Raw genomic sequence first — 70,653 nt, 5'->3', positions numbered from 1 at the left:
TAGAGGAAGGCCTTGTAACACCTTAGAAGATAGCACTGCTAACTTACTTAGGACCTGATTAATGTCTCTAGCTGTATTACTTGTGTTCTGACTACTTTAAAGATTTATGTCTTGTTTCTTGTGGTAACAGATCTGTGATTAAGTCTGTGAAGAAAAATCATGGTGACTAGTGATGGGCTCGATAAAGGACAGAAATCGTATGGACCTAAGAGAGGCAGAAGATATTAAGAAGAGGTGGCAAAAATACACAGAAGAACTGTACAAAAAAGATCTTCACGACCCAGATAATCACGATGGTGTGATCACTGACCTAGAGCCAGACATCCTGGAATGTGAAGTCAAGTGGGCCTTAGAGAGCGTCACTATGAACAAAGCTAGTGGAGGTGATGGAATTCCAGTTGAGCTGTTTCAAATCCTGAAAGATGATGCTGTGAAAGTGCTGCACTCAATATGCCAGCAAATTTGGAAAACTCAGCAGTGGCCACAGGACTGGAAAAGGTCAGTTTTCATTCCAATCCCAAAGAAAGGCAATGCCAAAGAATGCTCAAACTACCGCACAATTGCACTCATCTCACATGCTAGTAAAGTAATGCTCAAAATCCTCCAAGCCAGGCTTCAGCAATACATGAACCGTGAACTTCCTGATGTTCAAGCTGGCTTTTGAAAAGGCAGAGGAACCAGAGATCAAATCACCAACATCCACTGGATCATTGAAAAAGCAAGAGAGTTCCAGAAAAACATCTATTTCTGCTTTATTGACTATGCCAAAGCCTTTGACTGTGTGGATCACAGTAAACTGGAAAATTCTGAAAGAGAGGGGAATCCCAGACCACCTGATCTGCCTCTTGAGAAATCTGTATGCAGGTCAGGAAGCAACAGTTAGAACTGGACATGGAACAACAGACTGGTTCCAAATAGGAAAAGGAGTATGTCAAGGCTGTATATTGTCACCCTGTTTATTTAACTTATATGCAGAGTACATCATGAGAAACGCTGGACTGGAAGAAACACAAGCTGGAATCAAGATTTCCAGGAGAAATATCAATAACCTCAGATATGCAGATGACACCACCCTTATGGCAGAAAGTGAAGAGGAACTCAAAAGCCTCTTGATGAAAGTGAAAGTGGAGAGAGAAAAAGCTGGCTTAAAGCTCAACATTCAGAAAACGAAGGTCATGGCATCCAGTCCCATCACTTCGTGGGAAATAGATGGGGAAACAGTGTCAGACTTTATTTTTCTGGGCTCCAAACTCACTGCAGATGGTGACTGCAGCCATGAAATTAAAAGACGCTTACTCCTTGGAAGGAAAGTTATGACCAACCCAGATAGCATATTCAAAAGCAGAGACATTACTTTGCTAACACAGGTCCAGCTAGTCAAGGCTATGCTTTTTCCTGTGATCATGTATGGATGTGAGAGTTGGACTGTGAAGAAGGCTGAGCACCGAAGATTTGATGCTTTTGAACTGTGGTGTTGGAGAAGACTCTTGAGAGTCCCTTGGACTGCAAGGAGATCCAACCAGTCCATTCTGAAGGAGATCAGCCCTGGGATTTCTTTGGAAGGAATGATGCTAAAGCTGAAACTCCAGTACTTTGGCCACCTCACGCGAAGAGTTGACTCATTGGAAAAGACTCTGACGCTGGGAGGGATTTGGGGCAGGAGGAGAAGGGGATGAGATTGCTGGATGGCATCACTGACTCGATCGACGTGAATCTGAGTGCACTCCAGGAGTTGGTAATGGACAGGGAAGCCTGGTGTGCTGCGATTCATGGGGTCACAAAGAGTCGGACACATGAGTGTCTGACTGAACTGAACTGAGGCCTCTTGAAATGATTCATATAATATATATAGTTTATAAGGTCCTTGATTGTAATACAGTGACTGTTCCCATACAGCTCAGTGGTAGAGAACCCGCCTGCCAATGTAGGAGGCTCAGGTTTGATCCCTGGGTCTAGAAGATGCCCTGGAGGAGAAAATGGCAACCCACTTCAGTATTCTTGCCTGGGAAAGCCCATGGACAGAGGAGGCTTGAGGGCTACAATCCATTGGGTTGCAAAGAGTCCGAGATGACTTATCAACTAAACAGCAACAACTACAGATGTGGGAAGAAGCAACAGGAAGGAACCATTTCCTCAGGGCTTGGGCCCAGACCACCTTTTCCTCCTCATCAAACCCAGCAACTTTAAGATTCCACTCATCAGTAAGTATTCTTTTTCACCAAGTGTGTGTGTGCCAGGCCCTTTTCTAGACACTGGACAGAGAGCAGAGAACAGAACCAAGAGTTCTGCCCTCATGGAGCTTACACTCTAGTACAGGAGACATGCACATCAATACATAACATCAAGTCAGTGGGTTATTAATGCCACAATAAAGGGAACACAGGTAAGAACAGGTACTGGAATGTGTATGGTGGGGGAAGGGGCAAGGCTGCTATTTTAGGTGGGTGGAGGTCAGGCTGCTCCATGGATACGACATTTAAGACGATGCTGAAGGAAGTGAATAGGCCCTGTGCTGACAACTCCCCAGTTCCTGTCTCTGGAGTTGATCTCTCTTGGGACCCAGAGTCACACCTCACTGCCCCTAATCTCTCCCTCTGGATGTCTCAGGACACGTCACACTCAACATGTCCAATCCCACCTCTCAAACCCCTCAGCCCTCAACACACGCTAATCCTTCCTCATCTTTCCCATCTCAGTCAATGGCACCACCTTCCCAGATGCTCTTCACAAACTGCTTGTGAATCCGTCTACCCTTCTTCATCTCTAGACTATGTGGTCCAGATCCATCCACCCCCTCACCTGCTCTCCTGCCATAAGCTTCTAGATGCTTTCTGTAGTTCCATCAGTTCAGTTCAGTGGCTCAGTTGTGTGTGACTCTTTGTGACCCCATGGACTGCAGCATGCCAGGCTTCCTTGTCCATCACCAACTCCTGGAGCTTGCTCAAACTCATGTCTGTCATGTCGATGATGCCATCCAACCACCTTATCCTCTGTCGTCCCCTTCTCCTCCTGCCTTCGATCTTTCCCAGCATCAGGGTCTTTTCCAATGAGTCAGTTCTTCGCATCAGGTGGCCAAAGTATTAGAGCTTCAGCATCAGTCTTTCCAATGAATACTCAGGACTGATTTCCTTTAGAATTGACTGGTTTGATCTTGCAGTCCAAGGGACTCTCAAGAGTCTTCTCCAACACCATGGTTCAAAAGCATCAATGCTTCAGTGCCCAGCTTTCTTTATAGTCCAACTCTCACATCCATACATGACTCCTGGAAAAACCACAGCTTTGACTAGACTGACCTTTGTCAGCAAAGTAATGTCTCTGCTTTTTAATATGTGTCTAGGTTGGTCATTTCCATCTTTTCCCTCAAAGACTGGTTTAGAATAAAGTCAAAGTAAGATACTTTGAAGGTTTCTGTTTGCTCCCTTAGGATGGAACATAGATTCCAGAACATTACCTCCAAAGCCCTGCAAGTTCAGACCCCTTTCTACCTCTCCAGCCTCCTCACTTCCCTCCCTCCAGCCAGTGAAAACTGCTTCCAATTCCTCTTGGTCCTCTCAGAGCCTTTCATCTTATCTGTCTACACACCACCCCCCAACCCTGAACATGGTAGTCCTGTGTCAGTCAGTGCCACTCTAAGCCTCAGTTTGCTCATCCAGAAAATGGAGATTTAAGCTCCTGCTTTTAGTTATAAAAGCTGTTAACTGCACCCTGAAGGGAACATCTCAGCCACGTAAGCAGGGAACAACTGTACTAGAAGGATGCAGGATAGCTTGGAGAATCATTAGGGAGGCACCAGCCTGACTCCAGGCTGAGACCAGGAGGAGGGGTGCTGGGCAGCCAGGTCACAGCCAAGGGCAGCGGGTCCAGGCCCCGTGGCCATTGGAAGCACACACTGGACGCTGCTGCAGGCCCCGCAGAAGGAGTTCTGGTCTTTCTTTGTCTCTGTGTATCACCTGTTCTTGTGTGTCCAGGCCCCACTTATGGGGCAGGTCCAATATTTGTCTGGCCTTTTCTTTCTTAGTGAGGATCAGGCCCAGTCTCTCTCCAGGTCGCACACATGATGGGATTGTCCTCAAATATGGCGATGAGTTCACGGCCTCAGTGGTTTCCCTCCATGGAGATGTCCATCACACAAGACCAAGGATTGTTAGGATTAAATGGGAGAAAACATGACTCAGTGATTGTCAAAAATTTACCCAAAAGGCTAAAGGGATGGAATGTATCCCAGTCGGTAGTTCCAGGCTATAGTCTGAGCTGTAAGCACTTGTTATATTCATTTAAGAAACACTTGCCATGGGCCAACAGGGTAGTTACAGACATAAAAGTTTTGAGAGGTGTCACATACAGCGCTCACTACAGATCAAGCCCTGCTCTGGATTCATTTGTTCCTCCCAGCAACCCATGAACTATGCACAAAGTGTCCCCATTTTTACAAGCACACAAAGGGTAATGAGCCCAAGATCACACAAGTAGGAACTGGCAGAGCTGGGATTTGAACCCAGTCATGTGGGTGCAGGACCTTAAACTCTGATTGGCATTGATTTGTACCTTATATTCCAGAAAGATAAAGTAGCCAATATTTTTTGAACACCAACAGTCTAACAAGGTTGTCTTATTACCTCTATTTCATTTCATCTTCAGGGATATTATTACTGTGTCATCCCCATTTAACAGATGATGAAACTGAAGCACAGAGGGTACATTATGTTTTTAGCTCAGAGCCACACAGTTACTCCCTGACAGAGTCTGGACTTGAACACAGATCTGTCTCCCCCAAATCTCGGCAGGTAAAAGAACCTCAGGAGATGCTGAGCCCCTTCCCTCTTCTCTCAGATCCAGGAGCCAACCACACAGACAAGGGTCACATGGATCGGCCATCTGCGCTGGCACCCAAGGGAGATAACCAGGTGCCTGAGACACAGGAGGGAACGGCCCCAACTCTCCCCACTCAGAGGAGGACTGAGGAAAGGCAATCCCTGATTTTTCCAAGAAGCTGGTCTAGGAACACAGAATGGAAACATCTGTGCCCCAGGCTCTGTTCTGGATGCGGCTCAGGCCACAGTCTGGAGGGCATCAGCTGGAGTCATCGTGTGCAGAGGAGGCTCTGGCCGGCTGAGGAAGGAGCCTCTGGCCACTGCCCCAGGAGACAGAAAGCCCAGGCTAGGCAGGGAGCAAGGGAAGGGCCTGAGGCTTCGGCACTGCAGGGGGCAGGTTGTCTATCAACTGTGTGTGCTAAAGGGCTAGGGGAGGCCCTGGACACTAAGTAGGTTGGTTTGGGAGCCACAGCTCCCCCTCCCCATCCAAGTTGATTAGATAGCATCACTGACGCAATGGACATGAACTTGAGCAAGCTCCGGGAGTTGGTGATGGACAGGAAAGCCTGGCGTACTGCAGTCCATGGGGTCGGAAAGAGTCAGACCCCGAACCCAAGGTGCCTCCCTTCTCTCTGCCTTTGGAGACAGGCCTGTGTGGGCATCTCTCAGCTCCTCCCCCAGCCTGTCTGCTTTGGAGTCAGAGCAGATGTGACTGTGAATCCATTCGCGGACCCCAGATCTGCCTCCCTTCACTCTGGGCTTCTGTTTCATCTTCCCCTGCTTATGGTCAGCCCTCTATATGCCCAGCAGGAAGGAATTTGCTTTTCCTAAAGGGAACACAAGCTCCCTAAATAAGGCAAGAGCATTCTGGCTGCTGAGCTGGACTCTGAAGAAGTGGAAAGTCAAGAACGTGCAGAAATAAGGGAGTCTGGGAGACCTCAGATGTGGGGGCACCTGGAAGCAGTTTGTGTTTTTGACAAGAATCACTGGAGAGTCGGACCCCTGGAAAGTGACTGAGGAAACTCATGTTATGAAAGAGAAACATATTCACCACCAAGCAGAGCTTGTGGGGAAGGAGGGTCTGTGTAATGAGGAAGGATGTGACCAATAAATAGGACCTGGCAGCCAAGAGGAAACAAGCAGAGAGGGTGGACAGAGGGGAAGGAGCTGGCTGCCATCTCCACGTCTGAGTCTCCAAGACTGGCAAGTCCAGGGGCTCCAGAAGAGGAGGGCTGGGAGGGACCAGGGGTCTCTGGCACCCCTCCCCCATCTAGCAGATGAGGAAACTGACTCAGCAGCAGTGAGTGCCCTCCTCCCAGGGATGGGGCAGGTTTGTGCAGAACGAGGGTGGATGGGGCAGAATCCCAGCCTGGAGGATGCTGCTGCCACATTTGTCACAAGCAGCGTGGGGCCGTGGACAGACAGCTGGCCTGGGGACAGGGCACCTGGTCCTGACTCTGACTCTGCCACACGCAGGGTGACTCTGGACAAGTGCTGCCATCCCTGGGGCCCAGCTGCTCCTCCTCTATGACGAGAAGACTAAGTGTATCTCATTCAGTCATGTCTGATTTTTTGCGACCCCATGGACGGCAGCCCACCAGGCTCCTCTGTCCGTGGGATTTCCCAGGTAAGAATACTGGAGTGGGTTGACATTCTCTTCTCCAGGGAATCTTTCCAACCCAGGTCTCCTACATTGCAGGAGGATTCTTAACCTTCTGAGACACCAGGAAAGCCCCTATGACGAGAAGTTTGAACTAAATATAGGATCATTACACTTTCTTTTGAGTGCCACAGTGAGGGGACTGGAGCAGCCTTGGAATTGTGACAAATGGCCCTTAACCTCTCAACAGGAGGGATGAAGCAGCCGCCCCCATGAACCAGGAGGTTCACTGTGGCACTCAAAAGAAAGTGTAATGATCCTATATTTAGTTCAACCTTCTCGTCATAGGGGCTTCCCTGGTGTCTCAGAAGGTTAAGAATCCTCCTGCAATGTAGGAGACCTGGATTGGAAAGATTCCCTGGAGAAGAGAATGTCACAAGTTCGCCAGTTTTCTCAGAGTACAAAGTACAATCCTGACCTTTTCCCATGACTTCCTTTCAGAGTGGATTGCAGGTCAGTGAATTGCAGCAGCTAGTGACTTGATTCTTGTAGCACTGGGTGGTGGGCAACATTCTTTATCACACAATCTATTTGTTTCCATCTTAATTCCAGTCAAGGTTTGGAGGACTTTCCACGTCAGGTGAGAATTTCACTGATAAGCCACTCAATGTGCAATTATTCATCTAGTCCTGGTAACAGTAGCCAAAATCCTCTGGAATAATTGTCTTACTTGTCTGTCAGGCTCTTGGAAATGGTCCCCACTGTTGCTTCTTCCCATATCTCAAGTCACCTTATTATACTCATGGATCTTATAAAACTGTATATTAGGTCACCTGGTCATTATTGTTTTTATCAGAGGCTCAATGACACATTTGTTAGTGCAAGAGACAATATTCTTGTAAAACGGCAGACTACAAGTAATACAGCCAGTGACATTAATAAGGTCATAGGGAGCAGTGTCATATAAAGTTACAAGGCTGGGGTTAGAAGAACAAAAATGGATCTTTATATTGGGTCAGGTATTTCTGCCCTTAGGAAGGTCTGGTTAACATATACTGAAGACGCACACTGCACACAACAGGGGAGGGAGGAGGTCAAAACAGGCAGAGAGAAACTTGGTTTAAAGTTTTCTTGTCTTGCCTTAAAATATGAATTTTATTTCATTGCTTCTTAAGATTTGCCCGTCATGGGAACCACCTCCTGGAGCCCTCCCCATCCACCCCCCCCCCCCCCGGGTGAAGAACTCATGCTTCATCCCAGTACAGGAGCGAGGGGCAGCAGTGGGGGGTCCTTGCCCTCTCCTCCCCAACAGCTCTGCTTGCCTGGGGACCCTCTGGTCCTGCTGACACCAGGATGCTGGGCTCTGAGGCTTTGCAGCTGAGAACAGGAGACTAAGAACTATATTGGTGGCTTCCTGGCCACCAGTTATTATAAAGGCTGCTGGTCCAAATGTGAGCACAGACATACAGGCACATACACAGGCAAACACGCGCTGGGCATGCACGCAGGGACACACCTTTAAATACAGTCATCCGGGGTCTGGTCCTTTAAGAGCTAAGGGGACAGAAAGTCTAGTGTTGGGGACACAACTGCTAGTTGTCTTGGGCTGGGCCATGCCCCCAGGGCCCGGGGAAGGTGCGTGTGGGGAGACATTGGGAAGGGCTCCCGGAGATGGGGGCTTTCGTGAGAATAAAAATCTGCTCCATCCTTCCCAGCTCTGAGAAAATTTGAAGCACTTAGCGTATGTCAGGTTTGTGGGTTTTTTCTTTTATCTTTGTACTGAGGTTAAAAAAGAGCATTACAGTTGTAGGAGAAAGGCCAAGGCTTCATCTGTGATTGATAGCAGGGGTGATGGTATCCAGAAATTCCAAAGAATTAAAAAATCCATGTATATTTACATTTATTTAGATCATATTATGTGTTTGTCCTGGAAAAAGCAGGAAGCGGCATCAGAAAACAGCTGACACATAGAAACACATGTCTGTGCAGCACAAACTCAAGCAACACAGTTTCCTCGACTGTGGCATCAGCAATACCCACCCATCCAACACCACCCATCAACGAAGTTTTGAAAAGAAACTTTCCACGTAAAAATATAGTTGCCCAGTAATTTTTACCCTTGAGACAATAAAATTTAAAGAAAAATAAAACACCCAGACTAACATCACCTTTAATGCTGGCAGTGGCGATGCCCTTCTCCCTGCAGAGGCAGGACCTGCTGTTTTGATCATTGAGGCAGGAGGGCCACATCACTGCCCCTCACCAACACTCCAGACAGGTGTCTTCAAGACTCTTAGTCCCTACAATAGCCTACAATAGCCTCACAGGCCAGGCACTCAGTGTCAGCCACATCAAGCAGCAGCTGGATAGGATGGCCACAGGCAGCTGCTGGTCCCAGGCGCAAACCGAGCAGGTGCGTCTGCTGCTCCAGCTCACATCACTGGACCGCTGGGGCTGCCCATCCAGCTTCTTGTTGAACTGGGAGAGCTGGCAGAGGAGCACAAAGAGCACCATCTGCTCAGACAGGATACCGGTAGGGAACAGAGCTTTTTGTCTTTGATTCGATCAAACCCCTTCACTATGAAGTTCACAGCTCCTTCCAGGAGGAAGCATATGAAGTACACAACCACGAACGTAGGGCTGGCTGACGCTGATACTGGTGGGGGATGCTGAGGAAGGCGATGATGATCCAGTCAGCATAGTTCTCTGGCCTCCTGAGCAGGCCTGGGAAGGCTGGCTTGAACCAGACCATGCCTCCAGGCTGGATATGATGCAGAACGCTTCAGTGGCATAGAGTACAGCAGCCATGAAGGCGAATGCAGTGGCAGTGATGACCCTGTTTTGGGCGGAGCCTGGAGGCAAGAACTTGATGTAGGTGGTGCCGAGGATGATGGACGTTGAGAGGCAGGAGATGGAGAAGTAAAAGGCATGGGCGCAGAGAAAGCCATCCCAAGAGAAAGGGAGGCGGGACTGGAGCCCACAAAACTCCCCTATGAAGATGATGAGGGTCACGGTGAAGCAGATGCACCAGATGAACATGAACCAGTTAATTACATTCCCCTTCATAAAAGTGTCCTCACTGGCCCCCAGCGAGAAGGGCACACAGGTGGAGACCAGCTGCCCCAAGTGGAGGAAGAAGCCCACGATGGGCTTGGTGCCCAGGCCTGAGGATGGGCACATGGTGATCATGGTGGTCAGGCAGGTCACCGGCACCCGTTTGTAACCTTGCTTGTTTCTCAACCAAAGGCTTATGAATAGTTAAACAGAGTTTGATGTTCTGGTTTCAGTTTTGTTTTGCCAGTTAAGCGCTGTTTCTGTCTCAGTTCTTTTTCTCTAGAAAATATATAACCACTGAGTCCCTCGAACTGATGTGCTGATCTGAACAAATTAAGGACCACACTCACCTTCTCAATCCAGCAAGGGGGCCCAGGGGTTACTGTAAAGTCCCCCAAAAGCACAGCTCATCCCCGGCATGCAGCCTGCAGCCGTTTCCTGCTTCCCTCCTCATATAAATCCCGGCTGAGCCTTGCCGTGCTGGGAGTTGATTCTTCTGGGCAGTAAAACACCTTCTTGCCGGCTTCCTTAAGATAAAGCTACTTTGCTTAAACCCAAGACTTAGCTCTCTGTATTGGCTTCTTCAGCGACAAGCAGCTGGGCCTGACTTGGGGGACAGTGTTGAGCGTCCAGGCAGGAGTCAGGTCCAAGTCTCCAGCCCTTCTTTCTTCCTAGAGCAAGGTGCAGAGTGCCACTGGGAAGATAGGGTGAAGTGCCAGCTACTCCTAGCGAAGATCTATAGGTCTTTTCCAGCAGCTGCCGAACTTGCTAGTTTCAGGAACTTGCCCTGTCCCTCCCCACGCCTTGCTCACAGGGTGCTTTCTCTCTCTGTTAAGAGAAGGAAACTGGCCTCTGAAGGCTCACGGAGCTCTTGACTGAGTGAGTAGAGGGGTGTGGGTCCCAGGAGCCCCCCTTCCCACCTGTTTGTGTGTATTCTTTGCTCTTTGGAACTCTGGGGCCATTTGGACACTGCAGAAGTGGGAAATGGCTTGTTTGTGACTCTGTACCACTCTCTTCCCAAGGAAGAATTGCTTGTTTGTTTTAAATCTGTTCTGGGGGAGCCAGTGAAGTGGGGGGAGGGGACCTACATCCATCCCTTCTACAAGTCCACAGGCACCCATCTTGGCAGATGAGCAAAACTGGAGGTATGACCCTGTAATCAAGAAAAAAATGATTTTCTACTTTCAATAAATACAACTTGGCCCATGTATATTTTCAGTTGTGAAGAACATTGGTTCCTGCATGAATCTCTAAATTATTCCAGTATTTTGCACTTAGAGCTCTTTTTTCAAGATCCGGAAGTGGGAGGGAACTCCATGCGCAGGTCTTCCTATTACTCCCTAATTAGGATTCTTCCAACAAGGGCACCAAATTAAAGGCAAAAAGGAAAGTAAACTGTGAAAAGCCTGCCATGTTCACAGAGGAGTCTGCAGGCAAGGGAGGGAGAAGAGGGGTCAGCTTCTTAGGGAACTGAATCCACCCCGACCTCTGTGGTTCCTATGATGCCCCAGGCAGGGGCTGCCCTGGTCTGCGCCAACCCCCTCCCCCTCCCCCCAACTCCTGTCTCCGGAAGAGGTGGGGTTCTAGTGTGTTGGTGGGGCACAGCCTTAGTGTCACCACAGCTTGAAGAAGAACGGGGTTCTGAAGTAGTCTCTCCCTTTAAGACCTGACAGGTCATTCAATTTGGCCAGAGTGCGTCCCTTATGGCATGGGGCAGGGAGGCGGGGGCGGGCAGGGCCCTGCAGGAGGTTTCACTGCAGGAGAAAAGTCTGTGACTGTTATTGAACATATGATCTTCTTCTCAACATAGACCTGCTAAACTGGAAAAAACCATCCTCCAAGTTGATCCACAAAAAATGGTGGAAACGTTCATTGGTATTTTTTCTAACCCTCTGCCCAACATGGGCTGATGCACAGATGTGGGTGATGATTGTGTTCACAGCAGAGGAGCGGCACCTTGTCCCAGACAAAGCCCGACACTTGTCTCTCAGTGTTTGGCTTCTTGAGGACTGAGTAGACAAGCCTGAGTTCAAGAACACAGCCACGGGCCAAGGCTCCTCCAGAAGCCAAAAGAGACAAGGAGGGACCCTCCCCTGGGGCATCAGAGACAGAGCAGCCCTGCTGACACCATGTTTCAAAACGCTGACCTCCAGAACTGTGAGAGAATCCGTTTCTGTTGTTTTAAGCCATCAGGCTTGTGGTAATTGGCTGCAGTAGCCCTAGTAGAACAAAATGAATTTCCAGAAATGAAAAATATATTATTTGTCATATTTTTTTTAAGTTCCCAGAAAATCTTGCCAACCTCCTGCTCTAGAGTATGGTGGTCACAGGGATCCCAGGACCCCTTGTCATATCCTGTGTCCCCCAGTGTCTGAGACTCACAGGAGAGGGTCCACTGATCTAGAGAAGGGGGGTCAGTCCAAATGCCCACAGGAGCCAGGAGGGAAGCAAATAAGTAAAGGGGATGGAGAGGACTAGGGCCCCTGGAGAAGACCAGCTGCACCTGCCGGGGGTGGTGGAAAAGCAAGATGCCGTGTGCATGGCACGGTCTTATGTTTACAAAACAGAAAATAAAGAAGATACTCCCTACAGGCATGTGTGCATGTATGCAAACACGTGTCTAAATACAGTTTCAGAGCCTGTGACATGTGTTGAAGGCTGTACGAGATGTTGAGAACACCGATGCTCCCTGGATGAAGGGGTGGACGCTCGTGTGAGCAGGCAGGAAGCCTGGCCATCCCAAAGAGGGGGAAATAGGCACACGTGAGATGATCATAGCCCTGTTTATGTCGATTATACAGGAGAATAAGAGAAATATAGAAAACTACACAAAGGTATAAATGGAAAACAGTAAAGAGGGCATAGCCGATGCTCACCCCCAGCTACTCCCCCAACCCCAAGGGAACACAGCCCAGTGACACCAGATCTCCTGAGGTTTCTAAAGGAGCAAGAAATCTGGATTTTCTTGTGAAATTAAAACACTGCAGCTTCCAAACCCTTAGGGAAGAAACAATACTGATTCTACACCATGTCTTCCAGAAAATACCATGAAGAAAAACAAAACAAATCCTCGGGGCTACCTCCAGTACAAACTGGTTTGTGCCCCTAATCTGGAGCAAACCAAGCTTGCGTGAGCGGGCGTGGGCCTTCTGGGTCCTCTCTGAGGGGGAGGCGGAGAACCGTGAGACCATGAATTGTCTCATGTACATTCAGCTCAAATTCTGCTACAAAAATGAAATTTTAAAAAATTGTTTTCGATTTTGAGAGACTTGAAGATTTGAGGTTGTACGTAAGGATGATCCTACCTTACAACCCCAAACGATAATGGTATGCAGCACAAGACGCCCCAAATATTCATGGTTTGGGGCCAGACCAAACATGGCTGTGAGATTTTGGGATGAGGCAGTCTCCTGACAAGGGCGAGGGTGATGGGTGGGGAGAACCATTGTGGAGCGGCTGTGTTGTTGTCCAAGTGTCTGACCATTGGGTCCAACTCCACAGATCCTGAGCCTCAGCCATCACAGGGCCCTGAGCCTGTTCCAGGAGGCTGACTCGATCCACCACCAGCCAGACCAGCACAGCCCTTGGGCACTGGGGTGACACCTGAGACAGGGGCTTCTTGGAGGTCACATGCTGCTGTCTCTGCCTCCACCCGCCACAGCTCTTCTCCACCTGTGTGGCCTTCTCTCTGGTGGCCGACATGGGCATCTGGAGACGAGCCACAGGTAACTGGTCCATGTCCCTCTGGTGCATCTGCTTCATTGTGACCCTCATCATCTCCATAGTCGACTTACGTGAGCTCTCGTCCTGCTTTCCTTTCTTCTGGTGCAACACCACCCTCCTCTGTCTCTCGGCCTCCATCATCTACTCTGTCACCTTTGTCCAGTTCCTGCCTGATGGTCCTTACTGGGACCGGGCCATCAGTGCCACTACGTTCCCCTGTGTGGCATCTGTGCTACATGCCCGGTAAGTAGTCTGCATGCGGATCACCTATGGGTTCAAAGAGACCTCCTGCTGTGTGCTCACCATGCCAGGCCTGCTGAAGGTGCTGGAGACCTTTATGTCTGGTTTCATCTTCACCTGCATCATCAACACCTCCCTGTACCTGCATCAGCCGGCCCTGGAGTGATGTGTGGCCGTGTAGTCCATCTGCTTCATCCCAGCAGCCCTGGCCATCCTGCTGAACCTGGGCAAATGGCAATGCAGGCTGCCCAGCCTGTATCCCATTTTTCAGCTTGTGCTCAGTCTGCTCTCCGTCCTCCTCTATGTCAGCGCTCGGTCCTCTGGCTGCTCTACCAGTTCAATGAGCAGTTTGGCAGACAGCCCCACCGGTCCAGTGATATGGGCTGCATCAATGGGCTCAACTACGACATGTGCTTCTTGGACCAGCGACTGGCTGTGGCCCTCCTGACAGCCATCAACCTGCTGGTTTACGCGTCTGACCTGGTGTACTGGGCTCGCCAGGTTCCTGTAGGGACTGAGGACCAGCCCAGGGTTCCTGACCCCCCTGCTCACAGGAGGTATCCTCACCGAGCTCTGTCAGCCCCTGATATCCTCTTCCTGGCTCTCCTCTCTCCTTGCTCGTGTACTTCTCCACTCATCTCACTCTCTTTCTGTTTCCTTCCCTTCTGCTCTGTCTCCTTTCTGTCTTGTGTGGTTGCCCACATTCTGTTTTGCTTCTTTCTCTTGCTTCTCTCATTTTTTCTACATTTTTCTACCTTTTGCCCCTTTCCTGGTCATCCTTGCTTTTCTCATCTCCTGTGTCCTGACCACCTCTCCCCATTTACCTTCTCCTGATCACAGCAGCCTGGCATAAATCAAGCTCCCACTCAAGATCAGATTCACAAGTAAGATAGAAAAGATTGAAAATAACCCAGGTGTTCATCTATAGGATGCAGATCACAGAATTAACCTTCCTAGTCCACCTTTGAGAAGAGACAAGGGACTCTGCTCTCAGGAGGCTCAAGGCACCTACCCGGGAGCCGACATCGACTGCCAATCTGTGTGGCCCTTGTCTGTGTCACTGTCTTGTGGAAAAGTCTCTAGGAAGACTGATGGGCCGAGGAGATTCAGGCCAGGTTCCAATCAGTCCCTCCCTAGGGTCTGGACCCTCTCTGTCACGTACTGGCTGGCTTGCCAAGTGGAAGTGGTCTGGCTGGGATGGGAACTCAGCCACAGGACCTCTGGGTGGGGCACTAGAGCCAGACCAGGACACACGGGAGCCAGGAGATGAATCCTGGACCCAGAGAAGAGGGAAGGGGCTCAGCATTTACTGAGGTTCTGTTCCCTGCTGGGGCTTCCTTGGTGGCTCAGATGGTAAAGAATCTGCCTGCAAAGCAGGAGACTCATGTTTTATCCCTGGGTTGAGAAGATCTTCCGGAGAAGGAAATGGCTTCCCACTCTAGTACTCTTGCCTGGACAGTTCCATAGACAGAGGGAGCCTGTGGGGTCTGCAGTCTGTGGGGTCACAGCGTCAAACATGACTGAGCGATTAACACTTTTCTTTTTCCGCTTATGAGTTGCTGAGATTTGCAGGAAGACAGACCTGTATTCAAATCTGGCTCTGACAGGAAGTGACTGTGTAAACCTGAGCAAAAAACAGAACACACTCTCTGAGCCTAAGAATCATCATCTGTACAATGGGCATGACAATAATAACATCCCTGAAGATGAATGAAATGGAAGTGATGTCACCAGGTCACTCTGTTGGTGCTGAAAAACATATTGGCCACTCTGTCCCTTTGGGTCTAAGGTACAAATCAAACCCAAGCAGATTTTAAGGTCCTAAACCCACATGACTGGGTTCAAATCCCAGCTCTGACACCTAAACCTCTGTAATCGTGATTGGTTGACCTCTCTGTGTGCTGTGAAAATGGGGACTGAGAACATAGTTCAGGGGCTGCTGGGAGGAACAAATGAATCCACAGCAGAACTCGACCTGCAGTGAACACGACACATACGACCTCTTGTAACTGTTGTGTCCACAGCAGCCCCGCTGCAGCCCAAGTCCTCAGGGCCCCTTTCTCAGCTGACAGAACCTGTGACCTGTCACCTGAGGTCTCTTCTGGAGCCAGGCTGGGCTGGTGAGGTTTGCCCAGTTGGTCTTTTCTGGGTCTGCTTCTGACCAGGAATGGAGTAGCAGTGGGGTGGGGGAGCTTAGTTCAAGCCCATCTCCACACCCCTCATTCCAACCAGCATCTGATTCCATAAATCCCTCAAGTGCTTGGCCCATCAGCCCAAACCACTGCCCCCAGTAACACTCCCATTGCTAGTGTGGGACCACTCCTTATGCATAAACCCTTAAAAGAAAGCCTGGTGTTCTTTCTGCTACTTTGGGCAGGAAATGCTTCTTGAATAGTCTGTTCCTGGAACTTGTCAGAGGCTGGCAGGACCCCAGAACCCTCCATCATCTCTCGGACCCTCTGCTCCTCTCGCACAGGTTTTGGCTCCCCCATTTTCTACTCCCCCGATCACATGTACTCTGATCCAGCTTTGTTCATGTGTCAACCACAATGTGCTTAAATATAGGCACATAAAGACCTCGTCTTCTAGTATCTTGACGCAAATAGGATGGCTCAGCCACCAGCCCATTAGTAGGAAGTTGTTACTTTTGTATTGAAACAAGTCTGATATGTTAAGAGTATATTATTATGGGGTATTATAAAAAAGAATGCAATATCCCACATTTACTATCATGGAAAACATGAGGCTTCAAAGATAAACTCTAGAATATAGATCCACAAAGCAGAGGTGTCTTGTCCTTTGTTCACTGAAGTTTTCCCGGTGCTGAGCAGAAGGCCTGGTATGTTGCAGGAGTTTATTGAATAAGTATTAACCGAGTTTACAACCTCAGGCTCCTTCCTGCCTGGACCTCCTGACCGGGATACATTCCATCCCTTCTGCCTTTAGGGGAAATGTTTGAGAATCAGTGATTCCTTTGTTTTCTCTTTTAATTCTCCCACCTTTCCCATGGCCTTGTTTGATGAACATCTCCAGGGAGAAGAACAATTGAGAACCTGAACTTCCCCCCACCTCATATTTGAGGATGTCCCCATCGTGTGAATCTTGATGAGAAACTGGGCCTCACCCTCAATAAGAAACTCGAAAGGTCAGGTAAATATTTGACCTGCCGCCATGTGAAGTCTGGACACACACCTAAGGAGCAGGTGATACACAGACACCAGGTCAGATCGGATTCCTATTGCTGGGGCCTGAGTAGCATCCAGAGTCTGCTGCCAGGGGCCATGGTGGCTGGACCAGCTGCCCTTGCCTGTGCCCCAGCTGCCCAGCACCCCTCCTTCCTGGTCTAAGCCTGCTCTCAGGCCCGTCTCTCCCTAATAATTCTCTAGCAGCCTTCTAGTACAGTTGTTCTCTGCCTAAGTTGCTAGAGGTGTTTTCTGCAGGATGCAATCAAGAATCTTCTCCTTTAAAAAATGGTGCTATCTGTAAAGCAATTATCCTTTAATAAAAAATAAATATTTAAAAACTGGTGCTATTATCTCCATTTTCTGGATGAGGAAACAGAGGCTCAGAGTGACATTGCCTGAACAGGACTACTATGTTCCAGGCTGAGTTCTGGTCTCTGTTCAGGGTTGGGGTGTGTGTAGACATGTAGCAGGAACGGCCCTGAGATGACCAAGAGGAACTGGAAGTACTTCTCCGTGACTGGAGGGAGGGAGGCGATGAAGCTGGAGAGGTAGAAAGGGGTGCGAACCTACAGGGCTTTGGAGGTGACATTGTGCGGTTTGAGGGAGCAAAGAAAAGCGGTTAAAGTAACTTAGTTTGACTTCAGCCCAAGCTGACTTTGAGGCAAAGAATGGAAATAGAGGAAGCAGTGAGAAGCTCATGAGGGGAGCACAGGTGAGAAGGCTGGATGGATCTGGACCAAGATCAAGTGGATGCTCTAGAGAGGAGGAAGAGTGTGTGTGTGTGTGTGTGTGTGTGTGTGTGTGTGTGTGTGTGGTGTGGGTTCACAGTATTTTGTGAAGCGCATCTGTGAAGGTGGTGCCGTCAACTGAGATGGGAAAAACAAGGAAGGGTCTGTGTGTGTTGGCGCTAGGAGGGTTCAGGAGATGGGACCAGAAATGGTGAGTGTGAGGCGTCTTGAGACATCCAGAGGGAGAGATCTGGAGGCAGTTGCATATGACTCAGGGTCTCTGTAGAGATCAGTCTGGAGGCCAGAATTGGGGAGTTATCATCATACAGTCAATTCACTTCACTGAGCTCCAACAAATCAGAATCTCTTGGTGAGGGGTGGGTCACATCCACAGAGTGGCCTGACCTCCAACCACCTAAAATAGCAGCCTTGCCCATCCCTGCATTCCAATAACTTTTTTTTCCACTTGTTTTCCCTTTATCATAGTATTTATCACCCACTGACCTGATATTACACATTGGGTCTCAGATTTTCCATCTTGTGCCCTAGAGGATAAGCTCCATGAGGGGGGAACTACTGGTTATCTTCTCTGCTCTCTGTCCAGTGTCTACAAAACTGCCGGGCACACACTTGGTGCACAGGCGTATTTGTCAACTGAGTGGAATCTTAAAGTCATAGGACTGGATGAGGACGAGAAGGAGTGAGGGTGGGTAGCTAGGCATCGGGCCTCCTTTCTCCCAGTAGAAGGGAGTGTATAGTGCACCTCCCCTTTAAGTAAAAAAAAAAAAATTCTGGAGGTCACTGATTCCCAACTGGCAAGAGTCCTGAAGCAGAGATTTTGGATCCCAGGGCCCACAGATGCTCAGCCTCACACTGGCTGCCTAGAGGGCATCTTAAAGGAATTTGGGATAAGTTCCACCCCCAAGCAATCTCTGGAGAATCAAAACAGGAGCTGGTGAAGAACACGAGGGACTTGAAGACACAACCACGAACGTAGGGCTTGCTGTTGCTGATAGTGGTGGGGGCTGCTGAGGAAGGCGATGATGAGCCAGTCAGCATAGTTCTCTGGCCTCCTGAGCAGGCCTGGGAAGGCTGGCTTAAACCAACCATGCCTCCAGGTTGGATATGATGCAGAACGCATCAGTGGCATAGAGTACAGCAGCCACAAAGGCGAATGCAGTGGCAGTGATGACCCTGTTGTGGGTGGAGCCTGGAGGCAAGAACTTGATGTAGGTGGCGCCAAAGATGATGACGTTGAGAGGCAGGAAATGGAGAAGTAAAAGGAGTGGGTGCAGAGAAAGCTGTCCCAGGAGAAGGGGAGGCAGGACCAGAGCCCACAAAACTCCTCTATGAAGACGCTGAGGGTCACGGTGAAGCAGATGCACCAATTCAGCGTGCACCAGATAATTACGTCCCCCTTCAGAGTGTCCTCACTGGCCCCCAGCGAGAAGGGCACACTGGTGGAGAGCAGATACCACAAGTGGAGGAAGAAGCCCACGGTGGGCTTGGTGCCCAGGCCTGAGGGTGGGCACATGGTGATCATGGTGGTCAGGCAGGTCACTGGCATCAGTTTGTAACCTTGCTTGTTTCTCAACCAAAGGCTTATGAATACTTCAACAGAGTTTGATGTTTTCTGTTTTCAGTTTTGCTTTGCCATTTAAGCTCTGTTTCTGCCTCCGTTCTTTTTTCTCTAGAAACCACTGACCCCTCGAACTGATATGCTGATCTGAACAAAGTAAGGACCACATGTTCTCAGCACAGAAAGGCTCCTGGTGGTTACTGTAAAGTTCCCCAAAATAGAAGCACAGCGCACCCCCGGCATGCAGCCTGCAGCCGTTTCCTATTCCCTCCTTGTATAAATCCCGGCTGAGCCTTGCCTTGCTGGGAGTTGATTCTTCTGGGCAGTAAAACAGCTTCTTGCCGGCTTCCTTAAGATAATGCTACTTTGCTTAAACCCAAGACTTAGCTCTCTGTATTGGCTTCTTCAGCGACAAGCAGCTGGGCCTGACTTGGGGGACAATGTTGAGAGTCCAGGCAGGAGTCAGGTCCCCAGGTCTCCAGCCCCTCCCTTTCTTCCTAGAGCAAGGAGCAGAGTGCCACTGGGAAGACAGGGTGGAGTACCATCTATTCCCAGGAAGATCTATAGGTCTTTTCCAGCAGCTGCCAAACTTGCTAGATTCAGGAACTAGCCCTGCCCCTCCCCACTCCTTGCTCACAGGGTGCTTTCACTTTCTGTTAAGAGAAGGAAACTGGCCTCTGAAGGAGCACCGAGCTCTTGACTGAGTGAGTAGAGGGGTGTGGGTCCCAGGAGCCCCCCTTCCCACCTGTTTGTGTGTATTCTTTGCTCTTTGGAACTCTGGGGCCAGTTGGACACTGCAGAAGTGGGAAATGGCTTGTTTGTGACTCTGTACCACTCTCTTCCCAAGGAAGAATTGCTTGTTTGTTTAAATCTGTTCTGGGGGAGCCAGTGAAGTGGAGGGAGGGGACCTACATCCATCCCTTCTACAAGTCCACAGGCACCCATCTTGGCAGATGGGCAAAACTGGAGGTATGACCCTGTAATCCAGAAAAAAATGGTTTTCTACTTTCAATACAACCTGGCCCATGTATGTTTTCAGTTGTGAAGAACGTTGGTTCCTGCATGAATCTCTAAATTATTCCAGTATTTTGCAGTTAGAGCTCTTTTGTTAAGATCTGGTAAGTGGGAGGGAACTCCATGCGCAGGTCTTCCTGTTACTCCATAGTAAGTATTCTTCCAACAAGGGCACTAAATTAAAGGCAAAAAGGAAACGAAACTGTGAAAAGCCTGCCACGTTCACAGAGGAGTCTTCAGGCAAGGGAGGGAGAAGAGGGGTTCAGCTTTCTAGGGAACTGAATCCAGCCCCAGCTCTGTGGTTCCAGTCCTGATGCCCGAGGCAGGCGCTGCCTGGGCATCTGCGCCCCCCTCCCCCCAACTCCAGTCCCCGGAAGGAGGAGGGGTTCTAGTGTGTTGGCGGGGCACAGCCTTAGCGTCACCACAGTTTGAGGAAGAAAGGAGGTCTGAAGCAGTCTCTCCTTCTAAGATGGGTCAGATCACTTGATTTGGCTAGAGTTTGTCCCCTGGGGTGCGGGTGGGGTGGGGGCGTGCCAGGGATGGATTTCCACTGAGACGATTCCCTGCAGGAGCTTTCAGTGCAGGAGAAGAGTCAGTGGCTGACCCTTCATACAATCTTTTTCTCACCTCAGACCTACTAAACTGGAAAAAAACAAATCCTCCAAGTTGATCCACAAAAAAAGGTGGAAATGTTCATGAGTATTTTTTTCAAACCACCGTCCAACATGGGCTGATGCACAGATGTGGGTGATGATTGTGTTCACAGTGGGGGAGCCGCACCTCATCCCAGGCAAAGCCCAGCACTCATCTCTCGGTGTTTGGCTTCTTGAGGGATGACGGGACAAGCCAGAGTTCAGTAACATGGGACGAGCTAAAGGGCCTCCAGAGGCTAAAAGACGCAAAGAGAGACCCTCCCCTGGGGCATCAGGGACAGAGCAGCCCTGCTGACACCTTGTTTCAAAACGCTGACCTCCAGAACTGTGAGAGAACAGGTGTCTGCTGTTTTAAGCTGCCAGGCTTGTGATAATTTGTTGCAGATCTAGGAAACCAGATTTAATTTCCAGAAATGAAAAATATATTCTTTGTCATATTTTTAAGAAAATTTCTCAGAAAAACTTGCTGACCTCCTGCCCTAGAGCATGGTGGTCACTTGGATCCCAGGATCCTTTGTCACATCCTATGTCCCGTGTCTGAGACTCACAGGGGAGGGTCCACTGATGCCCAAGGAACCAGGAGGGAAGGAAATAAGGGGATGGAGAGCACTAGGATCCCTGGAGAGGACCAGCTGCACCTGTCTGGGGTGGTGCAAAAGCAAGATGCTCTGGGAACACGTGGTCTCATGTTGACAAAACAGGAAAAAAGATACAGATATTCCCTACAAACATGTATGCATGTATGCACAAACATGTATGCTTGTGTGCACACACATGTCTACACGTGATTTTACAGCATTTGAAATATATTGAAGGCTGAGGTTGAGGTTGAGGACATGGATGCTCCCTCGATGGAGGGGTGGATGCTCCTGTGAGCAGGCAGGAAGCTTGGCCATGCCGAAGACGGGAAACCAGTCACAGGAGAGATGATCATAGTCCTGCTTTATGTCAGTTATACATGAGAATGAGAGAAATATAGAAAATACTAAACAGAGATGAGGATGGAAAACAATATAAAGAAAGAGGCTAGCAGCTGCTTGTCTCCAGCAACGCCACTGCCAAGGGAACCAAACCAGGTGACACTGTATCTCCTGAGGCTTGAAAAGGAGCTGTAATCCGAATTTTCACGTGAAATTAAAACAATGTGCAGCCACCAAACACTCAGGGAAGAAATAGTAATGCTAGTGATCCCACATCATTTTTTCATGAAAACACTGATGGAAACTGTGATGGAAACTGAACACATCAAGAGTCCACCTGCAGTGCAAACTGGCTTGCAGCCCCTGATCTGCAGCACATCAAGCTGCATGTGCTGATGTCCAGAGCCAGGGCCTTCTGGGTCCTCTGTGAGGGGGGCGGGGAGGTAGCTGGCATGGATTAGGGTTCCATGTGACAAGCCCTCTGATGAACCTGTCACATGCTTTTATTCATTTAATTGACACAAAGTAGGTATAGAGACATTGAACAGAAGGGGAAACTGAGGTTCTATTGAGTAGCTTGCCATGATCATCCAGCTATGAAGGCTCTACTCCTTGTCACTCTGAGTGTCCATCTCATCTCACCCTTCTCTGCCCTTCTGGCACCTCCTCCTCCTTCCTCTGTTCTGGCCATGACCTTCCCAGCTCACTGTCTTCCAGTCCATATGCCTGGCTGCCGGGCAGGCAGGGCTCAGCCACATCCAGGCTGTGCTATGACCGGAGCACCACGTCCAGGCTCACAGATTAGAGTGGACGAGGGGCTGCTGGGAGACTCAGATAAACTTCCACTTCCTGCTTTCCAGGGCACAGGCCTGACCCAGGATCACGCGGTTAAAACCCCCATGCCTCCTCTTCTCCATATGCTCTCTCTAATGCATTCAATGGATTCAAAGCATTCAAGTTGTCTCTTATCTTAGGTGGAATTTCAGGGTGAGTTCAAGTAATTAAACTGGGATCAAACTGGGGTACACAGAGCATGACACTCCCTCCCTCACCCCAGTGCCCCTTCCCCACCCTGGCAGTGCCCAGTAGGAGGCCAGCAGGCTCCAGGGCTCCCCTGCAATGGGCCTCAAGGAGCTTTGTGAGTCCAGGGAGGTTCTCAGGTTTGCGCTCTGTTTCTCTTTCCAGCCTCAGCTTGTCCCAGGGTTTATTATCAGCAAAGGCAACAAGGCCCCTGATGGCAGGAAGCTGGCTGGGGCTCAGGCTGCTGGCCCTTCAGCCCTGGGGGCCTCTCAGCAAATAGTCCCTTGGAAACAGGGCGGCTGTCCCCGCGGAGGGGGCGGGCTGGGAGGGGCCTCATTCCCCCCAATACTGGACCCTGGAGGAGCCCCTGTGGGAGCAGGACTGCAGCCCTGGCTGGAGGGACTGTCTTGGGCGGTGACCTGGGCAATTCCATGGTCTCGAAGGTCCCTGCCACGTGTCCCTGTCACAGCCCTGAAACCCCTTCAGGCCCCTGTTCTCCTGTCTCAGTTCCAGTCCTGGCCCCTCCTCCATGGGAAGGTTGGCTCCATTCCTGCATCCCTTCTGGGTCAGAAGACCCCTACTGGGCTGCCTCAGGGCCCCAGGGACCCTAGGATCCCCCCAGTCATCTCCACTCTACCCCACCCCCACCCCAGTCCCGGGTGCATTCTCAGGGTCACCCCCTCCCAGGGTAACTGCTGGGGCCTCCTCTTTCAACTCCTGCCCTTAAAAAGGGGTGATCATCCGTCCATCCCCACTCCCTCCCTGGATGCCCTGAAAGACTATACATCAACCTCAGACACAGCATCCATGTTCATTTCCAATCCCTTCTTACCAGCTTGGAAGCTGCTAAGAAGTCTCCCAGGCCAGGAGAATCCTGCTCAGGTAGGGCTTCTAGATCTTTCCAGACTCCCACCTGGATGGCAGCCCTGGAGCCCAACACTATGTTAATCTATTCTGTGGTTCCTCAATGTCACCCCACCTTGGAGTCATGCTGGGTTGGGGTCTCCCTTCCTCATGAGGAAGCATCACATGTGAAGGCAAAAGTGGGTGGAGGGGATTCATAACAGTCCCTACTCCCATGTCATCCTGTCCCCATGGCCTTACTCTCACCCTGTGGCTCCTCCCTGTTCACCCCTGAAGCTGCCCTCCTCTGGGTGGGGCTGTGTCCCCTCAGACGGCAGCTCCTTCTAGTGATGCTGTGGGGAGGTGAAGCCAGGACACGTGTGCCTTCAGGTTGCTGTAAAAGGAGGCCGTGGCCCTGACGATGTCTCCTGTGTCCCAGAGCCCTGAGTTTTGGTCCTGGGATCCCACCCACGGGCCTGGTTGACCTGCTGGGCTGTAGAACAAAGTGCTCAAACCCATGGCTTTTTAATTTTTATCTTGGATTTCCACTGCTCCACTTTCAACCTTAGGGAAGGCACTTGACTCCTGGTTTTCCCATCTGTAGAATAGGGTTAGCACAACAATAAACAGTTCCTTTCTGAAAATCTTTGGGGTCAGATATTCTCCAGAATTCAGAATTTTTCAGTTTTGACAGGTGACATGATACATATTCTCTATAGGACATGACACCCCACTGGGGTCTGAAAGCACTTTGGGATCAAACACGTTACTGTTTCAGCAAATGGACTTTTGAACATTTTACACTAAGTGAAATAAGAAAGAAGGAAGAAAGTTTAGTCTCTCAGTCATGTCCTACTCTTTGTGACCCCATGGACAATAGCCTACCAGGCTCCTCCATCCATGGGATTTTCCAGGCAAGAGTACTGGAGTGGGTTGCCATTTCCTTCTCCAGAGGATCCTCCCGACCCAGGGATCAAACCCGGGTCTCCCACATTGTAGGCAGACGCTTTACCGTCTGAGCCATCAGGGAAGTCCATACAAAACTATAAATGATCTCCTGCCCGTTCAGCTCAGAATTGGTTACCAAACAATTTTTTTTAATTGTTTTTCTAATTTGAAGGTTTGTGATTGTAGAAAAAGACCACAGTATACTGTATTTCTGTAGATATTGATGTGCAGCAAAAAGACATAAAAATGTTGGTGGTTTGAGGCCAGATCCAACTCATTTGTAAGATGAGCCAAGTCTCCTTACAAGGCCAAAGGTGATGGGTGGGGACAGTCATTCTGGAGCAGCTGTGCTCTTACCTGAGTGTCTGAGCCACTGGTTCAAACTCCACAGATCCCGAGCCTCAGCCCTCATAGGGCCTGACCATTTTCTGATCATCTCACTTAATCTACCTTCAGATCTGGATCTCTCTCTGATGAGTCCTAAGTGAAGACCACTCCATGTTGGTGACTCTAACCTGCCAGACCTTCACAACACCATGTCTAGCAGACGGATAATTCCTGAGGAAGATGATGTGGACACACTGTGCTACTTCCTCCGCCTCCCGCAGGTGATCTCCATTTGTCTGGCCTTCTCCCTGGTGGCCAGCATGGGCAACGAGAGGGGGGCTGTAGGTAACTGGTGCCTAGCCATTTGGTGCCTCTGTTTCACTGTGACCGTCTTCATCTCTATGTACGAGTGCTTTTACTGCGACTGGATACTACCTTTTTTCTGGTACAAATTACCTATCACCTATGCCTGCTATGCGACACTTTTCTGCCTCTTGACCTCCATCATGTACCCCATCTTCTACGTCCAGTACCTGCCTTATGGTCCTTCCCGAGACCGGGCCATCGCTGCCTCTGCGTTCTCCTGCATCGCGTGTGTGCTCTATGCCATAGATGTGGCCTACACATGGAAACACTATAAGTTCAAGAACATCCCCTGCTACGTGCACACATTACCAGGCCTGCTAAAGATTCTGGAGAGTGCTGTGGCCTGTGTCATCTTCGTCTTCATCAGCAACACCTCCCTGTACCTGCACCAGCCGGCCCTGAAGTGGTGCGTGGTCGTGTACTCCATCTGCTTCGTCCAGGTAGCCGTGGCCATGCTGCTGAAGCTGAGTGGCTGGGAGAACAGACTGCCCCTCCGGCTCCCCATTTTCCATCTGGGGCAGACCATGCTCTCATTCCTCCTCTATGTCAGTGCCATGGTCCTCTGGCCACTCTACCAGTTTGACGAGAAGTTAGGTGGACAACCCCACTGGTACACTGATATGAGCTGCATTGATGAGCTTACCGACTATGGCTGCGTCTGGGACCAGCGACTGGCTGTGGCCATCCTGACAGCCATCAACCTGCTGATGTACGTGGTCGACCTGGTGTACTGGACCTGCCAGTTTTCTGTAGGGACTGAGCACCAGCCGAGTACCCCTTATCCCCTCCACTCACAGGGGGTGTCTTTACAGAGCTCTGTTGAACCCTGATGCCCTCTTCCTGGTTCCCTCTCCCTCCTCACGGCCTTCGCATTCATCCCGCTCTCTTTTTTGTTTCCTTCCCTCCATCTGCTCTGTCTCCTTCCTATTTTCCTTGGTTGCCCATGTCCTATTTTGCTTCTTTCTCATCTTTTTACATTTTCTGCTTTTTGCCCCTTTTCTGGTCATCCTTGGTTTTCTTGTCTCCTGTATCCTGACCACCTCTCCCCATTTTCCTTCTTCTGATCCATCAGGACCTGAGACTCCTTCCTTCTCTGTCCACCACCCCTCCCGCCTCCTAAGGTGCTGACTCCACAGCACACAGCCCTTTGTGCAGCTGTTCACACCCTGGGCCTCGGGAGGGGCCTCATTGCCAACGTGTGTCTGTCCCTCTGGGTGCCTTAGTTGCTGTGTGTTTCTGGGGTGGCAGTGACGGTGGGTAGCTAGGCATTGGGCCTCCTTTCTCCCAATAGAAGGGAGTATATAGTGCACCTCCCCTTTAGGTGAAAAAAAAAAACATTCTGGAGGTCACTGATTCCCAATGGGCGAGAGTCCTGAAGCAGAGATTTTGGATCCCTGGGCCCGGCTGATGCTCAGCCTCACCTGAGATTGGCTCCAAAATTCTTCCGAGCTTACTCAACACTGGCTGCCTAGAGGACATCTTGAAGGGATTTCGGATGACTTCCACCCCCAACCAATCTCTGGAGAATCAAAAAAGGAGCTGGTGAACAACCCCAGGGACATGCAGACACCTGTCTGCAGTGTTGGTGAGGGGCAGTGATGGCCTCCTGCCTCAGTGATCACAACTGCAGGTCCTGCCTCTGCAGGGAGAAGAGCATGGCCACTGCAGCCTTATGTGATGCTGCTGCTGCTGCTAAGTCACTTCAGTCGTGTCCAACTCTGTGGGATCCCATAGACGGCAGCCCACCAGGCTCCCCTGTCCCTGGGATTCTCCAGGCAAGAGTACTGGAGTGGGTTGCCATTTCCTTCTCCAATTCATGAAAGTGAAAAGTGAAAGTGAAGTCGCTCAGTCGTGTCCGACTCTTAGCGACCCCATGGACTGCAGCCTACCAGGCTCCTCCGTCCATGGGATTTTGCAGTCAAGAGTACTGGAGTGGAGTGACCTAGCCTGAGATTATTTTTTTTCTTTCTTTTTTTGTCTTCTGGTCAGGAGGCCAAAAATTCTTGGGTGACTTGTTCTTAAAGAGAAGGTCTCTTTTCAGAATTTCTTAGGCAGGTGGTTTGGGGGTGGAGGTGGGGTGGTTGTTGCTGCTTCCATTGCCAAAGGAATTGCATTGTTTGAGTGTGAGGTGACACATGTGTGTGTTTCTGTGTATCTGTTGCTTTCTGCTGCTGCTTCCTGAGTTTCTGGAATCAGGTAAAATAAATATATAATTAAAAATTTTTTCTAGATCTTTTTGTTTCCATCAGCCCCTGCTGTCAATCATCGAGAAAAGCCTTGTACTTTTTCTCACACACATAATGTTATTTTTAATCTCAGTATAAAGATAAAGAGCATCCTCAATTGCTCAGCAGTAAAGAATACATGGGCAATGCAGGAGACAATGCAAGAGATGCCAGTTTGAACCTTGGGTAAGGTAGATCCTCTGGAGAAGGGCATGGCCACCCACTCCAGTACACTTGCCTGGAGAATCCCATGGACAGCAGAGCCAGGTGGGCTACAGTCCATGGGTCACTAAGAGTTGGACATGACTGAAGCTACTTGGCATGCATATAAAGATGAAAGGGAAAAAAGCAAAGAAACAAAAATCCCAAAACAAAATCCACATATTCTAATATCCCAAATTGAATAGAACTCAAAAGAGCCCTAGTCAGTTTTCACCCTCACCCAAATCTATGTTTTTGAGAATCACTCCCACTGACCCTCTACCTCCATCTGGACCAGAGACTGGGGATGTGGCCCAGGCTGTGAGGCAAGAGGTTGGGCCCCACCCCAATGTCAACATCCTGCCCGCTACCTCTTAAAGGGGCCATGACAGCCCCTCAAGGCCTCTCTTTAAAGATGTGTACTGGTATAGATGTTCAGTGCACCTGTGGGTGTACATGTGTGCGTGCTCATGTCAGTCAGTCAGTTCGGTCGCTCAGTCATGTCTGACTCTTTGTGACCCCATGAATCACAGCACACCAGGCCTCCCTGTCCATCACCAACTCCCGGAGTTTACCAAACTCTTTTCCATTGAGTCAGTGATGCCATCTAACCGTCTCATCCTCTGTCGTCCCCTTCATTCCTACCTTCAATCTTTCCCAGCATCAGGGTCTTTTCAAATGAGTCAGCTCTTCACATCAGGTGGTCAAAATATTGGAGTTTCAGCTTCTACATCAGTCCTGCCAATGAACACCCAGGACTGATTTCCTTTAGGATGGACTGGTTGGATCTCCTTACACTTCAAGGGACTCTCAAGAGTCTTCTCCAACACCACAGTTCAAAAGCATCAATTCTTCGGTGCTCAGCTTTCTTTATAGTGCAACTCTCACATCCATACATGACCACTGGAAAAACCATAGCCTTGACTAGACGGACCTTTGTTGACAAGTATTGTCTCTGCTTTTTAATATGAGGTCTAGGTTGGTCATAACTTTCCAAGGAGCAAGCATCTTTTAATATCATGGCTGCAATCACCATCTGCAGTGATTTTGGAGCTCCAAAATATAAAGTCAGCCACTCTTTCCACTATTTCCCCATCTATTTGCCATGAAGTGATGAGACCGGAAGCCATGGTCTTAGTTTTCTGAATGTTGAGCTTTAAGCCAACTTTTTCACTCTCCTCTTTCACTTTCATCAAGAGGCTCTTTAGTTCTTCTTCACTTTCTGCCATAAGGGTAGTGTCATCTGCATATCTGAGGTATTGCTATTTCTCCCAGCAATTTTGATTTCAGCTTGCTTCCTCCAGCCCAGCGTTTCTCATGACATACTCTGCATAAAAGTTCATATGCCGCCCTGCGATGACACCAACAGCCCTATATAGTAACTGGTGATGAGAAATGCACCACAAGCCTTCTTCTCCTGTTCGCAGCCACAAAGCCTCAACCCCAGCATCCTAACATCACCAGGGCCAGAGGGGCCAGACAAGCAGAGCTGTGGGGGAGAGGAGGGGAGGGGAGGGACCCCACTCCTGCCCCTCACTCCTGTATTGGGGTGAAGTGTGTGATCCTCACCCAGGGGCTGGATGGATGGAAGGGAAGGACTTCCAGGAGGTGGTCCCTGTGGCAGGAAAATCTTAAGCAACAATGAAATAAAATTCCTATTTTAAGACAAAACAAGAAAAATTTAAATTGAACATTTTGGGTCTGTCTGTTTCAGATTCTTCCCTCTCCTCTAGTGTGCATATTTCATCTGCATTGTGCCTTAACCACACCTCTTCAAGGGAAGAAATACCCAATTCACCACAAGGGTGACATTTTCTAGAGGAAGCCATGTAACTCCTTAGAAGACAGCACTGCTAACTTACTTAGGACCTGATTAATGTCTCTAACTGTATTACTTATGCTCTACTTGTTTTAAAGATTCATGCCTTATTTCTTGTATTAACAGATGTGTGATTAGTCTGTGATGAAAAAATAATGGTGACTAGGCCTCTTGAAATGATTCATATAATATATATAGTTTTATAAGATCCAGGATTGTAATACACTGACTGTTCCCATATGGCTCTGTGGTAACGAATGTGCCTGCTAATGCAGGAGATTTGGGTTTGATTCCTAGGTCTGGAAGATGCCCTAGAGAAGGAAATGGCAAGGCACTCCAGTATTCTTGCCTGGAAAACCCTATGGACCGAGGAGGCTGGCGGGCTACAGTCCATAGGTCTCAAAGAGTCAGAGACGACTTAGAGTCTAAACCACAACAACAGCTACAGATACGGGAATAAGCAACAGGAAGGAACCATTTGCTCAGGACTTGGGCCCAGACCACCTTTTTTCTGGGAGCCTTTTTGTCCTCATTCAGTCCGATGACTTTAAGATTCCACTCATCAATAAATATTCTTGTTCCCCAAGTGTGCATGTGCCAGGCCCTATTCTAGACACTGGATAGAGAGCAGAGAACAGAACCAAGAGTTCCGGCCTCATGGAGCTTGCACTCTAGTACAGGAGACATACACATCAATACATAACATCAAGTCAGTGGGCTATTAATGCCACGATAAAGGAAACACAGGTAAGAAGGGTTATTGGAGTGCCTGTTGGCGGTGGGGGGCAAGGCTGCTCCATGGATGTGACGTTTAAGAAGAAACTGAAAGAAGAGTGTAGGCCAAGTCAGGACAGCTCCCCAGTTCCTGTCTCCGGAGCTGATCTCTACTGGGATCCAGAGTCATATACACCTGCCTCCTGATCTCCCCCTCCGGATGTCTCGGGACACGTTACACTCCGTAGGTCCAGTCCCACCTCTTCAATCCCCCACTCCCAACACACGCTGATCCTTCCTCATGTTTCCATCTCAGTCAATGGCACCACCTTCCCAGATGCTCTTCACAATATGCTTCTGAACCCACCCACTCTTCTTCATCTCTAGACAACCTGGTCCAGATCCATCCATCCCCTCACCTGTACTCCTGCCATAAGCTTCTAGATGCTTCCTCTATTTCCATCCTTTCCCTCAAAGACTGGTTTGGAGTAAAGTCAAAGTATGATACTCTGAAGATTTCTGTTTGTTCCCTTAGGATGGAACATAGACTCCACAACATCACCCACCTGCAAAGCCCTGCAAGATCAGACCCCTTTCTACCTCTCCAGCCTCCTCCCTTGCCTCCAGCCACTGACAACTGTTTCTAGTTCTCTTGGTCATCTCAGAGCCTTTCACCTTATATGTCTACACACCACCCCCCAACCCTCAATTGAGACCTGAGTTCAGCCAGGCTCACAGTAGTCCTGTGCTCAGTCTATGCTACTCTACGTCTCAGTTTGCTCATCCAGAAAATGGAGATAACAGCTCCTGCTTTTAGTCATAAAGGCTGTTAACTGTACCCTCCAGAGAACATCTCTGGCATCATAAGCAGAGAACAACTGTACTAGGATACTGGATAGCTTGGAGAACTGCTAGAGAGGGACCAGCCTGAGAACAGGCTTAGATCAGAAATGAGGGTGCTGGACAGCCAGCTCACAGCCAAGGGCACTTGGTCCAGGCACTGTGGCCACTGGAAGCACACTGGATGATACTGCAGGCCCTGCAGAAGGAATTCTGGTCTGTCTTTGATTCTGTGTATACCTGTTCTTGTGTGTCCAGGCCCCGGTTGTGGGACAGGTCCAATACTTATCTGGCCTTTTCTTTCTTGAGGCTTCCCTGATGGCTCAGACAGTAAAGCATCTGCCTGCAATGTGGGAGACCTGGGTTCGATCCCTGGATCAGGAAGATACTCTGGAGAAGGAAATGGCAACCCACTCTAGTATCCTTGCCTGGAAATCCCATGGATGGTGGAGCGTGGCAGGATACAGTCCATGGGGTCGCAGAGAGTTGGCCACGACTGAGCGACTGCACTTTCCTTTCCTTTTCTTTCTTATTGAGGGTCAGGCCCAGTCTCTCCCCAGGTTGCACACATTATGGGATTGTCCTCAAATATAGTGATGAGGTCAGGTCCTCAGTGATTTCCCTCCTTGGAGATATCCATCACAGAAGGTCAAGTGTTGTTAGGAGGATTAAATGGGACAAAACATGACTCAGAGATTCTCAAATATTCCCCCAAAAGGCAGAAGGGATGGAATGCATCCCACTTGGTCCAGGCTACAGTCTGAGCTGTAAGCATTTGTTGTATTCATTTCAGAAACATTTGCCATGGGCCAACAGGGCAGGTATTGACATAAAAGTTAAGAGAGGTGTCACACAGAGCACACACTGCAGGCTAACCACTGTTCTGGATGTTTTGTTCCTCCCAGCAGCCCTTGAACTATGCACTCAGTGTCCCCATTATCACAGACACACAGTGGGTAACTAGACCAAGATCACACAATTAGGAAGTGGCAGAGCTGGGATTTGAACCCAGTCATGTGGGTGCAGGATCTTACACTCGGATTGTCATTAATTTGTAGCTTGTATTCCAGAAAGATAAAACAGCCAACATTTTTTAGCACCAACAGTCCAGCAACTCCTTGGTGGCTCACTAGGTAAAGAATCCACATTCAATGTGGGAGACCTGGGTTCAATCCCTGGGTCGGAAAGATCCCCTGAAGGAGAGCATGACAACCTGCTTCAGTATTCTTGCCTGGAAAATCCCCCTGGACAGAGAAGCCTGTGGGATACATTCCAAGGGGTCGCACGGAGTCAGACATGACTGAGCGACAAAACACACCACCAGTCTGACTAGGTGACTTATTATCTCTATTTTGTTTCATTTTCAGGGATATTATTATGGTCATCCCCATTTAAGAGATGATGAACGTGAGGCTCAGAGAGCACATTATGTTTTTTTCTCAAGGTCACACAGTTACTCTCTGAGAGAGCCTGCGTTGAATACAAATCTGTCTCCCCCACAGCTCAGCGAGAACCTCAGGAAATGCTGAGCCCGTTCCCTCTTCTCTCAGATCCAGGTATAACCTCCTGGCTCCTGTCTGTCCTGCTCTGGCTGCAGTACCTCATTCAGAGGTCCTACAGCAGCACCCCTGTCTCAGCCAGACTACCTATTTCCTGTTGAAAAGGGAAGTAGCCAGCCAGAAAAGTCCGGAGACAGCAGGGAGAAACTTCACAGGGGTTGATTAAAGCCCCCTTGTTTCTCCTCAGCTCCCCTGCCTCCCAACAGGCACTTTTAGACAGGAGCCAACCACACAGACAAGGGCCGCATGATCGGCTGTCTGCACTGGCACCCAGGGCAGATAACCAGGTGCCTGAGACACAGGAGGGAACGTCCCCAACTCTCCCCACTCAGAGGAAGACTGAGGAGGCTGATTCTGTCATTTTTCCAAGAAGCTGCTCCAGGACCGGAGAACAGAAACATCTGTGCCCCGGGCTGTGTTCTGGATGTGGCTCAGGTCATAGTCTGGGGGCGTCAGCTGGAGTCACCCTGTGCAGAGGAGGCTCTGGCCGGCTGAGGAGGGGGCCTCTGGCCGCTGCCCGGGAGTCAAGAAGCCCAGGCCAGACAGGGAGCAAGGGAAGGGCCTGAGGCTTGGGTAATGGGAGGTCTTCTCCATCAACTGTGTGTGTTGAAGGGCTGGGGGAGGCCGTGGTCACCAAGTAGGTGGGTTTCGGGTCTCCAGCTCCCCCTCCCCAGACCTCTGGACCCAAGTTGCCTCCCTTCTCTCTGCCTTTGGAGACAGGCCTGTGTGGGCATCTCTCAGCTCCTCCCCAGCCTGTCTGCTTTGGAGTCAGAGCAGATGTGACTGTGAATCCAGTTGCAGATCCCAGATCTGCCTCATTCACTCTGGGCTTGTGTTTCATCTTCCCCTGCTTATGGTCAGCCCTCTATATGCTCAGCAGGAAGGAATTTGCTTTTCCTAAAGGAAACACAAGTTCCCTAAATAAAGCAAGAGCATTCTGGCTGCTGAGCTGGATCTGAAAAAATGGAAAGTCAAGAATGTGCGGGAACAACGAAGTCTGGGAGACCTCAGACTGTGGGGGTGCCTTGAAGTAGTTTGTGTTTTTGACAAGAATCACTGGAGAGTTGGACCCCTGGAAAGTGATTAAGGAAACTCATGTTATGAAAGAGAGGCATGTTCCCCACCAGGCAGAGGTCATGGGGAAGGAGGGTGTGTTTAGTCAGGAAGGATGTGACCAATAAACAGGACCCAGCAGCCAAGAGGAAACAAGCAGAGAGGGTAGAGAAGGTGGACAGAGGGGAGGGAGGCGACTCCCTCTCCACATCTGAGTCTCCAGGACTGGCAAGTCCAGGGGCCCCGGGAAGAGGTGGGCTGGGAGGGACCAGGGTCTCTGGCACCCCTCCCCCATCTAGCAGATGAGGAAACTGACTCAGCAGCAGTGAGTGCCCTCCTCAGGGGGATGGGGCAAGTTTGTGCAGGACTAGGGTGGACGGGGCAGAATCCCAGCCTGGAGGTTGCTGCTGCCACACTTACAACAAGCAGCGTGGGGCCGTGGACAGACAGCCGGCCTGGCAACAGGACACCTGGTCCTGACTCTGACTCTGCCACACACAGGGTGACTCTGGACACGTCCTGCCCCTCCCTGGGGTTCAGCTGTTCCTCCTCTGTGACGAGAAGACTAAGGGAATTTCACTGAGTCATGTCTGACACTTTGCGACCCCATGGACTGCAGCCCACCAGGCTCCTCTGTCCGTGGGATTTCCCAGGCAAGAATACTGGAGTGGGTTGACAACCCACCTCCAGGGGATCTTGCCAACCCAGAGATCAAACCCAGGTCGACGTGCATTGCAGGAGGATTCTTTACCATCTGAGCCACCAGGGAATACCCTAAGACTAGAGGGTTGGACTAAATATAGGATCATTACACTTTCTTTTGAGGGCCACAGTGAGGGAACTGGAGCAGCCTTGGAATTGTGACAAATGGCCCTTAACCTCTCAACAGGAGGAATTGACCAGCTGCCCCCATGAACCACGAGGCTTGGACAGCAAGCCCCTCAGGTGAGCCCACCCCGGAAAATTCTTTTACTGAAGCACAGAGACATTTCCATCCTCCTGGGAAGTGAGGTCCCAGGGTTGTGTTCAATTTGATTTAGAAAAATATAAGAATCTGAGGTTCCTGCACTGAGACTTGTGGAGGTCAACGCATACTTGCTTTTGTGGATAAAAAATTAGCCAATAGTCAGACAACCTAAGAAAGAATTGGAATTTTATTGGAACCAACCTGAGAAGTTTAACTGGGAGACAGTCTCTCAAGAAGCTCCAAGAGCTGTTTTGAGGAGATCAGGGTTGGAGGTCAATGTTTATGTCATTTGGGGAAGGCCATGAAACCAGCCCACGCCTTGGAAGAAGGTTGCTTCACTCAGGAAGAACAGATATCACGGTTCATGCTTTTAGTGCTTCCTAAGCATGGACATATGCAGGAAACTGGGTTCATAGAAAAGTCTCCTGAAATATCCAAGTATGTGAGGGCAGGTTCGCCAGTTTTCTCAGAGTACAAAGTGCAATCCTGACGTTTTTCACGACTTCTTTCCACAGTGGATTCCAGGTCAGTGAATTGCAGCAGCCAGTGACTTGATTTTGGAAGACCTCAGTGGTGGGCAACATTCTTTATCACACAATCCATTTGTTTCCATCTTAATTCCAATCAAGGTTTGGGAGGAATTTTCCCAGTTCAGGGGAGGATTCCATTGATGGGCCATTGGGTGTGCAATTCTTCTTCTAGTTCTGGTAACAGTAGCCAAACTCCTCTGGAACAATTGTCTCACTTGTCTGTCAGGCTCTCAGAAATGGTTCCCTCCTGTTGCTTCTTCCCTTATTTCGAGTCATGGATCTTATAAAACTGTATGTAAGGTCACCTAGTCATCACCATGTTTATCAGAGACTCAACGACACATTTGTTAATGCGAGAAACAACTCTCTTGTAAAGTGCTAGACAAGAGTAATATGGCTAGTGACATTAGTAAGGTCATAGGGAGGCAGTGTCATGTAAAGTCACAAGGCTGGGGTTAGAACACAAATGGGTCTTTATATTGGGTCAGGTATTTCTGCCCTTCGGAAGGTCTGGTTAACACGTACTGCAGATGCACACTGCACAGTTCAGGGCAGGGAGGAGGTCAAAACAGGCAGAGACGAATTTTGTTTCAATTTTTCTTGTCTTGACTTAAAATATGAATTTTATTTGATTGCTTCTTAAGATTTGCATGCCACAGGAACCACATCCTAGAGCCCTCCCCATTCACCCCACCCACCTCTGGGTGAAGAACTCATGCTTCATCCCAGTATAGGAGCAAGGGGCAGCAGGGGGGGCTTCCTCTGTCCCACCCCCTCCCCTGCCCACCACAGCTCTGATGACTAACTCCTCCAGTCCTGGTGACTCCAGGATGCTGGGCTCTGTGGTTTGTGGCTTAGAAAGGAGACTAAAGACAATAATGGTGGCTTCCTGTCCGCCAGGTATTATAAAGGCTGCTGGTCCAAATGCACCTGTGAGCACAGACATATAGGCACACAAACAAGCAAACACGCGCTGGTCGTGCACGCAGGAACACACCTTTAAATACAGTTCTCCAGGGTCTGGTCCTTTAAGAGCTAAGGGGACAGAAAGTCTAGTGTTGGGGACACAACTGCTAGTTATCTTGGGCTGGGCCATGCCCCCAGGGCCCGGGGAAGGTGCGAGTGGGGAGACATTGGGAAGGGCTCCCAGAGATGGGGGCTTTCGTGAGAATAAACATCTGCTCCATCCTTCCCAGCTCTGAGAAAATTTGGGGCAATTAGCGTATGTCAAGTTTGTGGGGTTTTTTTTTTATTTTTGTATTGAGGTTAAAAAAGAGCATTACAGTTGTAGGAGAAAGGGCAAGGCTTCATCTATGATTGATAGCAGGGGTGATGGTATCCAGAAATTCCAGAGAATTGAAAAATGCATGTATATTTACATTTATTTAGATCATATTATGTGTGGGTCCTGGAGAAGCAGGAGGCAGCATCAGAAAACAACTGACACATAGAAACACACATTTGTGCAGCACAAACTCAAGCAACACAGTTTCCTCGACTGTGGCATCAGCAATACCCACCCATCCAACACCACCCATCAACGAAGTTTTGAAAAGAAACTTTCCATGCAAAAATATAGTCAACCAGTAATTTTTGCCCTTGAGACAATAAAAATTAAGACAAATATAACACTCAGGCTAACATCGCCTTTAATGCTGGCAATGGCGATGCCCTCGTCTCTGCAGAAGCAGAACGTGCAGTTTTGATCACTGAGGCAGGAGGGCCACATCGCTGCCCCTCACCAATTCTGCAGGCAGGTGTCTTCAAGACTCTGGGGTTTTTCACCAGGTCCTACTTTGATTCCCTGAGCGTAGTTGGGATGGAGAGGCATTCAGCCTTTGCTTCCTTTAAGATGGCCTCTGCTGGCAGTGGGTTTCAGTAAGCTTGGAAAAATTCTGGAGCCAATGTCAGATGGGGCCAACCACCAGTTGGGGCCTAGGGACCAGGGTCTCTGCTTCAAGACTCCTCCCACTGGCAATTACTGACCTGCACAGACTTTTGTTTAACTTAAAGGAGTGGTGGACAGTATAGCCCATCTGCTGGGAAAAAGTGGGCCATATCCCTTGGTACTCACCTCCAACCCCAGCCTCCTTCCAACACACACACACCAACTAAGGCACCCCCAGAGGGACAGACTTGCTTGGCAACGAGGCCCCTCCAGAGGCCCAGGGTGTGAACAGCTGCACAGAGGGCTGTGTGATGTGGAGTCAGCACCTTAGGAGGTGGTGGGCAGAGAAGGAAGGGGTCTCAGGTCCTGATGGATCAGAAGAAGGAAAATGGGGGAGGTGGTCAGGACACAGAAGATGGGAAAGCCAAGGATGACCAGAAAAGGGGCAAAAAGCAGAAAGTGTAGATTAGATGAGGGCAGCAAGAGAAAGAGACAAAACCAAATGTGAGCAAACACACCAAACGGGGCAAAGACAGAGCAGAAGGAGGGAAGGAACGGAAAAGAGAGTGAGATGCATGGGGAAGGATGTGAGGAGGGAGAGGGGAGCCAGGAAGAGGGCATCAGAGGATGTCAGAGCTCTATAAAGAACACCTCTCATTTAGAAAGTGCAGTCTTAGTCCCTACAATAGCCTCACAGGCCAGGCACTCAGTGTCAGCCACATCAAGCAGCAGCTGGATAGGACGGCCACAGCCAGCCGCTGGTCCCAGCCGCACACTGAGCAGGTGCATCTGTTCCTGCAGCTCACATCAATGGATCGCTGGGGCTGCCCATCCAGCTTCTTGTTGAACTGGTGGAGCTGACAGAGGACCAGAGCACTAGGGCAGAGGAGCACAGAGAGCACCGTCCGCTTAGACAGGATACAGGTAGGGTAAAGAGTTTTTGTCTTTGACTCGATCAAACCGCTTCACTATGAAGTTCACAGCTCCTTCCAGGAAGAAGCACATGAAGTACACAACCTCGAACGTAGGGCTGGCTGATGCTGATACTGCTGGGGGCTGCTGATGAAGGCGATGATGATCCAATCAGCATAGTTCTCTGGCCTCCTGAGCAGGCCTGGGAAGGCTGGCTTGAACCAGACCATGCCTCCAGGCTGGATATGATGCAGAACGCTTCAGTGGCATAGAGTACAGCAGCCACGAAGGAGAGTGCAGTGGCCCTGATACCCTGTTCTGGGCGGAGCCTGGAGGCAAGAACTTGATGTAGGTGGTGCCAAAGATGATGGTCGTTGAGAGGCAGGAGATGGAGAAGTAAAAGGCATGGGCGCAGAGAAAGCCATCCCAGGAGAAGGGGAGGCCAGACCGGAGCCCACAAAACTCCGCTATGAAGATGCTGAGGGTCACGGTGAAGCAGACGCACCAGATGAACATGAACCAGTTAATTACGTCCCCCTTCAGAGTGTCCTCACTGGCCCCCAGCGAGAAGGGCACTCAGGTGGAGACCAGCTGCCCCAAGTGGAGGAAGAAGCCCACGATGGGCTTGGTGCCCAGGCCTGAGGTCGGGCACATGGTGATCATGGTGGTCAGGCAGGTCAGCGGCACCCGTTTGTAACCTTGCTTGTTTCTCAACCAAAGGCTTATGAATAGTTAAACAGAGTTTGATGTTTTCTAGTTTCAGTTTTGCTTGGCCAGTTACGCTCTGTTTCTGCCTCAATTCTTTTTTTCTCTAGAAAATATACAACCACTGACACCTAGAACTGATGTGCTGATCTGAACAAAGTAAGGACCACACTCACCTTCTCAATCCAGCAAGGTGGCCCAGGGGTTAATGTAGTGTCCCCAGAATAGAAGCATAGCACACCCCGGCATGCAGCCTGCAGCCGTTTCCTGCTTCCCTCCTTGTATAAATCCCGGCTGAGCCTTGCTGTGCTGGGAGTTGATTCTTCTGGGCAGTAAAACAGCTTCTTGCCGGCTTCCTTAAGATAAAGCTACTTTGCTTAAACCCAAGACTTAGCTCTCTGTTGGCTTCTTCAGCAACAAGCAGCTGGGCCTGACTTGGGGGACAATGTTGAGTGCCCAGGCAGGAGTCAGGTCCCCAAGTCTCCAGCCCCTCCCTTTCTTCCTAGAGCAAGGAGCAGAGTGCCACTGGGAAGATAGGGTGGAGTGCCAGCTACTCCTAGAGAAGATCTATAGGTCTGTTCCAGCAGCTGCCAAACTTGCTAGTTTCAGGAACTAGCCCTGACCCTCCCCACGCCTTGCTCACAGGGGGCTTTCTCTTTCTGTTAAGAGAAGGAAACTGACCTCTGAAGGAGCACGGAGCTCTTGACTGAGGGAGTAGAGGGGTGTGGGTCCCAGGAGCCCCCTTCCCACCTGTTTGGGTGTATTCTTTGCTCTTTGAAACTCTGGGGCCATTTGGACCCTGCAGAAGTGGGAAATGACTTGTTTGTGACTCTGTACCACTCTCTTCCCAAGGAAGAACTGCTTGTTTGTTTTAAATCTGTTCTGGATGAGCCCGTGAAGGTGGGGGGAGGGGACCTACATCCATCCCTTCTACAAGTCCACTGGCATGCATCTTGGCAGATGGGCAAAACTGGAGGTACCACCCTGTAATCAAGAAAAAAATGGTTTTCCACTTTCAATACAACCTTGCCCATGTATGTTTTCAATTGGGAAGAGTGTTGGTCCCTGTATGGATCTCAAAATTATTCCAGTATTTTGCAGTTAGAGCTCTATTTTCAACATCCGGAAGTGGGAGGGAACCCCATGCGCAGGTCTTCCTGTTACTCCCTAATTAGGATTCTTCCAACAAGGGCACCAAATTAAAGGCAAAAAGGAAAGTAAACTGTGAAAAGCCTGCCATGTTCACAGAGGAGTCTGCAGGCAAGGGAGGGAGAAGAGGGGTCAGCTTCTTAGGGAACTGAATCCAGCCCCGACCTCTTTGGTTCCTGTGATGCCCCAGGCAGGGGCTGCCCTGGTCTGCGCCATCCCCCTCCCCTTCCCCCCAACTCCAGTCTCTGGAAGAGGAGGAGTTCTAGTGTGTTGGCTGAAGAAGAAAGCTTGAAGAAGAAAGGGGTTCTGAAGTAGTCTCTCTCTTTAAGACCTGACAGGTCACTCAGTTTGGCCAGGGTGCGTCCCTTATGGTGTGGGGCAGGGAGGCGGGGGCGCACAGGGGAGTGGATTTCCAAGAAGACAATACCCTGCAGGAGGTTTCAGTGCAGAAGAAAAGTCTGTGACTGTTAGTGGACATACGAACTTCTTCTCCACGTAGACCTGCTAAACTGGGAAAAATCATCCTCCAAGTTGATCCACAAAAAATGGTGGAAACGTTCATTGGTATTTTTTCTAACCGTCCGCCCAACGTGGGCTGATGCACAGATGTGGGTGATGATTGTGTTCACAGCAGAGGAGCGGCACCTTGTCCCAGACAAAGCCCGACACTCGTCTCTCAGTGTTTGGCTTCTTGAGGACTGAGTAGACAAGCCTGAGTTCAGGAACACAGCCACGGGCCAAGGCGCCTCCAGAAGCCAAAAGAGACAAGGAGGGACCCTCCCCTGGGGCATCAGAGACAGAGCAGCCCTGCTGACACCTTGTTTCAAAACGCTGACCTCCAGAACTGTGAGAGAATCCGTTTCTGTTGTTTTAAGCCATCAGGCTTGTGGTAATTGGCTGCAGTAGCCCTAGTAGAACAAAATGAATTTCCAGAAATGAAAAATATATTATTTGTCATATTTTTTTAAAGTTCCAGAAAAGCTTGCCAACCTCCTGCTCTAGAGTATGGTGGTCACAGGGATCCCAGGACCCCTTGTCATATTCTGTGTCCCCCAGTGTCTGAGACTCACAGGGGAGGGTCCACTGATCTAGAGAAGGGGGGTCAGTCCAAACGCCCACAGGAGCCAGGAGGGAAGGAAGTAAGTAAAGGGGATGGAGAGGACTAGGGCCCCTGGAGAAGACCAGCTGCACCTGCCGGGGGTGGTGGAAAAGCAAGATGCCGTGTGCATGGCACGGTCTTATGTTTACAAAACAGAAAACAAAGAAGATACTCCCTACAGGCATGTGTGCATGTATGCAAACACATGTCTAAATACAGTTTCAGAGCTTGTGACATGTGTTGAAGGCTGTATGAGATGTTGAGAACACGGATGCTCCCTGGATAAAGGGGTGGACCCTCGTGTGAGCAGGCAGGAAGCCTGGCCATACCAAAGAGGGGGAAATAGGCACACGTGAGATGATCATAGCCCTGTTTATGTCGATTATACAGGAGAATAAGAGAAATATAGAAAACTACAAAAAGGTGTATAAATGGAAAACAATAAAGAGGCCATAGCCGATCTCACCCCCAGCTACTCCCCCAACCCCAAAGGAACACAGCCCAGTGATACCAGATCTCCTGAGGTTTCTTAAAGGAGCAGGAAATCTGGATTTTCTTGTGAAAATAAAACACTGCAGCTTCCAAACCCTTAGGGAAGAAACAACACTGATTCTACACTATGTCTTCCAGAAAATATCATGAAGAAAAACAAAACAAATCCTCGGGGCTACCTCCAGTACAAACTGGTTTGTGCCCCTAATCTGGAGCAAACCAAGCTTGCATGAGGGGGCGAGGGCCTTCTGGGTCCTCTTTTAGGGGGAGGCGGAGAACCATGAGACCATGAATTGTCTCATGTACAATCGGCTCAAATTCTGCTACAAAAATGAAATTTTAAAAAATTGTTTTCAATTTTGAGAGACTTGAAGATTTGAGATTGTACATAAGGATGATTTTACCTTACAACCCCAAAAGATAATGGTATGCAGCACAAGAGGCCCCAAATATTCATGATTTGGGGGCAGACCAAACATGGCTGTGAGATTTTGGAATGAGGTAGTCTCCTGACAAGGGCGAGGAGAACCATTGTGGGGCGGCTGTGTTGTTACCCAAGAGTCTGACCATTGGGTCCAACTCCACAGATCCTGAGCCTCAGCCGTCACAGGGCCCTGAGCCTGTTCCAGGAGGCTGACTCGATCCACCACCAGCCAGACCAGCACAGCCCACGTGCACTGGGGTGACACCTGAGACAGGGGCTTCTTGGAGGTCACGTGCTGCTGTCTCTGCCTCCGCCCGCCACAGCTCTTCTCCTCCTGCGTGGCCTTCTCTCTGGTGGCCGACACGGGCATCTGGAGAGGGGCCACAGGTAACTGGTCCATGTCCTTCTGGTGCATCTGCTTCGTTGTGACCCTCATCATCTCCATAGTCGACTTATGTGAGCTCTCGTCCTGCTTTCCTTTCTTCTGGTGCAACACCACCCTCCTCTGTCTCTCGGCCTCCATCATCTACTCTGTCACCTTTGTCCAGTTCCTGCCTGATGGTCCTTACCGGGACCGGGCCATCAGTGCCACTACGTTCCCCTGTGTGGCATCTGTGCTACATGCCCTGTAAGTAGTCTGCATGCGGATCACCTATGGGTTCAAAGAGACCTCCTGCTGTGTGCTCACCATGCCAGGCCTGCTGAAGGTGCTGGAGACCTTTATGGCTGGTTTCATCTTCACCAGCATCATCAACACCTCCCTGTACCTGCACCAGCCGGCCCTGGAGTGCTGTGTGGCCATGTAGTCCACCTGCTTCATCCCAGCAGCCCTGGCCATCCTGCTGAACCTGGGCAAATGGCAATGCAGGCTGCCCAGCCTGTATCCCATTTTTCAGCTTGTGCTCAGTCTGCTCTCCGTCCTCCTCTATGTCAGCGCTCTGGTCCTCTGGCCACTCTACCAGTTCAATGAGGAGTATGGCGGACAGCCCCACCGGTCCAGTAATATGGGCCGCATCAATGGGCTCAACTATGACATGTGCTTCTGGGACCAGCGACTGGCTGTGGCCCTCCTGACAGCCATCAACCTGCTGGTTTACGCGGCTGACCTGGGGTACTGGGCTCGCCAGGTTTCTGTAGGGACTGAGGACCAGCCCAGGGTTCCTGACCCCCCTGCTCTCAGGAGGTATCCTCACCGAGCTCTGTCGGCCCCTGATGTCCTCTTCCTGGCTCTCCTCTCTCCTTGCTCGCGTACTTCTCCACTCATCTCACTCTCTTTTCTGTTTCTTTCCTTTCTGCTCTCTCTCCTTTCTGTCTTGTGTGGTTGCCGACATTCTGTTTTGCTTCTTTCTCTTGCTTCTCTCATTTTTTCTACCTTTTTCTACCTTTTGCCCCTTTCCTGGTCATCCTTGCTTTTCTCATTTCCTGTGTCCTGACCACCTCTCCCCATTTACCTTCTCCTGATCACAGCAGCCTGGCATAAATCAAGCTCCCACTCAAGACCAAATTCACAAGTAAGATAAAAAAGATTGAAAATAACCCAGGTGTTCATCTTTAGGATGCAGATTAATAAACAGTGATGTAGTGCAAGAGGGAATACTCTGAACAGCAATAAGAAAATATCTCCAGGATACATGAAATAAAAATAGTTAAGATATAAATCAACATGGAGCATACTATATTTTATATAGTAAAAATGAGGGGAAATAATATTAAATACACCTGTATGTGCTTGACTGCATCAAGAAGCACAGGAGTGCATTGGAATAGCTACGTGGGCTGGGTGGGGGAGGGGAGCTGAGGAGAGAGTGGATGGAGCCACAGGTAGAAGTGAGGTTTCTCAGAACATGGCTTTTTCAGAATATTTTTATTTTGAACCAGGTAAAGATTCCCTTCTTAAAAAAATAAAATTTATGTTTGAAAAATATACCACTGGAGAAGACAGGTCAGGGGAGGGATAGTTGGCAGATGGTCTCCATGCTCCCTGCAGCCTTGACGGATAGGCTGCAGGAGGAGCTGAGAGATGCCCGCACAGGCCTGTCTCCAAAGCAGACAGAAGGGTGGCACCTTGGGTCCAGGGGTCTGAGGAGGGGGAGCTGTGGTCCCCAATCCCCCCTGCTGAGTGGCCAGGGCCTTCCCAAGCCCTTTAGCACACACAGTTGATGGAGAAGACCTCCCGTTGCCCAAGCCTCAGGCCCTTCCCTTGCTCCCTGCCTGGCCTGAGCTCCCTATGTCCTGGGGCAGTGGCCAGAGGCTCCTTCCTCGAAGGCCAGCCAGAGCCTCCCCCAGGCGGGGTGACTCCAGCTGATGTCCTCCAGACTTTCCCTGAGCCGCATCCAGAACACAGCCAGGGGCACAGATGTTTCCATTCTCTGGCCAGCTTGGAAAAATCACAGAATCAACCTTCCTAGTCTACCTTTGAGTAGAGAGAAGGGACTCTGCTCTCAGGAGGCTCCAGGCACCTACTCAGGAGCCAGACATCGACTGCCAATCCGTGTGACCCTTGTCTGTGACACTGTCCTGTGGAAAAGTCTCTAGGAAAACTGATGGGCCGAGGAGATTCAGGCCAGGCTGCAATCAGTCCCTCCCTAGGGTCTGGACCCTCTCTGTCAGGTTCTGGCTGGCTTGCCAACAGGAAGTGATCTGGCTGGGATGGGAACTCGGCCACAGGACCTCTGGGTGGGGACTAGAGCCAGACCAGGACACACGGGAGCCAGGAGATGAATCCTGGACCCAGAGAAGAGGGAAGGGGCTCAGCATTTACTGAGGTTCTGTTCCCTGCTGGGGCTTCCTTAGTGGATCAGATGGTAAAGAATTTGCCTGCAATGCAGGAGACTCATGTTTTATCCCTGGGTTGGGAAGATCTTCTGGAGAAGGAAATGGCTTCCCACTCTAGTATTCTTCCCTGGAGAATTCCATGGGCAGAGGGAGCCTGCGGGGCTACAGTCCATGGGGACACAGCATCAAACATGACTGAGCGATTAACACTTTTCTTTTTCCGCTTATGACTTGCTGAGCTTTGCAGGGAGACAGACCTGTATTCAAATCTGGGCTCTGACAGGGAGTACCTGTGTGAACTTGAGCAAAAAACATAACACAGTCTCTGAGCCTCAGAATCATCATCTGTACAATGGGGATGACAATAATAATATCCCTGAAGATGAATGAAATGGAGGTGATGTCACCGAGTCAGTCTGTTGGTGCTGAAAAACATATTGGCCACTCTGTCCCTTTGGGTCTAAGGTACAAAGCAAATCCAAGCAGATTTTAAGGTCCTAAACCCACATGACTGGGTTCAAATCCCAGCTCTGACACCTAAACCTCTGTAATCATGATCGGTTGACCTCTCTGTGCCTGTGAAAATGGGGACTGAAAACATAGTTCAGGGGCTGCTGGGAGGAACAAATGAATCCACAGCAGAGCTCGACCTGCAGTGAGCACGACACATACGACCTCTTGTAACTGTTGTGTCCACAGCAGCCCAAGTCCTCAGGGCCCATTTCTCAGCCGACAGAACCTGTGACCTGTCACCCGAGGTCTCTTCTGAAGCCAGGCTGGGCTGGTGAGGTTTGCCCAGTTGGTCTTTTCTGGGTCTGCTTCTGACCAGGAATGGAGAAGTGGTGGGGGTGGGGGAGCTTAGTTCAAGCCCATCTCCTCACCCCCCACTCCAACCAGCATCTGATTCCATAAATCCCTCAAGTGCTTGGCCCATCAGCCCAAACCACTGCCCCCAGTAACACTCCCATTGCTAGCGTGGGACCACTCCTTAGGCAGAACCCTTAAAAGAAAGCCTGGTGTTCTTTCTGCTACTTCAGGCAGGAAATGCTTCTTGAATAGTCTGTTCCTGGACCTTGTCAGAGGCTGGCAGGACCCCAGAACCCTCCATCATCTCTCGGACCCTCTGCTCCTCTCTCACAGGTTTTGGCTCCCCCGTGTTCTACTCCCCCCGATCACATGTACTCTGATCCAGCTTTGTTCATGTGTCAACCACAATGTGCTTAAATATAGGCACATAAGGACCTCGTCTTCTAGTATCTTCAAACAAATAGGATGGCTCAGCCACCAGCCCATTAGTAGGAAGTTGTTACTTTTGTATTGAAACAAGTCTGATATGTTAAGAGTATATTATTATGGGGTATTATAAAAAGGAATACAATATCCCACGTTTACTTTCATGGAAAACACGAGGCTTCAAAGATAAACTCTAGAATATAGATCCACAAAGCAGAGCTGTCTTGTCCTTTGTTCACTGAAGTTTTCCCAGTGCTGAGAACAAGGCCTGGTACGTTGCAGGAGTTTATTGAATAAGTATTAACAGGAGCTTACGACCTCAGGCTCCTTCCTGCCTGGACCTCCTGACCGGGATACATTCCATCCCTTCTGCTTTTAGGGGAAATGTTTAAGAATCAGTGATTCCTTTGTTTTCTCTTTTAATTCTCCCAACTTTCCCATGGCCTTTTATGATGAACATCTCCAGGGAGAACAATTGAGAACCTGAACTTCCCCCCACCTCATATTTGAGGATGTCCCCATCGTGTGAATCTTGATGAGAAACTGGGCCTCACCCTCAATAAGAAACTCAAAAGGTCAGGTATATATTTGACCTGCCGCCATGTGAAGTCTGGACACACACCTAAGGAGCAGGTGATACACAGACACCAGGTCAGATCGGATTCCTATTGCTGGGGCCTGAGTAGCATCCAGAGTCTGCTGCCAGGGGCCATGGTGCCTGGACCAGCTGCCCTTGCCTGTGCCCCAGCTGCCCAGCACCCCTCCTTCCTGGTCTAAGCCTGCTCTCAGGCCCGTCTCTCCCTAATAATTCTCTAGCAGCCTTCTAGGACAGTTGTTCTCTGCCTAAGTTGCTAGAGGTGTTTTCTGCAGGATGCAAACAAGAGTCTTCTCCTTTAAAAACTGGTGCTATCTGTAAAGCAATTATCCTTTAATAAAAAATAAATAAATTTTTAAAAACTGGTGCTATTATCTCCATTTTCTGGATGAGGAAACTGAGGCTCAGAGTGACGTTGACTGAACACAAGACTACTATGTTCCAGGCTGAGTTCTGGTCTCCGTTCAGGGTTGGGGTGTGTGTAGACATGTAGCAGGAAAGGCCTTGAGATGACCAAGAGAAACTGGAAGTAATTCTCAGTGACTGGAGGGAGGGAGGTGATGAAGCTGGAGAGGTAGAAAGGGGTGCAAACATACAGGGCTTTGCAGGTGACATTGTGCGGTTTGAGGGAGCAAAGAAAAGCGGTCAAAGGTAACTTAGTTTGAGTTCAGCCCAGGCCGACTTTGAGGGAAAGAATGGAAATAGAGGAAGCAGTGAGAAGCTCATGAAGGGGCACAGGTGAGAGGGCTGGATGGATCTGGACCAAGATCAAGTGGATGCTCTAGAGAGGAGGAAGAGTGTGTGTGTGTGTGTGTGTGTGTGTGTGTGTGTGTGTATTCAAAGTATTTTGTGAAGCACATCTGTGAAGGTGGTGCCGTCAACTGAGATGGGAAAGACAAGGAAGGATCTGTGTGTGTTGGCGCTAGGGGGGTTCAGGGGAAGGGACCAGATATGGTGAGTGTGAGGCGTCCTGAGACATTCAGAGGGAGAGATCCGGAGGCAGTTGCATATGATTCAGGGTCTCTGTAGAGATCAGTCTGGAGGCCAGAATTGGGGAGTTATCATCATACAGCCAATTCACTTCACTCAGCTCCAATGAGTCAGAATCTCATGGTGAGGGGTGGGTCACATCCATAGAGTGGCCTGACCTCCAACCACCTAAAATAGCAGCCTCGCCCATCCCTGCATTCCAATAACTCTCTTTTTCACCTGTTTTCCCTTTAGCATAGTATTTATCACCCACTGACCTGATATTCCATTCTGAAGGAGATCAGCCTTGGGATTTCTTTGGAAGGAATGATGCTAAAGCTGAAACTCCAGTACTTGACCACCTCATGTGAAGAGTTGACTCATTGGAAAATACTCTGATGATGGGAAGGATTAGGGGCAGGAGGAGAAGGGGACGACAGAGGATGAGACGGCTGGATGGCATCACTGACTCGATGCACATGAGTCTGAGTGAACTCCAGGAGTTGGTGATGGACAGAGTGGCCTGGCGTGCTGTGATTCATGGAGTCGCAAAGAGTCGGACATGACTGAGTGACTGAACTGAACTGAACTGACCTGATATTACACATGGTTCTCAGATTTTCCATCTTGTGTTCTAGAGGATAAGCTCCATGAGGGAGGAACTACTGGTTATCTTCTCTGTTCTCTGTCCAGTGTCTAGAAAACTGCCGGGCACACACTTGGTGCACAGGCATATTTGTCAACTGAGTGGAATCTTAAAGCCATCGGACTGGATGAGGACGAGAAGGAGTGAGGGTGGGTAGCTAGGCATCGGGCCTCTTTTTCCCGATAGAAGGGAGTTTATAGTACATCTCCCCTTTAAATTAAAAAAAAAAAAATTCTGAAGGTCACTGATTCCCAATGGGCAAGAGTTCTGAAGCAGAGAATTTGTATCCTGGGTCCCACCTGATGCTCAGCCTCACACTGGCTGCCTAGAGGGCATCTTAAAGGAATTTGGGATAACTTCCACCCCCAACCAATCTCTGGAGAATCAAAAAAGGAGCTGGTGAAGAACCCCAGGGACTTGAAGACACAACCACGAACGTAGGGCTGGCTGATGCTGATACTGGTGGGGGCTGCTGATGAAGGTGATAATGAGCCAGTCAGCATAGTTCTCTGGCTTCCTGAGCAGGCCTGGGAAGACTGGCTTGAACCAGACCATGCCTCCAGGCTGGATATGATGCAGAACGCTTCAATGGCAGAGTACAGCAGCCACGAAGGCGAATGTAGTGGCAGTGATGACTCTGTTTTGGGCGGAGCCTGGAGGCAAGAACTTGATGTAGGTGGTGCCGAGGATGATGGTCGTTGAGAGGCAGGAGATGGAGAAGTAAAAGGTGTGGGCACAGAGAAAGCCGTCCCAGGAGAAGGGGAGGCCAGACCGGAGCCCACAAAACTCCCCTATGAAGATGGTGAGGGTCACGGTGAAGCAGACGCACCAGATGAACATGCACCAGTTAATTACGTCCCCCTTCAGAGTGTCCTCACTGGCCCCCAGCGAGAAGGGCACACTGGTGGAGAGCAGAGACCACAAGTGGAGGAAGAAGCCCACGATGGGCTTGGTGCCCAGGCCTGAGGATGGGCACATGGTGATCATGGTGGTCAGGCAGGTCAGCGGCACCCGTTTGTAACCTTGCTTGTTTCTCAACCAAAGGCTTATGAATAGTTAAACAGAGTTCGATGTTTTCTAGTTTCAGTTTTGCTTTGCCAGTTAAGCTCTGTTTCTGGCTCAATTCTTTTTTCTCTAGAAAATAAACAATCACTGACCCATAGAACTGATGTGCTGATCTGAACAAAGCAAGGACCACATGTTCTCAGCCCAGAAAGGCTCCTGGTGGTTACTGTAAAGTCCCCCAAAATAGAAGCACAGCGCATGCCCGGCATGCCGCCTGCAGTCATTTCCTGCTTCCCTCCTCATATAAATCCCGGCTGAGCCTTGCCGTGCTGGGAGTTGATTCTTCTGGGCAGTAAAACACCTTCTTGCCGGCTTCCTTAAGATAAAGCTACTTTTCTTAAACCCAAGACTTAGCTCTCTGTATTGGCTTCTTCAGCGACAAGCAGCTGGGCCTGACTTGGGGGACAGTGTTGAGCGTCCAGGCAGGAGTTAGGTCCCCAAGTCTCCAACCCCTCCCTTTCTTCCTAGAACAAGGTGCAAAGTGCCACTGGGAAGACAGGGTGGAGTGCCAGCTAGTCCCAGGAAGATCTATAGGTCTTTTCCAGCAGCTGCCGAACTTGCTAGTTTCAGGAACTAGCCCTGCCCCTCCCCAGGCCTTGCTCACAGGGTGCTTTCTCTTTCTGTTAAGAGAAGGAAACTGGCCTCTGAAGGAGCACCGAGCTCTTGACTGAGTGAGTAGAGGGGTGTGGGTCCCAGGAGCCCCCCTTCCCACCTGTTTGTGTGTATTCTTTGCTGTTTGGAACTTTGGGGCCAGTTGGACACTGCAGAAGTGGGAAATGGCTTGTTTGTGACTCTGTACCACTCTCTTCCCAAGGAAGAATTGCTTGTTTGTTTGAAATCTGTTCTGGGGGAGCCAGTGAATTGTGGGGAGGGAACCTACATCCATCCCTTCTACAAGTCCACTGGCACGCATCTTGGCAGACTTGCAAAACTAGAGGTATTGTTTCAGGAGGAGGGTCCCTTTCCAGGGCCCGAAACTGTGCTCTTATCTAACACTCGGAAATGAATTGTCCGAGGAGACACATGCGCTGACAAAGCAAGAGATTTTTATTGGAAACGGCGCCGGGGCAGAGAGCAGGAGGGTAAGGGAACACAGGAGAACAGCTCTGCCGCATGGCTCACAGGCTTGGGTTTTATGGTGATGGGATTAGTTTCCGGGTTGTCCATAGCCAATCATTCTGATTCAGAGTCCTTCCTGGTGGTGCCCGCCTTGTTTAGCCAGGATGGATGCCAGAAAGGATTGCGGAAGGTGGTCAGACACATGCTGTCTCCTTTCGACCTTTCCTGAACCCTTCCGGTTGGTGGTGGCTTCTTAGTTCCGTGTTTCTTACCGGGACCTCCTGTCGTAAGACAACTCATACAAGTGGTTACTAGGGTTCCTGGCCAGGGTGGGTGGTTGTGTCAGTGTGCTTCCCCTAACAGTATGACCTGTAATCAAGAAAAAAATGGTTTTCTACTTTTAATACAACCTTGCCCGTGTATGTCTTCAGTTGTGAAGAACATTGTTCCTGCATGGATCTCTAAGTTATTCCAGTATTTTGCAGTTGGAGCTCTTTTGTCAAGATCTGGTAAGTGGGAGGGAACTCCATGTGCAGGTCTCCTGTTACTCCATAATAAGGATTCTTCCAACAAGGGCACTAAATTAAAGGTAGAAAGGAAACGAAACTGTGAAAAGCCTGCCACATTCACAGAGGAGTCTGCAGGCAAGGGAGGGAGAAGAGGGGTCAGCTTTTTAGGGAACTGAATCCAGCCCCAGCTCTGTGGTTCTGGTTCTGATGCCCGAGGCAGGTGCTGCCAGGGCATCTGCGCCCCCCTTCCCCCAACTCCAGTCCCCGGAAGGAGGAGGGGTTCTAGTGTGTTGGTGGGACACAGCCTTAGATCACCACAGTGTGAGGAAGAAAGGAGGTCTGAAGCAGTCTCTCCTTTTAAGACGGGTCAGATCACTTGATTTGGCCAGAGTGTGTCCCCTGGGGTGGGGGTGGGGTGGGGGCATGCCAAGGGTGGATTTCCACTGAGACGATTCCCTGCAGGAGCTTTCAGTGCAGGAGAAGAGTCAGGGGCTGTTATTGGACATACAATCTTTTTCTCACCTCAGACCTACTAAACTGGAAAAAACCAAATCCTCCAAGTTGATCCACAAAAAAAGGTAGAAATGTTTATTAGTATTTTTTTCAAACCACCGTCCAACATGGGCTGATGCACAGACGTGAGCGATGATTGTGTTCACAGTGGAGGAGCGGCACCTCGTCCCAAGCAAAGCCCAGCACTCATCTCTCGGTATTTGGCTTCTTGAGGGATGACCGGACAAGCCAGAGTTTAGTAACATGGGACAAGCTGAAGGGCCTCCAGAAGCTAAAAGACACAAAGCGGGACCCTCCCCTGGGGCATCAGAGACAGCAGCCCTGCTGACACCTTGTTTCAAAACGCTGACCTCCAGAACTGTGAGAGAATATGTGTCTGCTGTTTTAAGCCGCCAGGCTTGTGATAATTTGTTGCAGATCTAGGAAACCAGATTTAATTTCCAGAAATGAAAAATATATTCTTTGTCATATTTTTTAAAAAATTTCTCAGAAAAACTTGCTGACCTCCTGCACCAGAGCATGGTGATCACTTGGATCCCAGGATCCCTTGTCCCATCCTATGTCCCGTGTCTGAGACTCACAGGGGAGGGTCCACTGATGCCCAAGGAGCCAGGAGGGAAGGAAATAAGGGGATGGAGAGCACTAGGATCCCTGGAGAGGACCAGCTGCACCTGTCTGGGGCGGTGCAAAAGCAAGATGCTCTGGGAAGACATGGTCTCATGTTGACAAAACAGGAAAAAGATACAGATATTCCCTACAAACATGTATGCATGTATGTACACACATGTCTACACGTGATTTCACAGCATTTGAAATGTATTGAAGGCTGAGGTTGAGGACATGGATGCTCCCTGGATGGAGGGGTGGACACTTCTGTGAGCAGGCAGGAAGCGTGGCCATGCCGAAGACGGGAAACCAATCACAGGAGAGATGATCATAGTCCTGCTTTATGTCAGTTATACATGAGAATGAGAGAAATATAGAAAATACTAAACAGAGATGAGGATGGAAAACAATATAAAGAAAAGAGGCTAGCAGCTGCTTATCTCCAGCAACATCACTGCCACGGGAACCAAACCAGGTGACACTGTATTTCCTGAGGCTTGAAAAGGAGCTGTAATCCGAATTGTCACGTGAAATTAAAACAATGTGCAGCCACCAAACACTCAGGGAAGAAATAGTAATGCTAGTGATACTACATATTTTTTCATGAAAACACTGTGATGGAAAACTGAACACATCAAGAGTTCACCTGCAGTGCAAACTGGTTTGCAGCCCCTGATCTGTAGCAAATCAAGCTGCATGTGCTGATGTCCAGAGCCAGGGCCTTCCGGGTCCTCTGTGAGGGGGGTAGGGAGGTAGCTGGCACAGATTGAGGGTTCCATGTGACAGGCCTTCTGATGAACCCGTCACATGCTGTTATTCATTTAATTGACACAAAGTAGGTATAGAGACATTGAACAGAAGGGGAAACTGAGGTTCTATTGAGTAGCTTGCCATGATCATCCAGCTATGAAGGCTCTACTCCTTGTCACTCTGAGTGTCCATCCCATCTCACCCTTCTCTGCCCTTCTCGCACCTCCTCGTTCCTTCCTCTGTTCTGGCCATGACCTTCCCAGCTCACTGTTTTCCAGTCCACATGCCTGGCTGCCCGGCAGGCAGGGCTCAGCCACATCGGCTGTGCTCTGACGGGGGCACCACATCCAGGCTCACAGATTAGAGTGGAGGAGGGGCTGCTGGGAGACTCAGATAAACTTCCACTTCCTGCTTTCCAGGGCACAGGCCTGACCCAGGGTCACGCGGTTGGAATCCCCATGCTTCCTCTTCTCCATATCCTCTCTCTGATGCATTCAATGGATTCAAAACATTCAAGTTGTCTCTTATCTTAGGTGGAATTTCAGGGTGACTTCAAGTAATTAAACTGGGATCAAACTGGGGTACAGAGAGCATGACACTCCCTCCCTCCCTCACCCCAGTAACCCTTCCCCACCCTGGCAGTGCCCACTAGGAGGCCAGCAGGCTCCAGGGCTCCCCTGCAATGGGGCTCAAGGAGCTTTGTGAGTCCAGGGAGGTTCTCAGCTTTGCTCTCTATTTCTCTTTCCAGCCTCAGCTTGTCCCAGGGTTTATTATCAGCAAAGGCAACAAGGCCCCTGATGGCAGGAAGCTGGCTGGGGCTCAGGCTGCTCTCCCTTCAGCCCTGGGGACCTCTCAGCAAATAATCCCTTGGAAACAGGGCGGCTGTCCCTGTGGAGGGGGCGGGCTGGGAGAGGCCTCACTCCCCCCACACACGGGACCCAGGAGGAGGCCCTGTGTGAGCAGGACTGCAGCCCTGGCTGGAGGGACTGTCTTGGGTGGTGACCTGGGCAATTCCGTGGTCTCCAGGGTCCCTGCCACTCTGGCCACGTGTCCCTGTCACAGCCCTGAAACCCCTTCAGGCCCCTGTTCTCCTCTCTCAGTTCCAGCCCAGGACCCTCCTCCATGGGAAGGTTGGCTCCATGCCTGCATCCCTTCTGGGTCAGAAGACCCCTACTGGGCTGCCTCAGGGGCCCTGGGACCCTGGGATCCCCCCAGTCATCTCCACTCTGCCCCCTCACCCCCACCCCAACCCAGGCGCATCCTCAGGGCTGGCCTCTGCCAGGGGTCCTGCAGGGGCCTCCTCTCTTAGCTCCTGCCCTTAAAAGGATTAGATTTGCACGTGGATTGCTGCTTTGGAGCTTAAAAAGCTGGCATTTTAACATTTCGTTCCTTGGTTCCTCCATGACGCTCCACCTTGGAATCATGCTAGGTTGGGGTCCCCTGACCCAATGCAAAAGAGTCACATGTGAAGGCAAAATTGGGCAGGGGAGTCACAATAGTCCCTACTTCCCATTTCATCCTGTCCCCACGGCCTTGCTCTCACCCCATGGCTCCTCCCTGTTCACTTCTGAAGCTGCCCTCCTCCGGGTGGGGCTGTGTCCCCTCACATGGCAGCTTCTTCTAGTGATGGCTGCAGGGAGGAGAGGGCTGGATTCATGTATTTTCAGGTTGCTGTGGAAGGAGGCTGTGGCCCTGAAGGTGTGTTCTAGGCTTTGGTCCTGGGCTCCACCTAAGGGGATTTCTGCCATGTGTGCTGTAGAGCAAAGAGTTCATGCCCACGGCTTTGGTATATTTATCTGGGGTTCCAACTTCATGGTCATGCCACCTTAGGGAAGGACTTAATTCCCCTACCTTAGTTTTCTCATCTGTAAAATGGGGTTAGTCAAAAGGACACTCCACAGTCCCTTTTCTGAAACCCTTGGGTCAGATATTCTCTAGAATTCAGGATTTTCAGCTCCATACAGGTGACATAGTACGTCTACTCTACATGACATCACACCCCACTGGGGTCTGAAAGCACCTTGTAATCATACACATTATTGTTTCGGGAACTGAACTTTTGAACAGTCACATTAAGTAAAATAAAAAAAGATCATAATTTGTCTCAAGTTTCTTTGGGTCGAATTTTGTTACCAATTTTTTAAATATTCATTTTCAATTTTGAGAGACTTGAAGGGTTGGGATTAAAGATAAGGACCATCCATCTCTGTGTCTCCATAAATAATGGCCAGCTTAGGGAGATCCACAATGTTCATGGTTTGAGGCTAGACCACAACCAGCTGGGAGCTTTGGGATAAGACAAGTCTCCTGACAAGGCCAAGGGTGATGGGTGGGGAGAACCATTCTGGAGCAGCTGTGCTGTTTGTTACCTGAGTGTCTGAGCCATTGGTTCCAACTCCACAGGTCCTGAGCTTCAGCCTTCACAGGGCCCTGAGCCTTTTCCAGGCATCTGACACAATCCACCTCTGGAACTGGATCTTTCTCTGGTGGGTCCTCAGGGAAGACCACTGCTGTACTGGTGACCGTGACCTGCCTGACCATCACAGCACCATGCCCACCCGGTGGATACACCCAGGCAGTGACTCCATCCTCTGTGTGTTCTGGTTCCTCCGCCTGCCGCAGCTCTTCTCCACCTGCGTGGCCTTCTCGCTTGTGGCCGACATGGGCACTCTGAGAGGCGCCATAGGTAACTGGTCCATGTCCTTCTGGTGCGTCTGTTTCGCCATGACCCTCATCATCTCCATAGTCGACTTACGCAATCTCTATTATGATTTTCCTTTCTACTGGCATAACATCTGTGTCACCTATGCCTGCTACGCTGCCCTCATCTGCCTCTCGGCCTCCATCATCTACTCCATCACCTACGTCCAGTTCCTGCCTGATCATCCTTACCGGGACCGGGCAATCGCCGCCACTGCTTTCTCCTGCATCGCATCTGTGCTGTATGTCATAGAAGTGGCCGGGATGAGGGCCTGGTATGATCTTGAGGAGATCTTCTTTTATGAGCACACCATGTCAGCCCTGCTGAAGGTGCTGGAGACCTTCGTGGCCGGTGTCATCTTTGCCTTCCTCAGCAACACCTCCCTGTACCTGCACCAGCCGGCCCTGGAGTGGTGTGTGGCCGTGTACTCCATCTGCTTCATCCTGGCAGCTGTGGTCCTCCTGCTAAACCTGGGTGAATGGGAATATATGCAGCCCAGGCCCTTCTCCATTTTCCAGCTTTTGCTCACCCTGCTCTCCGTCCTCCTCTACGTCAGCTCTATGGTCCTCTGGCCACTCTACCAGTTCAGCGAGGAGTTCGGCGGAATGCCCCAGCGGTTCATGGACATGAGCTGCGTTGATGAGCTCTCCTACAACGTGTGCGACTGGGACCAGTGCCTGGCTGTGGCCATCCTGACAGCCATCAACCTACTGATGTACATGGTCGACCTGGTGTACTGGGCCCGCCAGGTTTCCATAGGGACTAAGGATGTCTCCAGTGCTCCTGATTCTGTCTGGTCCTATCCGGTGTCTTCACAGAGTGAAGATATCCTATGATGTCCTCTTCTTGGCTCCCTCTCTCCCTCCTCACATCCTTCCCCATTCATCTCACTCTCTTTATGTTTCCTTCCCTCCTTCTGCTGTGTCTCCTTCTTGTTTTGTTGCCCACATCCTGTTTTGCCTCTTTCCTTTGCTCCTCTCATCTTTTCTATATTTTCTGGTTTTCGCCCCTCTTGCATTCATCCTTGGCTTTCTCATCTCCTATGTCCTGACCACCTCTCCCCATTTTGCTTCTTCTGATCCATCACGACCTGAGACTCCTTCCTTCTCTGCCCACTGCCCCCTCCCACCTCCTAAGGTGCTGACTCCACAGCACACAGCCCTCCGTGCAGCTGTTCACACCCTGAGCCTCTGGAGGGGCCTCATTGCCGAAGCATGTCTGTCCCCCGGCAGTGCCTTAATGGTGTGGTTGGGAGAGTTTAGGGGATGTGGGCAGATAGGAAGGGATTGGGATTTTTTTCTCCCAGTGGAGCAACTGTACAGTGCACCTCCCCTCTAAGTTAAAAAAAGATCTCTGAAGGTCAATAATTTCTAGTGGGTGAGATTCTTGCATGAGATATTCTGGATTCCTGGGCCCCACTTCGTGCTCAGTCCTCCAAGAGATTGGCTCCAGAATTTTTGCAGGCTCACTAAACATCCATTTCTTAAAGGGCATTTTAGAGGAAGCCAGGGGTAAAGGCCTCCATCCCAACTACTCTCTGGGGAATCAAAAAAAAAAAGAGCTGGTGAGGAACCCCAGAGTCTTGAAGACACCTGTCTGCAGTGTTTGTGAGGGGCAGCGATGTGGTCCCCCTGACTCAGTGATCAAAACAGCAGATCCTGCCTCTGCAGGGAGAAGAGCATGGATGCTGCCAACCCTAACACTGTAGTTTGTCTGGGTGTTTTGTTTTGTTTTGTTTTCCATTTTCTTCTTCTGGTCTGGAGGCCAAAAATTACTGAGTGACTCTGTTCTTCAAGAGAAAGTTTCAAATTTTCTTGGGCAGGTGGTTTGTAGAGGGTGGGTTTGCTGCTTCCATTGTCAAAGGAACTGTATTGTTTGAATGTGAGGGGACATATACGTGTGTTTTTCTATGTCCGTTGCTTTTTGATGTTGCTTCCTGCTTCTCTGGGACTCAGGCATAATTTGAACTATATAAATGTGCACAATTTAAAAAGATTTTCTGGAGCTACTTATTCCTATCAGCACTGCTGACAATCATAGAGAATGGCTTTTTCTATTCTCCCACATTCATAATAACCTTTTCAACCTCAATATAAACATGAAAGAAAAGAAAGAAAGCAAAACAAAACAAAATCCACATACTCTACTTGCCGCAAATTTGCCTAGAGCTCAAAGGAGTCCCAATCAATTCCCACCCTCACCCAAACATAGGTCTCTGGGAGCCCCTCCCACTGACTCCCCACCCAGGCCTGGACTAGAGCCTGGGAGTGTGGCCCAGCCTGTGACACTAGATGTTGGGCCCCACCCCAGTGCCCAGTATCCTGTCCCCTAGTTCTTAAAGGGGCCGTGACAGCATCTGGATGCCTCGCTATAAAGGTGTGTGCTTGTGTGCATGCTCAGTGCACTGTGTGTACATGTGTGTGCACCCTTGTGCTCCCCTGCATTGAGATCAGCAGGCCTTTACAGTAACTGGTGGCTGTGAAGGTCCCACAAGTCTCCTGTTGTCAATTACAAAGCCTCAGAGCCCAGCATCCTGGCGTCACCAGGACCAGAGGGGCTGGCAAGCAGAGCTGCGGAGGAGGGGAGGGGAAGGACCCCCTCTGCTGCCCCTCACTCCTGAGTGGGATGAAGCATGTGATCTTCACCCATTGGTAGGGGGGTACAGGGGGAGGGCTCCCAGAAGGTCATCCTAATGCAGGCAAATCTTAAGAGGGAATGAAATAAAATTCTTATTTTAAGGCAAGAGAAGAAAAATTTGCAAATAAAATGTTTCTCTGCCCATTTGGGCCTCTTCTTTCCTTGCTAGTGTGCATTGTGCGTTAATCTGACCTCCTTAAGAGCAGAAATATCTGCTCCACCATAGACATCAATTTTTCTAGCCCAAGCCATGGAACTTCTTAGAAGATGACACTGCTTACTTACTTACGACCTTACTGGGGTCACTAGATGTATTGCTTGTGTTCTGCCTATTTTATTAGATTCTTATTTCTTGAGTCAATGATGAAAAAAATTAGATAACTAGGCTACTTGAACCTGCCTGCAATGCAGGAGACCGTGGTTCGATTCCTATGGCAGGAAGATCCCCTGGAGAAGGGATAGGCTATCCACTACTGTACTCTTGGGCTTCCCTGGTGGCTCAGTCAGTAAAGAATCCGCCTACAATGCGGGAGACCAGGGTTCGATCTCTGGGTTGGGAAGATCCCCTGGAGGAGGGCATGGCAAACCACTCCAGTATTCTTGCCTGGAGAATCTCCATGGACAGAGGAGCCTGGAGAGCTGCAGTCCATGAGGTCTCAAAGAGTTGGACACAACTGAGTGACTAAGCATACATTAGCACTGGCTACTTGAAATGAAATATATAGTTCTCTAAGATCCATGATTGTAGTAGTGTGATTCTAGACATGAGAAGAAGCAACAAGTGGAAACCATCTCCTGGAACTGAGAGACTTGTAAGAATTGTAAGACAGGTGGTCCAGCCGTCCTACTGTTGCCAGGACAGGGTGAGTAATAGCATGTGAGTGGCCTTCAGTGAAATCCCCATCTGACCTGGGAACGAGCATTCCTAGCACCCTGGGAGAAATTGGTGAAAAACGTCTCCTAAACCTTGGCTGAAATTAAGACAGAAATAAAGGGAATTGTGTAATAAAGAATGTTGCCGACCACCCAGTTCTACAAGAATCAAGCCAGGACTTCCTTGGTGGTCCAGTACCTAAGAGTCTGCACTCCCAAAGCAGGGGCCCCGGGTTTGATCCCTGGTTGGGCAACTAGATCCCACATACTGCAATTAGGACCCAGCCTAGCCACATCCATAAATAAAATATATGCTTTTGAAAAAGAGAAACAAGTCATTAACCACTGCAGTCGCTGATCTACAATCCACCCCGGAAGGAATTCAGAGTGAAAATCAGGATAATGTACTTCTCTGGGAAAAGTGTGAGAACCACACCTCAGATAGTTAGATATTTTCAGAAGAATTTTTTTATGAGCCCAGTTTCTTGCATCTTCCCATATTCAGAAAAGCACTAAAACCATTACCCAAGATACCTGGTCCTCATGAAGAGCAGTAACCTATACCAAGCTGTGTGTCCCCAAATCACATACATCCTGCCCTCCTCCTTGCTTCTCCAGGACAGGTCTCAGAGCTTCCTGAGAGACTGTCTCCCCAGATATACTCATCCAGTTGGCTCCAATAAAACTTCTATTTCTTTCTTAAGTTGACTATTGATTAATTTTTCATTGACAAACACGTTGATACACCCAAGTTTTTGTGCAGGAGTATCATATTCTTATATTTCCTGAATCAAATGGAACACAGCCCTGGGACCTCACTTCCCAGGAGAATGGAGATGCCTCTGTGCTTTAGTAAAAGAATCACCCAGGGTGGGCCCACCTGAGGGGCTCACGGTCCAAGCCTCATGGTTCATGAAGGCGGCTGCTCCATCCCCCCTGCTGGGGGGTTAAGGGTCATTTGTCACAATTCCAAGGCGGTCCAGTCCCCTCACTGTGGATCTCAAAAGAGAGTAGAAAGGTCCTCTGCTTAGTCCAACCCTCTTGTCATAGAGGAGGAGCAGATGGACCTCAGGGAGGGGCAGGACGTGTCCAGAGTCACCCTGCATGTGGCAGAGTCAGAGTCAGGACCAGGTGCCCTGTCCCCAGGCCGGCTGTCCGTCCATGGCCCCACGCTGCTTGTGACAAACATGGCCGCAGCATGCTCCAGGCTGGGATTCTGCCCCGTCCACCCTCATTCTGCATAAACCTGCCCCGTCCCCCTGAGGAGGGCACTCACTGCTGCTGAGTCAGTTTCCTCATCTGCTAGATGGGGGAGGGGTGCCAGAGACCCTGGTCCTTCCCAACGCCGCCTTTTCCTGATCTTTTCTGCTGGGAGTACAAAGGGACTGATGTGAAATAGTAGAAGAGGAAATGGAAACCCAGACTGAGAAAGAGGTAGATTGGGGTCCACAGTCACATGTGGTCCTGCCTCCAGTCAAGTGGCCCCAGAGCCCTGGTCTGGTCTCCCTGGAGATGAACCATGAGTTGGATGGAGAGCAGAGCCCAAGAGATCTGGTTTCTGGTTTCAGTTCTGCCACAGGATAACTCATGAGCATGGATGAGTCTCATCACTGATCTGAGCTCCAGTTTCCTGTTTATAAAATAGTAAAATGAGGCTAAAATCATGGTTTTTAAGCTATGTCCTCTGGAGACCTTGGTTTCTAGTGAGATGGTGGGGTTGCAAGTAGGGTGTTGGCCCACCCCGCATTTTCTCGAACCAGAGCAATCTGGCTTGAATCAGACTCCCACTCAAGATCTCATTTGAAAATAAGATTGGAAAGATTGGAAGTGATTCATATGTTCATCTTTAGGATGGTGGTTAATAAACTATTGTGTAGACAGAAGAAGGAATACTAAACAGTATGAAAAAATGAGGATGCTCTCAAATAATGATAAGGATATTTCCTCCTTATATACAGTATATTTCCTCCAGTATATACAGAGTAAAAACAGTAAGATATATAGTATGCTATTTTAAAATGTATAATAGGGAGAGAAATACAAATAAAAATAAAGATATCTATATAATTGGTTTGCTTCAAGAAACACAGAAAGGACCCCCATGAGTTCAGTGGAGCAGATGCCTGGTCTTAATCAGGAAGAGGAACGGAAGAGAGAGTAGATGGAGCCACAGGTAGAAGTGAGGTTTCTCAATATATGGCTTTTAAAAGAATATTTTTATTTTGAACCATGTAAATATATTACCTTTTCAAGAAAATAAAATTTAAGTTTGAAAACTATACCAACTGGAGAAGAAGGGTCAGGGGAGGGATAGTTGGCAAATGGTTTCCATGTTCCCTTCAACTTTGATGGACAGTCTGGGGGAGGAGCTGAGAGATGCCCACACAAGCCTGTCTCCAAAGGCAGAGGGAAGGGAGGTGCCTTGGGTCCAGGGGCTGGAGAGGGGGAGCTGCGGCCCCCAAGCCCACCTGCTATGACCAGGACTCCCCCAGCCCTTTAGCACACACAGTTGATGGAGAAGCCCCATGGTGCCCAAGCCTCAGGCCCTACCCTTGCTCCCTGCCTGGCCTGGGATCTCTGTCTCCCGAGGCAGTGGCCAGAGGCTCCCTCCTCAGCCGGCCAGCCAGAGCCTCCTCCAGGCAGCGTGACTCCAGCTGACGCCCCCACTCCCCAAGACTGGCCTGAGCCACATCCAGATCAGAGCCCGGGGCACAGATGTTCCCATTCTCTGGCTCTGGAGCAGCTTCTTGGAGTAATCATGGAGATAGCCTTCCCTAATTTACCTTTGAGTGAAGAGAAGAGGATTTCTTCTCTCCGGGGCATGAGGCACCTGGTTATTTGCCCTGGGAACCAGTCCAGGATGCCAATCCTGGCCCTTGTCTGTGTGTTTGTCTCCTGTCTCAAGGTGGGTGTAAGGAGGCAGATGAGCTGAGGAGAAGGCAGGGTCTAAGGTCTCCACGCTCTTTCTGGCATTTTCTGGCTGGCTCGTCAACTGGAAGTGGTCTGGCTGAGATGAGGGCACTGCTGCAGGACCTCTGCTTGGGGCACTGCAGTTAGACCAGGACACACAGGAGCCCGGAGATTATTCCTGGACCCAAGAGAAGAGGGAAGGGGCTCAGCCGTTCCTGAGGTTCTAGTACCTGCTGAGTTTTGCAGGAAGCCAGACTTGAATTCCAGGCTCTGACGAGGAGTAACTGTGTAACCTTAAGCAAAAGATATAATGTAGTCTTGGGGCCTCAGTTCAACATCTATAAAATGGGGATGACAATAAATATATCTCTGAAGATGAAATAGAAATAAGTCACCTAGTCAGAGTGCTGTTGCTGCAGAAATGGCTACTCCATTCCTCCTGGGTCTAAGGTACAATGCCAAATCCAGGGAGAGTTTAAGATCTTGAACCAAGTACCTAGGCTCAAACCCCAGCTCTGCCACTTCCTGTCTGTGTGATCTTGGCCAGTTGACCTTTCTGTGGCTGTGAAAATGGGGACACAGAGTGCATAGTTCAGGGGCTGCTGGGAGGAACAAATGAATCCACAGCAGAGCTCGACCTGCAGTGAGCACAACACGTGTGACCTCTTGTAACTGTTGTGTCCACCGCAGCCCCGCTGCAGCCCAAGTCCTCAGGGCCCTTTGTCAGCTGACAGAACCTGTGAGCTGTAATCTGAGGTCTCTTTTGGAGCCAGGCTGGGCTGGTGAGATTCTTTTCTGAATCTGCTTCTGACCAGGGGTTGGGAGGTGATGACAGGAGCTCTGTTCAGGCCCATCTGTTCAACCTCCACTCCAACCAGCATCTGTTTCCATAAATCCCTCCAGTGCTTTGTCTATAAGAAGAGTGAGCTTCCTCAGGCAACAAAGTTCTCAGAAACCATCCATCTGGGCAGCTCACGGAGTGGGCTCCCTCTGGGCATCCTTCCCTCCCTACATTGACCCTGACAAACCTTAGGACAAATGACACCCTCTCAGCACTACAGCCAAGGGAAGGCACTCCCCTGGTCCCAGCTGCAGCCCGCCTGACCCTCGGGCTCCCAGCTGCCCACTGCTGCCCGAAGCACGCCATCCCTCAGGCCACCAGGTGACTGCAGTGGTCCATGTCCCTGCTGAGCCAGGGCCAGCTGCCCATCAGCCCAGACCACTGCCCCCAGTAACACTCTCGTTGCTAGGCTGGGGCCACTCCTTATGCTAATCTCTAAGAAGAAAGAGTTTGTGTTTCTTTCTGGTGCTTCAGGCGGAAGGAGGGATTCCAGAATATTCTGTTCCTGGACCCTGCAGAGGCTGGCAGAGACCCAGATCCCTCTACCATCTCAACCTCTTCCCCCCACCACAGGACCCTGGCACGCCTGCTTTCTCCTCTTCCCGCTCCACAAACTTGTTTGAAGCTTTGTTCTTGGTGTCAAAAATTTGCTCCTTACAGGCATGTAAGGAAAGAGGGTTCTGCATCATCAAGCAAAGAGGGGGACAGAGTCCCCAGTCCATTTGTAGGAAGCTGTTATTTTTTTGCTGAAACAGGCCTGATATGTTATGTGTATAATATTATGACCTATTGTAAAATAGAATGCAAAACTCTACATTCAGCTTCAAGTTAACTCTGAGGCTTCAAACATAAACACTACAATATAGATGCACCAGGAAGAGCATTTGCCTCTTTCACTCATGACTATATTCCCAGCACTGGACTGGGCTGACACAGCAGTATTTGTTGAATGAATATGACTTTATAATATAGGCTTATGAATATTACCTCACAGCCTCACGATCCAGGTTGAACCTCCTGACCAGGTTACATTCTGTCTTTAGTGGAAATGTTACAGAATCACTAGGTTTTGTGTTATCTCATTTAATCTCCTAACAACATCACGGTCGTGTATAATGGACATCTCCATGAAGGAGAATCACTGAGAATGTGAACTCCCCCCTATATTAGAGGATGTCCCCGCCATGTGAGTTTTGGGGAAACACTGGGCCTGAACCTCAATAAGAAAGATAAAAGGGCAGGTAAATAATAATTAATCTGACACACCTGGGCTTGGACACACACCTAAGGAGCAGGTGACAAACAGACACAGATCAGATCATTTCCTTCTGCGGGGCCTGCAATAGCATCCAGTGTGTGCTTCCAATGGCCATGGTGCCTGGACCAGCTCCCTTGGCTGTGCGCTGGCTGCCTAGCTCCTGCCTTCCTGGTCTGAGCCTATTTCTGAGCCTGGTCCCACCCTAATAATTCTCTAAGCTACCCAGCAGCTCTCTAGTACAGTTGTTCTCTGCTGAAGTTGCCAGAGATGTTCTCTGCAGGTCTGATCAAGAGCCCATCATGTCCAAAAGCAGGTGTTAATTATCTCTATTTTCTGGATGATGAAACTGAGGCTTAGAGTATCATTGACTGAGCACAGGACTGCCATGTTCCAGGCTGAGCTCTGGTCTCAGTTCAGGGTTGGGAGATGTGTAGACATGTCAATGGAAAGGCCCTGAAATGACCAAGAGGAATTAGAAGTTCTCAGTGACTGGAGGGAGGGAGGCAAAGAGGCAAGAGAGGTAGAAAGAGGTGTGAGCTTGCAGGGCTTTCAAGGTGATATTTTGGAAAGTGTGTTTCACCTGAGGGAGCCAAGAGAAGCCTGAAAACTTTTCTTAGTTAAGTTCAGTCCAAAGCAGACATTGAGGTAAAGAATGGAGACAGTCATTAGCAGGAAGCTTATGGCAGGAGAGCAAGTGAGGATGGATGGACCTGGACCAGGTGGTGACTCAAGATGAAGAGAGGATGGATTCACACGTATTTTGTAAAGAGCATCTGTGAAGCTGCTGCCATTGACTGAATGAGAAAGATGTGAAAGGATCAGTGTGTTTTGGGGGTGGGAGTTTCAAGAAGTGGGATTGGACATGTTGAGTGTGAGGTGCCATGCATGATTCAGAGGGAGAACTCGGGAGGTAGCTGAGCATTCAGGAGGTAACTCTACTCTAGTACTCAGTAGAGATTAGCTCTGGAGGCAGGAATTGCAGAGTTGTCATCATTCTGCCTATTTACTTCATTCAGCATCTTCTTAAATGTCACATCCATGGAGCAGTCTTATCTACTCCCCACATTCCAAAAAGTGCCTCTTCACCTCTTTTCCCCTTGTCATTATATTTATTACCAGATAACATGCTATTATATATTTGTTTGCATATTATTCATCTAGATAAGTAGGATTCGTGAGGGAAGAAACTATTGGTTCCATTCTCTGCTCTCTGTCCAGTGCCTAGAACACTTAAAGCCATCTGACTGGATAAGGACTAGAAGATGTACAGAGAAGAGGTGGTCGAGGCTGGAGTCCTGAGGACCTGAGACCCTCAGACAATGGAAGAGGAGGAGGAGGGAGAAAAGGACGGATGGGAGGCTGAGGAGCAGGGGGACCATCACTCCAGAGAATCGTTCCTGGTGAATTGTGGGCAGAGAGCCATTTCTTAATAAACTTTCTCCCTCTAGAAGCACACGAGCCGGGCCTCAGGTGCAGGTGGAGGAACAGCACGTGTATCTGGAGGGGCCTCAAGGAAACGAGGAGGCAGGAGCCCAGGCCGCCTCCCTGAGCTCCGGCTGGTTCCCTCTTTCTTAGCCTCCCTTCCCAGAGCACACTCAATGGGTGGTGCCCAGAGGGAGGGGCGAGGCGCTGGGAGCACCTGGGACGGAGCCTAAGATGCTAAGAGAGCAGAAGAGAGAGGTGAGGTTACAGCTGTCCCTGGGGCATCAAGTGTCAGTAATCATGGCCCCTCCCCTCATCAAGACCAGTTGAATGTTTGCTCTCAAATATTTCATAAATCTGCCCCTGCCCTCCACCCCTGAAGTGTCTTTGCTCAAGGCCCATCATCCCATATGTGGGCTCTACAATCAGCCTCCAAACTGGCCGTCCAGCTTCTTGGCCAGCCTCCATCCCATTTTCCTCCTACAGCCAGAGTGTCAGTTCCAAGTGGGCCTCTGATGGATCAGCCCCTCCTTAGAAAATGTCAGCGAGGCCTCATCACTTACAGCTAAGATCCTACTTGTGTCTCTGGTGTCCAGGTCCATCTACACTGAGCCCTGTCTGCTGCTCCTGCAACACCTCCCTTCCTCCCACCTCACCTGTTGTGCTCATGTGAGACCCAGGAGCTGCCCACATCAGATTACTTCCCAGAAGTGTCACTCTGGAAGCAATCGGAGATGGAGTTGTTGGAATCAAGGAAGACCTCCTGGAGGAGGTGATTAAAAGTCAAGTCTTAAAGGACATATAAAAAGGTTAACAAAGCAAAGAAGTGAGGAAGAGTTTTGGGTTATATGATTTGCTCGAGAATCTCATGAAGTTTCAATGGCAGATTGAATGTGACTGCTGTTTGTGTGTGGGAGGAGGGAGAAGAGAGAATTGACCCTGGCCAACTGGAGGCTGGTCTATATGCCCACTTGGGTCAGGAATAAGGTTTGGGGTGGCAGAAAGTAACGAGTTGGAGCTGAGACACTTCCCTAAAGACACGACCACATTCTTCACAACCTCAGAGGTAGAGTAGACAAGGAAAACCATGCCCTTCAGCAAGAGGAAAGGTCAAGGCTAATACCCACCTTGACAGGAGTTTTGGATTTTTTTTTAAGTCTCCACAAGAGAAGCAAAATCTAAGTCTTCACTTCCGGTGAAATGGGCCCAAATATACATGACCTCTGAGGTCAAACAATGCCAACCTGGAAATTAACACAATTGGCACCCAGCAGGTGTTTGGCCTGGAGGGTCCTGAGCAGAAGCAAATGCAGTTATTCTGGGTGAAGCTTCCAACAAAGGTGTCAGGACCCTCCCAGAAAAGCGAGTCCTGTAAAAGGGGGCTCACAGTTTAATGACAAAGTACGTGAGGGATCAACCTGCTGTGAGTCCCAGGAACTCCAGTGAATACACACCAATATGAAATACTCAGCAAACCGATACACTTTGAGAAACAAATACACTAATGATAAACACATTAGAAAAAGACACCGTGAAAAAAAAGACAGGAAGATAGGAGAGAGAACTGTAATGGGTTGAAGAGGGTCCTCCTGAAACTCATGTCTACTCAGAACCTCAGATCGTGGCCTTATATAGAAGCATGGTGATGCAAACATACTGAATTAAAGATTTGGGGATGGAAATCATCCTGGATGGAGGGTGGGACCACAGTCCAGTGACTGGTGTCTTTACGAGAGAAAGGACGCAGAGATTTACCCACACAGAGTTGAGAGAAGATGAGCACATGAAGACAGAGATGGAGTTAAGGGGGGGGTGCAAGATAAGGGGTCTCTAGAAGCTAAAGGAGGCAAGGACGGACCCTCTTGGAGCATCACAGGCAGCACAGCCCTGCTGACACCTTGATTTCAGACTTCTGACCTCCAGAACTGTGAGAAAATAAATCTCTCTTGTATTAAACCACCAAGCTCATGGTAACCTTATGCAACAGCCCTAAGAAATAAAAATAAATAAAAAATTGGAAAATATAGTCTCTCATATTTTTATAAATTACCAGAAAACCTAGCTGACCTACTCTAGAGCATGGTAGTCACATGGATCCCAGGTCCCCTTGTTATTTCCTGTGTCCCCCAGCATCTGAGACTCACAGGGGAGGGTCCACTGATCTAGAGAAGGGGAGTCAGTCCAAACGCCCACAGGAGCCAGGAGGGAAGGAAACAAGTAAAGGGGATGGAGAGGACTAGGGCCCCTGGAGAGGACTAGGGCCCTTGGAGAGGACCAGCTGCACCTGTCAGGGGTGGTGGAAAAGAAGGAGGCCCTGTGCATGACATACTTTCACGTGTATAAAATGGAAAAAAAAACACAGATATGCCCTACAAACATGTGCATTTATGCACACACATGTCTACATATTTCAGAACATATGAATTGTGTTGAAGATTGTACATGAGGTTGAGGACACAGATGCTCCCTGGATGGAGGGGTGGACGTTCCTGTGAGCAGGCAGGAAGCCTGGTCATGCCCAAGAGAAGAAATCAGGACATGTGAGATGATCATAGACTTGCTTTATGTCAATTACACAGGAGAAGAAGAGAAATAGAGAAAACTACACGAAGATATGAGTGGAAAACAATATAGAGAGCATAGCCACATCAGCTCCAGCGCCCCCCACCCAGCCCCTCAAGGACACACAGCCCGGTGACACCAGACCTCCTGAGGCTTCCAAAGGAGCTGGGAGTCTGAATTTTCATGTGAAATTAAAACACTGCCGCTTCCAAATCCTTAGGGAAAGAAATAGTGATTCTACATCATTTCTTCATAAAAACACTGTGCTGGAAACCGAACACATCAAGAGTCCACCTGCAGTGCAAGCTGGTTTGCAGCCCCTGATCTGCAGCAAATCAAGCTGCATGTGCTGATGTCCAGAGGGGGCCAGGGCCTTCCGGGTCCTCTGTGAGGGGGGCGGGGAGGGGAACAGGTAGGGGACATGGATTGAGAATGCCCTGTCAGAGACCCTCTGAGGAGTCCTTCATGTGCTTCTATTCATTTAATTGACACATAGTAGGTTATAAGCCCAGTGCACAGATGGGGAACCTGAGGCTCTGATGAGTAAATGGACAGGATCATCCAATTATGAGATGTCTTATCCTTGTCACTCTGGTGTCCATCTTCCCTCTTCCTTCCCTGTCCTTCCAGCACCTCCTCCTTCCTTCCTTTGTCCCGGCCATGACCTTCCTGGCTCCTTGTCTTCCAGTCCACACGCCTGGCTGCTGGGCAGGCAGGGCTCAGCCACATCCAGGCTGTGATCTGTCTGGGGCACCATGTCCAGGCTCACAGATTAGAGTGGAGGAGGGGCTGCTGGGAGACTCGGGCAAACCTCTTGCTTTCCAGGTGGGGGAACTGAGGCCCAGAGAGGGCACAGGCCTGACCCAGGGTCACACAGAAGGAACCTCATCCTCTCCTTCCCCAAACCCTCCCTCTGTGCCATTAAATGGATCCAAAGAGATGGGAATACCAAACCACCTGACCTGCCTCTTAAGAAACCTATATGCAGGTCAGGAAGCAACAGTTAGAACTGGACATGGAACAACAGACTGGTTCCAAAGAGGAAAAGGAGTATGTCAAGGCTGTATATTGTCACCCTGCTTATTTAACTTATATGCAGAGTACATCATGAGAAATGCTGGGCTAGAAGAAGCACAAGCTGGAATCAAGATTGCCGGGAGAAATATCAATAACTTAAGATATGCAGATGACACCACCCTTATGGCAGAAAGTGAAGAGGAACTCAAAAGCCTCTTGATGAAAGTGAAAGAGGAGAGTGAAAAAGTTGGCTTAAAGCTCAACATTCAGAAAACGAAGATCATGGCATCTGGTCCCATCACTTCATGGGAAAAAGATGGGGAAACAGTGGAAACAGTGTCAGACTTTATTTTTGGGGCTCCAAAATCACTGCAGATGGTGATTGCAGCCATGAAATTAAAAGACGCTTACTCCTTGGAAGGAAAGTTATGACCAACCTAGACAGCATATTCAAAAGCAGAGACATTACTTTGCCAACAAAGGTTCGTCTAGTCAATGCTATGGTATTTCCGGTGGTCATGTATGGATGTGAGAGTTGGACTGTGAAGAAATCTGAGAGCCAAAGAATTGATGCTTTTGAACTGTGGTATTGGAGAAGACTCTTGAGAGTCCCTTGGACTGCAAGGAGATCCAGCCAGTCTATCCTAAAGGAGATCAGTCCTGGGTGTTCTTTGGAAGGACTGATGCTAAAGCTGAAACTCTAGTACTTTGGCCACCTCATGTGAAGAGTTGACTCATTGGAAAAGACTCTGATGCTGGGAGGGATTGGGGGCAGGAGGAGAAGGGGACGACAGAGGATGAGATGGCTGGATGGCATCACCCACTCGATGGACATGAGTTTGAGTGAACTCAGGGAGTTGGTGATGGACAGGGAGGCCTGGCGTGCTGCGATTCATGGGGTTGCAAAGAGTAGGACATGACTGAGCTACTGAACGTAACTTAAAGTTGTCTTTTAGCCTTAGATGTAAATTGCAGGGTCATTTTGTTGAGGTAAGTTGGGAACAGCTTCAGGGACAGATACCCCCATCAGCCCTCATGCCAGTACCCCTCCCCACCCCTGGCATGCCCACTGGGAGGCCAGCAGGCTCCAGCGCTGCCCTGCAATTGGGGCACAGGGAGCTTTGTGAGTCCAGGGAGGTTCTCAGGTTTGCTCTGTGTTTCTCTTTCCAGCCTCAGCTTGTCCCAGGGTTTATTATCAGCAAAGGTGACAAGGCCCCTGATGGCAGGAAGCTGGCTGGGGCTCAGGCTTCTGGCCCTTCCGCCCTGGGGGCCTCTCAGCAAATAGTCCCTTGGAAACAGGGCAGCTGTCCCTGCAGAGGGGGCGGGCTGGGAGAGGCCTCACTCTCCCAACACACTGGACCCTGGAGGAGCCCCTGTGTGAGGAGGACTGCAGTCTTGGCTGGCGGGACTGTCTTAGGCAGGTGACCTGGGCAATTCCGTAGTCTCCAGGGTCCCTGCCACTCTGGCCACATGTCCCTGTCACAGCCCTGAAATCCCTTCAGGCCTCTGTTCTCCTGTCTCAGTTCCAGCCCAGGCCCCTCCTCCATGGGAGGGTTGGCTCCATGCCTGCATCCCTTCTGGGTCAGAAGACCCCTACTGGGCTGCCTCAGGGCCACTGGGACCCTGGAATCCTCACTCGTTCCCCCACTCCAGTCATCCCCAGTCTGTCACCCAGCCCCTACTCCAGTCCTGGTTGCCTTCTCAGGGCTATCCCCTCCTAGGGGTCCGGCAGGTGCCTCCTCTTTTAGCTCCTGCCCTTAAAAGGGGGCCAGTCATCGGTCCATCCCCACCCCCTCCCTGGGATGCCCTGAAAGACTTCACATCAGAATCAGACACAGCATCCTTGTTCATTTCCAATCCCTTCTTCCCAGCTTGGAAGCTGCTAACCAGTCTCCCAGGCCAGGAGAATCCTCACTCAGGTAGGACTACCTCTAGATATTTCCAGACTCGCATCTGGATGGCAATTTTGGAGCTTAAAAGCTAAACATTATGTTAATTTATTCTGTGGTTCCTCCGGGACACTCCACCTTGGAGTCATGTTGGGTTGGAGTCTCCCTGCCCCAGTGAGGAAGAGTCACATGGGAAGGCAAAATGCAGGGGAGGGGATTCAGAACAGTTCCTATT

General features: G+C 49.8%; 2 protein-coding genes across 11 annotated transcripts; both read left to right on the top strand.

Annotated features, from left to right (window-relative positions):
• Positions 1-10,311: 10,311 nt before the first annotated feature.
• LOC139178174 (myeloid-associated differentiation marker-like) lies at positions 10,312-57,004 on the top strand. 7 transcript variants are annotated; one of them, XM_070775093.1, is made up of 3 exons: positions 49,136-49,542; positions 50,362-50,439; positions 54,712-57,004. In XM_070775093.1, exon 3 carries the CDS (start codon positions 54,859-54,861, stop codon positions 55,843-55,845), a length of 987 nt encoding a protein of 328 aa, XP_070631194.1. In that variant the 5' UTR covers positions 49,136-49,542; positions 50,362-50,439; positions 54,712-54,858; the 3' UTR covers positions 55,846-57,004. The 7 variants fall into 7 exon arrangements, with proteins under 7 accessions (XP_070631195.1, XP_070631194.1, XP_070631190.1 ...); XM_070775089.1 differs by having other exon boundaries at positions 50,967-57,004; XM_070775091.1 differs by adding an exon at positions 50,967-51,017 and having other exon boundaries at positions 49,136-50,439; positions 51,101-57,004.
• On the top strand, positions 18,608-29,845 carry LOC109575761 (myeloid-associated differentiation marker-like). Of its 4 annotated transcripts, none has more exons than XM_070775086.1 (3): positions 18,909-19,624; positions 24,775-25,720; positions 26,461-29,845. In XM_070775086.1, exons 2-3 carry the CDS (start codon positions 24,855-24,857, stop codon positions 26,555-26,557), a joined length of 963 nt encoding a protein of 320 aa, XP_070631187.1. In that variant the 5' UTR covers positions 18,909-19,624; positions 24,775-24,854; the 3' UTR covers positions 26,558-29,845. The 4 variants fall into 4 exon arrangements, with proteins under 4 accessions (XP_070631186.1, XP_070631187.1, XP_070631188.1 ...); XM_070775087.1 differs by having other exon boundaries at positions 18,910-19,624; positions 29,152-29,845; XM_070775085.1 differs by lacking the exon at positions 18,909-19,624 and adding an exon at positions 18,608-18,865 and having other exon boundaries at positions 24,775-29,845.
• Positions 57,005-70,653: the final 13,649 nt, after the last annotated feature.

Source organism: Bos indicus, chromosome 21 (assembly GCF_029378745.1).
Source record: "Bos indicus isolate NIAB-ARS_2022 breed Sahiwal x Tharparkar chromosome 21, NIAB-ARS_B.indTharparkar_mat_pri_1.0, whole genome shotgun sequence".
Lineage (NCBI taxonomy): Eukaryota > Metazoa > Chordata > Mammalia > Artiodactyla > Bovidae > Bos > Bos indicus.
This window is presented reverse-complemented; position numbering and strand designations above follow the sequence as displayed.

Coding starts and splice junctions, on each gene's coding strand:
- LOC109575761 (XM_070775085.1), top strand. CDS start 24,855: ATGTCTAGCAGACGGATAATTCCTGAGGAAGATGATGTGGACACACTG.
- LOC139178174 (XM_070775094.1), top strand. CDS start 54,859: ATGCCCACCCGGTGGATACACCCAGGCAGTGACTCCATCCTCTGTGTG.